We start from the raw sequence: 72089 nt of genomic DNA on the forward strand, positions 1-72089 counted from the left end.
AACCCTGTTAGCTTGTGGTTGACTGTGCAGTTGCCTGGTAAAAGAAGCTGCATTTCCATTTTTATTTTATTTTTTACAATTGTTTTTCACTCTTTGCAAGATGAAAGGGATATTGTGTACACAAGAAGATTTATTTTGATTTATATTTTGTTGTTGTACACCTAATGTTCACAGTCTTTTGTTAGAAAGGGATAGGTTTCAGACAGGCAAACTTTAGCCATAACAATGGTTCTAGTCTGCTATAAATTCACATAGACTGCAGAGAAGACACTCTACAGCTTATCTAAACAATCCTTTGTTGGTTTGTGATTGATTGTGCAGTTGCCTAGTGAGAGAAGATTTATTTTGATTTATATTTTACTTTTACCACTGTAAATAGAATTTTGGTAGCAGATATTTTGCAATATTTAACAATCATAAGGCAGGATTTTTGCCAGATCAAAAATTTAACAGTTCACAGAAAGCAACATTTGATGCATCTCTGATGGTTGTTACGGCTAGAAGCTATAAAGATAAACCTCAGGATTTAATAAAATCTGTGTAGGTTTTGTGCAGAGCCTACACAGAATTTACATGTTTACACAATGGTGCACAGTGAGTGGTAGAGCACAAAACATATTAATGACGTGTGGCATGCCTAAGTTAGGTTACATGGCTGGCAACAGTGTTGCCAGCCAGGAAACCCTGTAAGTGAATGCAGATACAATTCTGTTTAAAACAGAGGACCTGTGGTCCACGGATTTTTGCAAGATGCCACAGTGACCACTAGTACTTCACAGACAGCTGTGAATCTGTTAGTGCAACATATCTCCACAAAGGCCAACATAATGAGGGGACATTTAACCAGAAATAGGGACATATTTGTCATAGATGTCACATATATATGGTAGAATGAAACTCAAACATACCTGTCATCCTCTTTGAGCAAGATATATGGACAAAGGCATACATAATGAGAGTTCAAAGGGGCAAAATAGGAACAGATTTTTAATATTGCACTTCCAAACTTAGAAAGTTGATAGAATAAATAGGCTGTACATTAACATGAAGTTTCTGAAGAACGTGAAGTTTGAAACTCAAATGTCAGTTATCAGTTTCTGACTTCAGTCCACAATGACAGGCCAATGATTTGCCAGAAAACAAAAATGTTATGAGAAAAAGATCAGAAATATGTGACAAAAAAATGAAGATTCTGCACAAATCCGGACAGTTGAATGGTATGCACTCAAATGTATGTAATAGTGAGTCGCATCTGTCCAGAGATCATCCCAGTGATATGGCAGAAAGGGGTCTATGTTCATGTATTAAAAAAATTACAGTGAGCAGCTACTAATCGAATGTTAAACAGTGAATGTTTAATTTCTGAAAAAGCTTAACAACAAAAATTAATTAATCAATTGGCCATGGCTGGTCAACATCGCAAACTTAACCAATCAAGGAGTGGGGGCTCTGCCCCCACTCCCCCCAACTTCATATACCAACTCCAAGATTGCACTACAGTGGGGACAGGGCAAATTTAAAAAAGGTCCATTTGCTTACCTTATACATCCTGGTACTTCCTGGTTGTTGGCCAGCTATGGCCATTCAATGACTTATTTTTCACTGTTAAGTATGTTCGGAACATTAAATTTCATTGTTTAACATTTGATTAGTAGCTGCTCACTGTAATGTTTTTGTGATACACAAACATAGACCTGGCAGAAAGCCACAGATTTGATGAGGAAAACATCTGGACATCCTGACAATATCTGGACAGTTGAGAAGTATGAATGTGAAGTATATGGTCCAAACACAGTACAGGACAGTGTGCCTACACTGCAGAGTATTGTGATATCCCATTCCTGCCATTCTGTACTGAAGCTGTGTTAATGATCTGTAACAAGGCATGGACTGCCATGTAAAATGATCACTCAGGGGAATTCTGTGTATTGAATACAGACACACAGATGAATGGTGGGAATGAACACAGGGAAAGAGGACAGGTGAAACTCCTTCATGTACACCATAGGAGGGCATGTCAATGGAAGATGGTTGTACCAACAACACCAAGCACATATCTAAATGGTGCAGTACAGACTTTACAATAAAAATGTGTTGTCTGTGATTTTCACACAAGGTGACATAACAATAGGGAGGATGTCTGTGTGAGATAAGCATCCTTACATGAATAATGCAGAGGACATCTATCAGGGATCTGACATGCAGTTGGGGTAGGGTGCATATTATGATGCTGTGCAAAGTGATATGTCTGAATATGAGTGCACTCTCAGCAGAGGTCTCCAGCAAGGTGGCCACAGGTAAAGCATCATGGAAAACATTACAAGAACCAACCACAATCATGGACAATATCAGAATAATACCACTAATAATCCCATGCCCCCAACATAACATATGTGATGTGGAGTGATAAGAGATGAGTCTGCACAAACACACATACTTGAACAACTATTATAATACATACACACTGTATGAGGGTAACCATGCACACTGTCCTGGCACTGTAATATCTGCAGGATGTGTTAGGAGGGACACTGATATACCTGTATGTGACAGTATGGGCAATACAGGCTAGTTGCCTTGTGCACATAACATATAAATATGGCACAATGCACACTGTCATGAATGATATGCATGCCATTAATGTTGTCAGACACCTATGTCTGTAGTGTGTGCATAAGCAGAACAGGTAGCACACATGCATCTGGTGGAACAACTTGATTGGTGTTCCACCCCATCAGACAGTCACATATATTCCACAGAACAAATACCTAGGTATGGGCAATAAGCTGTGGCAGTGCACTGTGACAAAGGTAGTACACTTTAGTTACATATCACTGGAAGATGTGTAAGGAGGTACAAGAAGAAGGGTGCATTGTGCACAGTTATTGGTGTGATGAAGGCTGGGAACCATGAAGGTATTATGGCCTCTGATGTGCATGTCCTTCACATACTCAGTACTTATGTTACATTCAAGGGAGTAGTCAGCACTGTGACCACATGCTAGTGGATATACCACTTACCATCTACCCCAGGACATGGGTCACATACCTACTGGTCTGATTATAGGGTGTGATGTCCACATTATACTTGTGTGGTGTGTTTGTTTCCTGATTCAGCACATTCCTCCATGTTTCTTATCAAGGCACGTGTTGTGACGGCTATGGCAGCAGTTTTTATGTGTTGATACTGTCTGTATTATACTAATATCACAGTGGGAGTCAATGATTGCCCACAATCTGTAGTCCTTCAGGCAGCTGTTTGGATACAGCATGTGTATGTCACCTGTGATGTCCATTACTTAACTAATGGACAGGAAAGAGCCTAGCAGACACCCTTGATGTACTGACCTGTTCACCGGACCTGACATATAGGTCACGTCACACATTTCAACATAGCAAGATGCCATGTATGTGATACAATGGTCTACCCATTTGGTGATATAGCTGTTTATGGCCACATATGACAGTACTGATTGAATACCTCAATGTGGATTCATGTCAAATGCCTTGACCTGGTCAAGTTCCACAAGATGATACTGTTGTCTTCATGCATGCACTTGATGACCTCTTTGAGGACATCTATCAGATGTAACTGACTTGATGTAGCATTAACAACTTACACAGATCTGTTGCACACACCTGGAATATTACTAGTGTACATGTAGAAGAGGTCCATGATGAAATGTTGGTCTACCTCACAGTCAGGGAGAGTCAGGATATCTCTATGCATGCATTCATCAGGTGTTGTTGCCCTAACTCAGGTGGATAAATGTTGATGTACACCCTTTTATGGGAACATAGACTGTGTGGAGTGTGTGTTGAACTGTGTATTCAACCATATCAGGAAGGTGTATGTGCTGAGTCGTATCATAGGTGAGCTGTGATGTTGTCACAACCCATTGATTCTGTGTGATAGGTCTGCATAAAGGTAAGACAGTGCATACTGCCTATTGTGATGTGGCCTAGAGTTTTGACACATTTCCCCCATCCAGGTATCATTGAGAAAACCTCTGAGCTGTGGATTAACCCTTAAATCAGTTGATGGGTAGCCAATTTGCTCACTGACAGAATACAGCATATGAACTTTGGTGAATCAACCTGTAACAGCAGAGCTGTCACCATGGCAAACCCCAGGGATCTTTGCTTGGCCCTTCACGGTTTGAACTCTATTTCTTGACAGTTCAGAATAAAGTATATGGCCTTTGGCTTACCACATTTGCTGATTCTTGCGTATTGTGTGCAATTGTTGTGTACACCAATGGTGATAACATACTACAGGAGAAGTTAACACACACACCTGAATGGTGACAGAGGCATACAATCTACAAATAAATGCAGAAATGTGTAATTGTAGTGTCCATTTGAAAAGTGGAATTCCATGTTAATCACAGCAATGACAACAGTCCTGCTATGCAGAAACCCAGTGATGCAAGCACTGGAAATGCATGTAGATAGCACTCTGATCTTTGACCACCAAGTGTCCACACTAGTATTGAAAGCCTATGCTGTGCACATCATAAGTCATGCCATCATATTGAGATCTTAGGATTGTATGACAGCAGTGCAGTCAAACCTCATCACAACACTAATAGAGTATAATTCTCTCTTTTTCATGTACCTGACCGGACACATGTAGCAGCTGGAGAGACCACATGGCTTTCTCAGCAAGATAACACAGGTCTACAAACCATACCTTAAGAATGTGGATAGATTAAAAGTCATGTCACTGTAATCTTTATTGTACAGAATGAGGTGACTTCTACTGGCCACCAGGCTAGTCTTTTACCCTGCCCTGGTGGAAGTACTGCATATCCAAATATCTGATATAGCTGATGACATCAGCAGAGTCTGTTGAGAATATAACAATGTCCCACATTCTGATATAAATGCTCCCTGTAATGTCAAGCAACAGCTCTCACATGCACACACACAGTCAACTGCAGTGACAATAGAACTCCTACCTAAGTATACAGGCTACAGAACTCAGTACTCTACACAAGTGCCACAGCTCAATTCTGACTTGGAGTGTCTCGGACAACACTTTATAGCTGATGACATCAACAGTGTCTGTTGAGGAGAATATAACAGTGTATCACATGCTGGTATAAAATGCTGTCTATAATGACAAGCAACAGCTCTCTCTCTCTCTCTCTCTCTCTCACACACACAGACACACACACACACACACACACACACACACACACACACACACACTTAACTGCAGTGAGAATAGAACCCCTATCTAAATCCACAGACTACAGAACTCAGTACTTTATGCAACACCACTGAGCAAGTCTGACTTTTAAAAGGCTGCAAGCCAACTGATAGTGGATGACATCAGCAGTGCATGTTGGTTAGAAGATGTTGGGAGGCCTGCATGAAATGGATGTGTAGGCATGTGCAAGCATAAAAATACTGTCAATCCATGGGATTGGAGCAGTAACTGTAGGATACACACTTCTGCTCTTCTAGCTGGACACAAACACACATCCAGTTAACTACAATGAGAACTACCTAAATATACAGACTACAGAACACAGGACTTTACACATGCACCACTGCATAAGTCTAACTTTTACAAGACTGCAGGTGAACTTATAGTAGATGACATCAGCATGCCATGTTAGAAGCAAATTGCTGGGAGACCTGAATAGGCTCATAGTTTCATATGTACATAGGAGGTTACTAGCCTAATGACCATATGTTGTTTAGAAGCCTAGCTGTGTAACAATACAAATACCCTTACTGAGCATAGTTGGATGGTATTTGTTAGCAGACTGATTTTGTGAGCAGCACCAACTGATCCTGTCCATGAGAGACAGAAGTGCCACCCCAGAGGTGACTTCACAATCACTGAACCAGTAGTCAAGGTTGTGCTTGAACAGGGTCATTGAGGAGCACTGATTCACACACAGTGGGAGCCTATTACAGAGTAGAGTGAGTCATTGGGGATGTCTCTCTCTCTCTCCCCACCATGTTTTATGTCACAGATTAGGTTGACAACCCTGGGCCATTTGATTTGCAGATGTGCAGCATTTCCAGTAGGCCACAGTCTGAAACTGCTCTGTAGGGAAGACATAGGTCACCTCTTAGCAGCCTGCATGATACTGAAAACACGAACAGGTCTTTCAGTCTATCCGTGTATGCCATGTGTGGATGCCATGGAGTCTCCAGGCACAACCTTTGCTGCAGGTGTCTGTGAGTTACAGACAGAAGGGAGCATTGTACTCAATTAGTTGTCTGATAAGGGTAGAGTACACAGAGGTATGACCACCCAGGTTTTGGATGGGGTGTCCATATGCATGATGTGTGCAATGCAGAATGTATGTGTCATCACTATGGACACATAGTGATGAAAGTGTAAATTGCTATCAACATGCATTTCCATGTCTCACACCACTGTTTGATCTTAGAGTGGTGCTATGCCAGAACAGTCAGAGTTAAATCATATTGCTCACCCTGTCTCTCCAAGACAACTCAACTTCATATTCAAACTAGAGATTCTGTATGGAAACTCTGGGAAAAAAAAAACAAATGCGCTATTCATTACCAAAAATATAGGGAACTCCGTAACCTAGCCAAAAAGCATAGTAATACTGACAAAAGAAAATTATTTCAAGTTCCTCTAACCACTCATACTAAAAACCCTAAAACATGTTGGTATTCTGTTAACCATCTTCTCCACCATGGCAAGCCCTCAACACCCAATCCTTGCCCTAATAACACACCCCAAGAAACCGCTTCTATCCTTAATACTTACTTTATTGATACCATAAGTAAACTCATACATTCTCCCAACACTACCAATCCCCCACTTCCCAGCATACACCCACATCATAACTCTCTATTTTCACTAAGTCCCATTCCTAATACCTACATTAAAAAGTTTCTTAACATACTTAAATCATGCTCTGTATCAGCTGACAAACTACCTTCACATTTTCTAATGTCAGCAGCTAACTCCATTGCCTACCCTGTATCTATCCTTATCAACCGTTCTATTAGTGAATCCTTTGTCCCAACTCTCTGGAAAAAAAATTATACTATTCCAATCAACAAGGGAGGCAACTCAGTAGAACTCTCTAATTACTGCCCAATTGCTATTCTGTCACCTCTCTCTAAAATTCTTGAGCACTGTGTTTATAAACAAATATTGTCTTACCTTGTGCTTAATAACCTCATTACCCCTACTCAGCATGGTTTTTGCCCTCACCATAGTACCACTACTGCTCTTATCTCTTTTACTAACTTTATCCCCCTTGCTCGAGATAATAATAAACTGGCTTCCTGCCTCTTCTTAGACCTCTCCAAAGCCTTTGACACTGTCTCCCATTCTGTCCTCCTCTCTAAACTAACTCAAATAAACCTTTCCTCTTCCATTTTTCCTGGTGTACTAGCTACCTTACTAACAGACAGCAATCAGTAAAATAGCTTACAGCCCTATCCCCCTTTCTCCCAGAAAAAAATGGGTGTCCCTCAGGATTCCATCTTGGATCCTCTTCTTTTTAACACATTTACTATCCAACTTAATAAATCCTGTCCTCGGTCTTCCCTTATACAGTATGCAGATGACTCTACCATCATTACCACAGCTGACAATCTCTCTGTTCTGTTTTCCCTTACTCAAACCTCCTTTAACCTTACTGAGACTTGGCTTTCTAACAACCAGCTCATTCTTAACCCCCAAAAGATTAAACTCCTTCTATTTCTACCCAAAACACTGCATGATTTAAAATCATCTTTCACAGTCACTTCTCTTAACAATACCATTATTTCAATTGAACCCCACACTAAGCTGCTTGGTGTAATCATTGATGACCTACTTAAATTTACATACCATGTACAGTACTGTATAAAGAAAACCCACCAAAAGCTTGGCCTACTTTATAGAAATAAGAAGTTCCTTACCCCTAACTCTAGACTATCTCTTGCCCAGGCCTTTTTGCTACCCAACCCCCTATATTGCTCACAAGTCTTAACTAATTTACAGTCCTCTCTTCTAACTAAGTTAGAAACTATATATAACAAAGTTCCCAGATTTGCTGATAACATGCCACCAAAACTCATCACTGCCTTGCTCTTTAGAATCTTAACTGGTTAGAATTTCCTAACCAACACAGCTACTCTCAACTTCTTATAATCCACACCATCCTTAATAATCCCTCTTTTTGCCCCTGTCTATCTTCTCTTGTCTCTCTTTATAATCCACCTCACCCCCTTACAAGTGCTGATCAATATCTTTTACAGATTGACAAGACAAAATATCATATGGACAAAACCTTTACAGCTACCTTCCAGCTCTTTTATGGAATAAGCTTCCTTTGGCTGTTAGAAATATCACTTATGGCCAAGCTTTTTAAACAACTCCCTGACAATACCTACTTAGCTCTAGGAAATGTCAGTGTAACCACCCCCGTAAACATTCCCTTCTTCCTCATTCTCACCTTTCCCTCTGTTTCCAACTGTTTTCCTCCCCTCCCTCACTTTTCTTTTCACTTCCTTTTTTCCCTAACATCCAACCTCCTCCTAACTTTCTGTGTACTCTTTCCTCCTACTCTCTATCTCTCTCCTCCTACTCCTGCCCACTCATCTTTTTCTTAACCTTCCTTTTCCTCCTTTACCTATCCATCTCTCCATCATAAGTCTTACTCTCTATTAACTAATTCTTAATTTTCCTGTTTGTTCCCTTGCTCTAACCAAATTCTCCTTATTCCTTTATTTTATTCTCTTCCTTACTAAAATATTTTTTCTCTATCCATAATTGTCTTCCATACTTCCTCTGAAATAATGTCTACATCTCTGATACTAAGTACTAACATATTAGTCTGTATTTTGAATGTTTTCTCTTTCTGTCAGTACTAGTTAGCCCCTTTTGTTTCATGATTTATTTATTATTTCTCAACTGGAGCACTATTTGTCATTGGTTTTGCCAATGTTAAACTTGCATTTTTTGTTACTCAGATACCTACTTATTGTATTACTTATTGTTTAAATTGCTGTTTCATGTTAACTCTGGAGATTTTCTCTCTGGGCCTCAGCTGAAAAAGGGTTCTTGGCCAGTTGGACATACCCAGTCAACATATGTCAAATAAATAAAGTAAATAAATGTATATCATGATTAGCAGGGGTACTTCATTGCCAAAGGGACAATGAGCCATTGTATGTTTTAATGTTGAGTCCATGTGTTTGGCACTAATTATTTGTGTGTGGCAGCCCCTTCTGTAATATGTTACCATCATTGGGGGACTCTATATTAGTGTGTCCAGTTACCAGTCGTCTACAAACTTAGTAAACCACAGACCATCTACTATTGTCTACACTTCAGGGAAGTAGTTTGCAAACAGTTGAGGGCCCAGCACAGATCCTTGTGGTATTCTAATGGTAACTGGTGACTGGCGGAGGTGCAGTCCCAAACATTGAAATTGTGTTTTATGTTAGTCAGCCAGTTGTGTATCCCTGTATTACTGTACGGCTTAATTCCCACACTGAAGATCTTCACTATGACACATGAACGGGGGATAGTGTCAAAGGCCTTGGATAAGTCAACATAGGTGGTATATCCTATTATCACTCATCCAGGTCTGCGGGGTCAGTATCCAAGATGTCCACAAGATTCAGTAAGAAAGATCTACCCTTGACAAAAACAAAATGGGTAGGGTCAAGAATGTTGAGGGTCACCTATGTCCCTAACAATATATTCCATTCTGATTCCTTCTCTAGCCTTGCTGATAAGGGTTTTTTAGGCATATGGGTCAATAGTTGTAGTTCTGCATGTTACCAGATTGATGTGCATTGTATAGCACACAACATTTATATTACATTTTGTACTGTGGTTGACATATGTATGGAAAAAGTACTACGACACCAGGGTTGCAATGCTTGGGGAGTGGCAACAGATGGATGTATTGTAAATATGTGACATAATGTTAGATAGGGCCCTTAGTTTGTAATGTTGACACATAATTTCATGTCATACATAGGGAATGGACAGTAAACAGCAGTAATACAGCATAATATGTGCATTTCCATTGCACAGCAAGCAGCGGGTTTCCACAATGGTTAGCAAAGATGCAAGATACATATGCTTGCATGTAGGTAAGCAGTGTGCAAACACAAGCCGCATTGCTAAATTCTGACAATTAGTATTGCATCTATGAAATACACCTACTACTTAACTGACTCTGTGGCAGCATGTGTTAATGCACTGATACATTTCTTGTTGGGGCCAGATAGTACTGGGTTCAAATAATGGTGCATCTAATACTTTTAAATAAATGTAAATACATTGCTGCCGTTCCGTATTGTTGTGGGTTGGTGCATGATGCTCACCTTTGTGCAAAAATGGCTTAAAGAGGTGAAATAGGTAAATAGGACAGCGGTGAAATGGGAGCAAGCTGAGAAAAGAAAAAGGGAAAGCAGGGCAGGAATGAGATAGGAAAAACATAGCTATCCATTTCTTTATGTATTTTATTTATTTATTTTACATTTGTTGACTGGGATAGTCCGACTGGATACATGTCCATTTTCAATGGAGGCACGGGGAGAAAAGCTCCAACATAGATACATCAGAAAAATGTTACATATAGTAAAATATTTATGAGAAAAAAATTACAGACTTGTTCAAACATGCTAGATATAGCTATAACAAATACAGAAATTCTATTACAGACTTGTTCAAACATGCTAGCTTAAGATACGACAAATACAGATTATGAGTTTAGTTTCTATCCATAGATCCTGTTGGGATTACAGGCCCCATACCTCAGATAAATATTTACAAAATGATATAAAAGCATCTATTATAAATAGACTCAGTCAAACAAGTATAGAGTTAGATAATTTCCATAATTAAAAGGTTTAGTTTCTCTACTAAAGTGAGCCAGAGGATGTTTGTACCCTGGTTTAAAGGAATGAGCTAATCAGGGCTGGAGCATGGACAAAGCCAATGTGATTTGAAATGAAGTTTTAGACTCTTTTTGAATTTGGCTAAGGAGACAGTAAGTGTAAGGTTGGGAGGGAGGGAGTTCCATATTTTACCTATGGCATTAGCGAACAGAGAATCACCACCTGAATTATAGGATTTGATTGTTTGGACAAGCAGTCTATTTGATGAGTAGAGATAGCCTAGATTGATGTATGGGATGATTATATTTTTCAGTGCAGGGGTGTTGTCTGGTTGTTTGACAATTTTAAATGCTTCTCTAAGTTGGTTAAGCTGGAGGAGTCTTGGCAGTTCTATCCAGCCAAGGTTTTTTAAGTTAAGGCAGTGGTGTGTCCTATACGGCATGCCAGTTTCAAATCTGGCAATATGATTATAGCAACTGTAGAGTTTGTTAAGGTCAGATTTGCTAAGGTTAGTAAGCACGGGAGAGGCATAAAGAAGGGTAGAGAGAAGATGCGAGAGGGCAATGGTTGCTCTAGTCATTGGAGTTAGGAAGGATTTTATCCTATACTGTGACCCAAGTTTCTTGTTTATGGAGTTAATGGTTTGGTTAACATGCATGTCAAATCTAAGATTGTTGTCTATAGTTACTCCTAAAAGTTTTGTATAGGGGTCTGGGGAGATGATAGTGCCATTGTTAGATTTTATGGTAAAGAATGTTGTAGAGGATTTACGGATTGAAGAGAAAAGTAGTAGTTTGGTTTTGTTTGGGTTTAAGATCAGGTTACAATCAGAGAGCCAGTTTTCAACTATGGTGAATATATGCTGGGTTGTTGATAGTAGGTTTATTGGAGAGGTGTCAGGACATACTAGTGTAGAGTCATCTGCATATTGAATAAGGTAGCATCTGGGATGGCTGTATGGAGATCAATAATAAAGACTGAAAAGAGAAGAGGTCCTAATATGGAGCCTTAAGGATCTCCTATGGTATTAGGTAACAGGCAAGATAGCTTGTTCTGCCATAGTACTGCTTGTTATCTACCAGTGAGGTAGGCATGGAACCATTGGAGAGCTTGGTTATCTAAGGATAAGGTTTTCAGAGTGTGGATGAGTAGCTGATGGTTAACCATATCGAAAGCTTTGGACAGGTCAAGAAAGAAGGCTGAAGATATTTTGTTGTTATTCTGGTTTTGGTTAATTACATTGGTAAAAGAGAGGAGGGCAGTAGATGTACTGTGGTGGGGTCTAAAACCATGTTGTGAGTTGGTCAGAAGTTTATTCTGAATGAGATAGTATAGGAGTTGTTTGTGCACACACTTCTCCATGATTTTGGCAAGTGGTGACAATATGGCTATCGGTCTATAGTTAGATAGTTCTGTAGATGTGCTGCCTTTATGGAGTAGTATAATGTAGGATATTTTCCAAATTGAGGGGATGGTGGCTTCTGTTATGGTTCTATTGATTAAGATAGAGATGGGGTATGCTATAGCATCTGCAGCTTTTTGCAGGTATTCAGCTGAGAGAACGTCGGCTGAGAGGGTAGTTGACTTTAACAGTGTAAAGTGAACATATCTGGAAAATATTAACTGAATTTGGACTGTCACCTCCAGAGGGAGGGTTAACCACAACACAATCATGTTGTATAGCCAATTGGATTGAATCAAGCGTGTCAAGAAGAAATGTGTGTGAAATGGAGAGCTATGTATGGGACAGTTTTTTTGGGGGACAGGTGCCTGTGTTTTTTTTTTTTTTTTTTTTTTTTTGGCGAGTGAGAGGAATGTTGGGGAAGGAAGGTAGGAATGTCTGGGTCAGGTAAGTTTGGTAGGTGAGGAAGCAATTGCAGACAGACAAGACAAACAAGACAAGAGACAAGGATGGTGATGGACACAAAAGATTGGGGGACACCATGATTGGCATGAAGGTGGGGGTACCCCGAACCCATGGTTGCCAAGCTGGGTGAAAGTGAGAATCGAGTCCTCACCCACTGGACTGTCATCACAGTTACCTCACTCCACCACTGGCTGGAGTGCTTGATGTCCCCTTCTCCTCCTCCTGATATTACATAAAATGAGGGAGAGCAGCCTGTCCAGCTGGTGTAGGCATGCACCAACAGTGCAGCACACAACCCTATGCATCATCCCAGGCAAATTGGTGCAGGGGATAAAATCTCCACCTCTGCCACTGCTCCCGGAGGGAACCACTGGACCTGCCTCTATGGCAGGGCTACCTGAGAGGGCAGGAAGTGCAGGGGCAGCAGAGGCTTTGCTGCTAGGTTGGCTCCTAGATATGCTGGGTAAAGGTGCTTCAGTTTACCTAGCTACATGGTTGCCTTTTTATATGGTGTAGATTCAGGGACTATTAGCATGATGAATATGCAAATGAGGTGCAAACTGATTAGAATTGCTGAATCCCAAATACTTGGCTCCATGTAGGAGATGTAAACATGGTGCAGGCACTCCCTCAGTATTTGTTTTTAATGAATTACAACAGTGAATTATTACTGGTTAGGTGACAGAAAACACAACAGCACTGCAGGCTGCCTTACTTCCACTGGGTGCATCAGGTTAGACCTAGAAAATGTTATATGTAAGGTTAGAAATGTAAGTAAGCAGCCCACAATTCACAGGTTAATGTAAGTAAGCAGTCCACAATTCACAGATTGTGTTCATGAACATCCAACTTTCGCTTCATTTGTTGGCAAATGAATATGGTAGTATTTCCAGTTAATATCGTACACATTTTAAGGCCAATGATATAGAACATCTTGCAGCCTGCATGTCTCAGATTACTGGTCAGAGAAGAATGACCAAAGAACACAGAGAGTAAGATAGAGCTGTATATTTGCAAGTGATAAGCATAGCTGGTTATGTGTTCACTTAGTGTACTACATCCAAGAATAATACATGTACAAATAATAGTTGAGTTGTATAGTTACATAGCACTGTAGATGATGTTGCAGTTGGTTGTGTGCAGAATGATTTCAGTTCCTTGCTGCAAAGCTGTTTGTGTGGCAAAGAGGCATAAGGCACCCATCCTGTGTTCTGAATGCTCACTGGAGTGAGAGTTCAAAGCCAGATCTATGTAGACATTTCTCATACAAACCATCATTTTCTAATGTGTATATCATTGACTGAATTTCCTCATTTCAACTACTAGTCAGTTATTTCTTTTCTCTGTTTTTTTTTATTTTTTAATTTTTTGGTGGGGGGGTGCGATGCAGCTCTTAGCACAATCATGGGAATAGAGGAAATGAATGGCAGATTTGGTTAGGTTTACCTCATTTGTGTAAAGCATGGCAGTGTACAAACTGGACAATTGCACCACCCAGGAAACAGACAGGATCCAGATAGCCAAAAATAGAAACTGGATACATTCAATTCATTTTATTGGGTACTGCTCAAACCCGCTAAGCAGTGTTGCATGGTGGTTAACACAAAGACCTTAAGAATGATTAGTAAATTAGGGAATGTCATGTAACTAGTCCTGTGGAAACAGATGTAAGTGTAGGGCTGGAGTATAGATGGTTCTAGGTTCTAGTAGGATGTGCAACCTATTTTTTTTTTTTTTTACTGTTGTGACAGGGCAGTTTATAGCAATGAACTGAAATATAGACAAGTGTTATTTAAACTTTCTTGTGGCAACAGGTGTAAGTATAGGACTGCCATACACATGGTCCTGGGTACTAATACAGGATTGTCCATACACATTTACTGTTATTCCACCTCCCATTATATTCACTGTCACTTAAAACACTTTAGATATTGATATGATATGAATTATATGTCTGAGGGATGAGACACCATTATTGTCTTTTCAGATGTATGATGAGGGTATACCGTGCACTATATTTCTGTAAGTAGAATTCTGCTATCTGGACTTGCATGGTCTTCATAGTTGCCTAAGATGCATACACAACTGGACCTATGTCCAATAACCTTGTTGGGTCACACACATACACGTGTAATGACTCAAACTGTCACCTGTATTTATATAGGATTCCTGACTATAAGCAGCACTTTTTCTGTGGCAAAGATGAAAAATCAATACTGTGGAAGACGATGTTTTGCCCCTTATGCCTATGTTTGAATTCCACAGTATAAAAATTAATTTTCTCAGTGTATAAAGGTAAAAACAAATGTGTCAGGTCATTACATTTATGCCCCTAGTGCACGTTTGCAAACATAACTCACCTAACAGTTACCTTCCAATTTCCAATACATATTTCCAGGCTACATCAGTCAACACCCCCTCAAACTAAGGCCAAGTGTCAGATTAACCATCCAATTGTAATTATTTAATTCCTCACTGCTTGAAAGTGCTGCTGTCCGTTTGCTGTCGCACAAATGTGTTGCTCAGGTGTGTGCACTCCCAGTAAATGTGATAACTGGAATTGGCAGGAAAGCATCAGTCTCTATTGCTCGAGTTCTGCTGGTAGACATGGCTGGCATTAGTGGTAAAGGTGCCAGGTTTAAGGCACAGAGGTGGGATATCCAGGAGTCCAGAATATTTACTGGACTCCTGGTAAAGCATCACAGTCAAAGGCTTCTGCAGATGGACTACTCCAACTCCCTGTACAAGTCTGAGGTGTGGAATAATTTAGCCCAGGTTGTATCCAGTGCACTGGTATCCTGCACACTGGAGAGCAATGTAGGCATCACTTTAATTACCTACAAAGGAGAAAAAAGGATACTCTCAGAGATTGGTTGGAGAAATTTAGGACTGTGGTCATCCCACAGCTGTGTAAGTATCAACTAAAGGGAGTACTTGTAAGAATTAGAAAGCTTAATATAGGTAAGACTGGTATGCATAATGCACTCCTGTTCTTTTCTGTTCTTTCCCCAGCTGCCAGGGGTTGTGAGTTCAATGTCCGGGCCCATAAAGCTAGACTAGATACACGGAGGGAAGTAAGTGGCATGTATGCAGCAGAAGAGAAGAAAAGTGTTACTGTAGCATTAAAAGTTAAAGATAGCTTTTTTAGGACTTTATAGAGTTGTATCAAATTGAGCACGCATATCTCAACTGTAAAAGCAAGTATGCATACATTAGTCTGTAGCACAGACCAGTTGTAGCAGTCCAATAGTAGACTTTAGTCATTCAGAGGTTGTGGGTTCAAATACTACAATTTACAACTACACAGTACTGTTATTTCTTCAATAATATTTACATTAAATTAACAACTCTATACCAGTGGCACAAATGCCCTGCTGTAAACTGTAATCTGCATAACTGGAACACTCATATGTGCAGTATATGCACATTTCAAGGATTTCTTGCAGCAATTTTTAATATAGTGTGTATCTCTTAGGAGTTATATTTTAAATGCAAAATTAAGGTAAAAGAGTTGTATAATTGTATTAATGCATTGTATGTCGCATATGATGGTACTAATTTTATCTCTTTTTTTCTCCCAACCCAACCCTTATCTCTCTCTTTTTTATTTTATTTTATTTATTTTTATTTTATTTTAACAAAATATTTTTTATTTTATTTTATTTTACTTTTTTATTTTCAATATGTATCATCAAAATGTGTCCATGTCATCCATGTGTACCACATCACTAAATGACCCACTGCACACCAATGTAGGCCAGCCCCAGTGGATCACCCTGCCCCCACTCCACCAGCTCTAGCACCAATCCCCAGCACTTCTCAGCACCAACCTAGCAGCACTGCCTCTGCTCTTACTAAATGTGGTATTTCGTCATAAATGTGTTTTAAAAAATGATCCACCGCTGTTCCAAGGGGAAAAGTCTTAAATCTGCTCCCTGATATTATAGGTCTAAACGGGGAATTGGTTATATTTTTGTGGATTTTGGGAATACCAACAATTCGTGCTAATATGGGATGTTCGACCTTAAGAAATCCATATGTATCGCTTGAAATTCTATGATCAATATAAAATTCTTCGATGTTGAAATCTATTTGACGATATGCTATCTGTATTTCGTTTAGCGATACTATTTCGTAGTTGCCTGAGTTGTATAATAAATCATGGATTATGGTGACATATTGGGTATTGTCAAATAAAACAATACCCCCCCTTTGTCTGGTTTCATTACTCGAATATTTTTATTGTTTCTAAATTCCTGTAAAATCATATGTTCACTTTTAGATAAATTGCAATTTAATTTATTTCCCTTAATTTGATTGTGTAACAAGTACATTTGTCATGAAACTGTTTTGTCATAAACTGACACTGTGGGACGCATAGGGGGCATAAAATAGCTCTTCTTTTTTAAAGTTTTTTGTGGAGAAAAGCTGCCTTCCACGTTGTTATCAAATAATATAGCCAAATTTAATTTACGTATGTATTTTTTAAACTCTTTAAGAGTATCTACAAGTTTAGACTTAGTAGTGGGTATGTATTTCATCCCCTTCGAAAACAATTTAAAATGCGACAAATTAATCTCCATGTCAGTATAATTATATATCTTAAAATTTTGATAAGAACAAACAACACCTTCTCTAATAATATGTTGACTTGCAATTAATTCCCTTGAGGGACAGTGTGAAAAACTATCCAAAGCCCTCTGATCTACCAAATTCTCACAAGTCATTTCTATATTGTAATGAACTCCTACATCGTTAGTACACTGAATTAAAGGGGTATCTATGTTAAAACCTTCTACTTGTGAATTTAATAATAAGGTCTGCGGTGATATGTGTTGTAATCCATGTATTTCTCTCCCCATTCTTTGTTCCTCAGAGGTCTCCTGTCGCCTCCATTGTCCAAAAAATGGCTTGCTTTATTGTCATGTGATGGTACATCATATTCATTTTTATCATATCTATTCCTGCTGTTATATTTATTTACATTAGAGTCATTTGTGTCAACGTAATTGCTCCATTTGTAAGCAGTATTGTTTTGATATTGTTTGACATCCCTCTGAAATTTATTACTCTTCCTGTGGTATGCCCTCTTGGTATTATGTTCAGCATTGTTAAACTGTTTCTGATATAATCGCTCCCACTGGGGGAATACTAAGCCATCTTGTATTGTTTTGTTAATATTTTCAACTTCAGCATACAATTTACTAAGCTGGCCATCATTGCATTTAATTAATAACTTCATGTATTCAGTGCCAAATGAGTCAAACACAGTATTAAACTCTGATTTAATATTTTCTGTTAACGCAATGCCCATGGGAACTTTAAAAAACCTAAGTCCCATAGGCACAACATGAGAATTCATGCATTTCATGAAATATGCATTGTCTAATTTTAAAGAGTTGATATTGTTAAGTTTCTTACCCAACGTATAAATTAAATCTCGACGGGTACCATGAAAGGGCACAGAATAATTATGTTTGCACTCAGTATTATGGTGAAAATCACAAGAATAGTCCAAGAATCTTTGTAAATAGTCACAATGGTGCAAAGTCGATTTTTCCTGTCTCTCAGATGGAACATGAATATTCCCTGCTGTATTTCCTGAACAATTGTCTTTGGTCATATGAGCGTATGTCCTCTGAGGTAACTGTCGTTTAGATTTTGCTCCTGTCCGTTTGGCCTCATCCTCAGGATTTCTGAAGGTGAAATCAAAAGTGAAATCAGAAAAGCCTAATCTACTGCTGCTTCGTTGCGTGTTAGGAGCCGGTAAATCAATAGGGCTCATCAAACGTTGTGCAGTCCTTTGTCCATTAGGCAGTTCCGAAAGAGTAGGACTCAAATGGGGTGAATGGTCATTGGAATAGCCTCTTTCTGCAAGTATGGGAACCGCTGAAGTGGATTTGTGGGAAACTGAAGTATTAACTTCTCCGCTGCCGAACTTGGCAGACGGTAATGTCTTATTGCGACCCAAATCAGTTAGTAACAATGAAAGTTTTTGAATTTCGCTCCTTAAATGAGCCAGCTCAGATTGTACCTTATTCCATTCACCTCTGGATAGAGCTGATAATGAAGTAGGTGAAGCGTCTCTATCAGACTCCATGGGGGAACCAACTACTGAACAGCAAAATAGAAATCCTTTTCAGCGTGGAAACACAACCTGATAAATGACAAAAAACGCTGAACCCCTGTGTCTTGAGATGCTCAAGGAACTAGGCAAGGATGCAAAAAAATAATGAATAAAACTTTAATAATCCCAAATTGGTTAAGCGCTTTCACTCGCACAATGCAAGCTTCATCAGAACTGAAACATATCAGTACGCCAACACAAATTAAAATAAACTTTTTTGGCGCCAAAATTGTCAGCCAGCATAATTTAAAGTGGCAGTGCTGATTACATACAACATGTACAATAAACATGAATAATGATAAAAACATTATGATGTAAAAATTGTGTAAAAACTGTATGATAAATACATAAAACTTTATACACAAAATATATGTATTAAAGCATATATTTGATACTTAAATAATCATTAATTCCTGGTTCATTAGCGGCATCCGTAAATAACTGACACCAGGTTTCTTTGTAAAACAACAAACTTTTAGGGTCGCCCCCTCTAGGATCAATGTTAACACTATCAATAATACCAAATTTAAACTTATGGCCATCACCATATTTTTGATCTGCTTATAAAGCGCATTCTTCTCATTTTTGGTCCTGATACTGTATAAGTGTGCATAAATTAGTTTGTTGAATTTCTGTTCTGTTTTACTAATATAAAATCCAGAACACGCTACGCATTTGGCCAGGTATATTACCCATCTAGTATTACAGTTCCCTTGTTTAAATCTAATAATAGTCTTGCTTAAATTGTCTAGAATTGGGGCAGAATATCAAAAAGTTATTGGAAAGACAAATTGACTATAAGCCATCAAGCAATAGACATACCACTAAATGTGGCAGGTGTAATCAATGTAACACAATTTTGGAGGAAGAAAATATTGTTTTGGACAATTTAAGCAAGACTATTATTAGATTTAAACAAGGGAACTGTAATACTAGATGGGTAATATACCTGGCCAAATGCGTAGCGTGTTCTGGATTTTATATTGGTAAAACAGAACAGAAATTCAACAAATGAATTTATGCAAACTTATACAGTATCAGGACCAAAAATGAGAAGAATGCGCTTTATAAGCACATCAAAAAATATGGTGATGGCCATAAGTTTAAATTTGGTATTATTGATAGTGTTAATGTTGATCCTAGAGGGGGCTACCCTAAAAGTTTGTTGTTTTACAAAGAAACCTGGTGTCAGTTATTTACGGATGCCGCTAATGAACCAGGAATTAATGATTATATAAGTATCAAATATATGCTTTAATACATATATTTGTGTATAAAGTTTTATATATTTATCATACAGTTTTTACACAATTTTTACATCATAATGTTTTTATCATTATTCATGTTTATTGTACATGTTGTATGTAATCAGCACTGTCACTTTAAATTATGCTGGCTGACAATTTTGGCGCCAAAAAAGTTTATTTTAATTTGTGTTGGCGTACTGATATGTTTCAGTTCTGATGAAGCCCGCATTGTGCGAGTGAAAGCGCTTAACCAATTTGGGATTATTAAAGTTTTATTCATTATTTTTTCGCATCATTGCCTAGTTCCTTGAGCGTGTCAAGACACAGGGGTTCAGCGTTTTTTGTCATTTATCAGGTTGTGTTTCCACGCTGAAAAGGATTTCTCTTTTGCTGTTCAGTAGTTGGTTCCCCCATGGAGTCTGATCGAGACGCTTCACCTACTTCATTATCACCTGTATCCAGAGGTGAATGGAATAAGGTACAATCTGAGCTGGCTCATTTAAGGAGCAAAATTCAAAATCTTTCATTGTTACTAACTGATTTGGGTCGCAATAAGACATTACCGTCTGCCAAGTTCGGCAGCGGAGAAGTTAATACTTCAGTTTCCCACAAATCCACTTCAACGGTTCCCATACTTGCAGAAAGAGGCTAGTCCAATGACCATTCACCCCATTTGAGTCCTACTCTTTCGGAACTGCCTAATGGACAAAGGACTGCACAACGTTTGATGAGCCCTATTGATTTACCGGCTCCTAACACGCAACAAAGCAGCAGTAGATTAGGCTTTTCTGATTTCACTTTTGATTTCACCTTCGGAGATCCTGAGGATGAGGCCAAACGGACAGGAGCAAAATCTAAACGACAGTTACCTCAGAGGACATACGCTGATATGACCAAAGACAATTGTTCAGGACATACAGCAGGGAATATTCATGTTCCATCTGAGAGACAGGAAAAATCGACTTTGCACCATTGTGACTATTTACAAAGATTCTTGGACTATTCTTGTGATTTTCACCATAATACTGAGTGCAAACATAATTATTCTGTGCCTTTTCATGGTACCCTTCGAGATTTAATTTATACATTGGGTAAGAAACTTAACAATATCAACTCTTTAAAATTAGACAATGCATATTTCATGAAATGCATGGATTCTCATGTTGTGCCTTAGGGACTTAGGTTTTTTAAAGTTTCCATGGGCATTGCGTTAACAGAAAATATTAAATCAGAGTTTAATACTTTGTTTGACTCATTTGGCACTGAATACATGAAGTTATTAATTAAATGCAATGATGGTCAGCTTAGTAAATTGTATGCTGAAGTTGAAAATATTAACAAAACGATACAAGATGACTTAGTATTCCCCCAGTGGGAGCGATTATATCAGAAACAGTTTAACAATGCTGAACATAATACCAAGGGGGCATACCACAGGAAGAGTAATAAATTTCAGAGGGATGTCAAACAATATCAAAACAATACTGCTTACAAATGGAGCAATTACGTTGACACAAATGACTCTAATGTAAATAAATAAAACAGCAGGAATAGATATGATAAAAATGAATATGATGTACCATCACATGACAATAAAGCAAGCCATTTTTTGGACAATGGAGGCGACAGGAGACCTCCGAGGAACAAATAATGGGGAGAGAAATACATGGATTACAACACATATCACCGCAGACCTTATTATTAAATTCACAAGTACGCCTCTAAGTCAGAATCCCGCCTAAACGTAACGATACCGCAGCGCCACGGATCTCCGGTTGGCCAGGGATAGCCGGCCGCAAGGCCGGCGAGGAGCGCCGCTCGTCACTGGGTCGGAGCGCGGACGGAAGGGGGCCGCCTCTCTCCAGCAGTGCACCGCACGTTCGTGGGGAACCGGGTGCTAAATCATTCGTAGACGACCTGGTTCAACATAGACACCCCTTTAATTCAGTGTACTAACGACGTAGGAGTTCATTACAATATAGAAATGACTTGTGAGAACTTGGTAGATCAGAGGGCTTTGGATAGTTTTTCACACTGTCCCTCAAGGGAATTAATTGCAAGTCAACATATTATTAGAGAAGGTGTTGTTTGTTCTTATCAAAATTTTAAAATATATAATTATACTGACATGGAGATTAATTTGTCGCATTTTAAATTGTTTTCGAAGGGGATGAAATACATACCCACTACTAAGCCTAAACTTGTAGATACTCTTAAAGAGTTTAAAAAATACACACGTAAACTAAATTTGGCTATATTATTTGATAACAACATGGAAGGCAGCTTTTCTCCACAAAAACTTAAAAAAAGAAGAGCTATTTTATGCCCCCTATGCATCCCACAGTGTCAGTTTATGACAAAACAGTTTCAAGACAAATGTACTCGTTACACAATCAAATTAAGGGAAATAAATTAAATTGCAATTTATCTAAAAGTGAACATATGATTTTACAGGAATTTAGAAACAATAAAAATATTCGAGTAATGAAACCAGACAAAGGGGGGGGGGGTATGGTTTTATTTGACAATACCCAATATGCCACCATAATCCATGATTTATTATACAACTCAGGCAACTACGAAATAGCATCACTAAACGAAATACAGATAGCATATCGTCAAATAGATTTCAACATCGAAGAATTTTATATTGATCATAGAATTTCAAGCAATACATATGGATTTCTTAAGGTCGAACATCCCATATTAGCACAAATTGTTCGTATTCCCAAAATCCACAAAAATATAACCAATCCCCCGTTTAGACCTATAATATCAGGGAGCAGATCTAAGACTTTTCCCCTTGGAACAGCGGTGGATCATTTTTTAAAACACATTTATGACGAAATACCACATTTAGTAAAAGATTTGTGGGAATTTTTGAGGAAATATCCTGTCAATTTATGGAATGTTGATTTACTATTTGTTACAGTGGATGTTATTGATCTTTTTTCTTGTATCCCTAAGGGGAGTGGATTAGAAGCTTTTTTAAACAGTATTCGCAAATACAGTGGACTGTGTTGGGACAACATATGTTTGATTATGGAACTTATGTCTTTAGTTCTGGAACATAATTACATTGAATATGAGGGGAAATACTTTAAGCAATCTAGAGGCATAGCTATGGGTGCAGCATGCGCTCCCATATACGCCAATATGGTATTGTTAGACTGGGAAGAATCCAAACTTTTCACCAGTGGATATTTTAAACACATCAAATATTATTCAAGGTACCTGGACGATATTTATATATTATGGGATGGTAACAGGCAGTTACTCGATGAATTTTTAGTGTTTTTAAATACAAGTAGTGATTACCTCAAATTCACTTATACTTGTGATAAAGAGGGTCTTCCATATCTTGACACTTTTATTTCTAAAGGGGAAGGATGCTTTAAATCCAGGTTATATAGAAAAAATACTTTCTCAAACAGTTATCTAGAATTCACAACAATCACCCCAGGAAGTTATTTCACAACATTTTCAGAGGTCAGATTATTCGCGCAATCAGAATGACCTCTACATTTACCGAGATGTTGGATGAGGTTTCATACATCATTACCCTATTCAGTGAAAGGGGTTATGATGTTAGGAGCATGAACAAAACAACTACGAGCATTGTTCAAGAATGGGGCAAGAAATACACATTCTTATTAGGCGAATATTATCATCATACTAATAGGACAGATGTGGTACAGCACACATATAAACAAAATACTTCTAATTTTGGAAGAGCATGCATTTTAGAGTATGGTCCATACGTAGGCAAGTTTAAAAAGATTATGATTAATTGTTGGAACATCATTTTGGCGGACCAGCATCTTGTCCACATTCTGGGCACCCAGCCGATATTCGTTTATAAGATGGGGCAGAATATCAAAAAGTTATTGGAAAGACAAATTGACTATAAGCCATCAAGCAATACACATACCACTAGATGTGGCAGGTGTAATCAATGTTACACAATTTTGGAGGAAGAAAATATTGTTTTGGACAATTTAAGCAAGACTATTATTAGATTTAAACAAGGGAACTGTAATACTAGATGGGTAATATACCTGGCCAAATGCGTAGCATGTTCTGGATTTTATATTAGTAAAACAGAACAGAAATTCAACAAACGAATTTATGCACACTTATACAGTATCAGGACCAAAAATGAGAAGAATGCGCTTTATAAGCACATCAAAAAATATAGTGATGGCCATAAGTTTAAATTTGGTATTATTGATAGTGTTAATATTGATCCTAGAGGGGGCAACCCTAAAAGTTTGTTGTTTTACAAAGAAACCTGGTGGCAGTTATTTACGGATGACGCTAATGAACCAGGAATTAATGATTATATAAGTATCAAATATATGCTTTAATACATATATTTGTGTATAAAGTTTTATATATTTATCATACAGTTTTTACACAATTGTTACATCATAATGTTTTTATCATTATTCATGTTTATTGTACATGTTGTATGTAATCAGCACTGTCACTTTAAATTATGCTGGCTGACAATTTTGGCGCCAAAAAAGTTTATTTTAATTTGTGTTGGCGTACTGATATGTTTCAGTTTTGATGAAGCTCGCATTGTGCGAGTGAAAGCGCTTAACCAGTTTGGGATTATTAAAGTTTTATTCATTATTTTTTCGCATCCTTGCCTAGTTCCTTGAGCGTCTCAAGACACAGGGGTTCAGCGTTTTTTGTCATTTATCAGGTTGTGTTTCCACGCTGAAAAGGATTTCACCTATGCCAGATGGACAGACTGCTTTCCCTCATGTTCCATAGGAGGAGGAAGAGACGCCAAGCACTCCAGCCACCAGCAGACTTAGGTGACAGTGATGACAGTCCAGTGGGTGAGAACTTGATTCTCACTGTCTGCAAGCTTGACAGTCATGGACCTGGGTTGTTCCTTCGCTCACACTAACCATGGTGTCCCCCAAGCTTTTGTGCCCATCACCATCCCTGTCTCTTGTCTTCTTTGTCTTGTCCATTTGCAATTGCTTCCTCACTTACCCAACTTATCTGACCCAGACATGCCTATGTCCCTTACCCAACATTCCTCTCCCTCTAAAATAAAAAATAAATGGGCAGCTCTCCCACAAAAAAAAAAATTGGCCCATAAATAGGCTCTCCATTTCACACACATGTCTTCTTGACACACTTGATTCAGTCTAGTTGGTTATACAACATGATTGTGTTGTGGTCACCACTTTTTGTGGAGGGGATGGTCCAAATTCAGTTAATATTCTGCTGTTTCTTTCCTCCCTCCCTCCTGCACATTCCTGTACTGCTTTCCCTTTGTTCTACCCCCTGCTTGTGCCCCATTTCACCACTTTATTTTCTACCCCATTTTCACCTATTTAATCTGGTCATAAAATAGAAACACACATGACACACATAAGTAGCAGGAAAAAACAATAGACCTCCTTACTTTTTGGGATCCCTGTTTGTTTGGAGGTGTGCATTATGCACCAATGAGCAGCAATGGTGAGTGGTGGCAAACTGTTGCAGTTACCTATGCCCAATGCAGCTTAACCCCACTGCACTATGCCAACACACAGCAGCACATGAACTATAAATAATGCATGTCATTACATTATCAGTGTTTAATGAAAAGTATTTGAAAATATTAGATACCTATGAACCTCAGCACTGAAATAAATAGGACATGCTGGAGGGACAGATTCATAACCCAGAGGCTCCCTTCACTCTGGAATAAAATCCCAGTCCAGGTAAGGCAGAGTCCCTCATTGACTCTCTTCAAGAGGAATCTTGATGTGTGGATGGGAGATCGTAGGTTTACCCCAGGTATCACCTCTGTGTCACTGTTAGACAGAGGCACAGTATACTAACCTCGAAAAAGGGCATAGCAAAATTTATTTAAAATGGGTGGCGAAAGCCAAACACACTCTGGCTAGGCTTATAAATGCCCTAGGGCAGATAGCCTAGTATGAACCTATGAACCTATATATCTAGATTCGAACCCAGTATCATCTGGGCTCAAAAACAAATGTGTAAATGAATTTACATCTATTGCCATAGAGTCACTTAAGCAGCAGGTGTGTTTCATAGACTCAGTACTAACTTTCAGACTTTAGCAATGCAGCTCACATTTGCACACTACTTAGCTACGTGCAAACATGTATAGTATTAGAAATGTCTATCTCACATGTGTGAACAGTCTGTCAACCACTGCGCAAACCTGCTGCTCGCCTCATTTTGGAAAAGTAAATTGTATTATGTATTACTGCTGTTTATTGTCCATTTCCTGTCTATGACATGAAATTACATGTGAAAACATTACAAACTGAAGGCCCTATCTAACAATATGTCACATATTTACAATACATCTATGTGTTGCCTCCCCCCAAACACTGCAACCCTGGTATCTCAGTACTCTTTCCACATATATATCACCTACATTACAGAAATTAATATCCAAAATTGTGTGATATGCAATGCACATCAAGCTTGAAACACACAGAACTAGAACAATTAACATAAGCCTAAAAAGACTTATCTGCAAGGCTAGTAAATGAATCAGCATGGACCTTATCTACAGGGACATAGTTGACCTTCAACATGCTTGACTTGACCCATGTTGGTTTTGTCAAGGGTAGATATTGCTTATTAAAACTAATGGACTTCTTTGATACTGAGCCCAAAGGCCTGGATAAAGGATAACAGGACATACTGCCTATGATGAGTTACCCAAGGCCTTTGACACTATCCCCCATTCATGCATCATAGAGAAAATCGCCCATCTGGGAATTAATACATACATTACTAGAGGGATAGCCAACTGGCTCACAGACAGAACACACACTGTCAAAGATGGGGACTGCACCTCCACCACTAGACCACTTACCAGTGGAATACCAGTAGGATCTGTGCTGGGCCCTCAACTGTTTGGAAACTATTTCTCTGAAGTCTAGGCAAAAGTATATGGCTTGTGGTTTACCATGTTTGCACATAACTGTTATCTGGATGCAGTCATATACAGTCCCCCAATGATGGTAACATATTACAGAAGGGCTGACACAGACAAATGATTGGTGCCAAACACATGGACAGAACCTTAAAGTAAACAATGTCTCATTGTACCCCTTCTAATTTTGATATACATAGCACCCCTCTAAGCTCAAACACAGTGTTAAGAGATTTGGAAACACATGTTGATAGCAATCTACCACTGTACGTCCATAGTAGTAGGACACACATTCTACATTGTGGGCCTCATAAATAAGGCCATCACATCCAAGACCAGTTAGGTCATAGCTCTGCTCTACTCTACCCTTATCAGACCACTAATAGAGTATAATGCTCCCTTCTGTCTGCACCTTACCAGACACCTGCAACAACTAGAGAAAACACAGAGGTTTGTGAGTGGGAGAATCCAGGGCCTCTAAAACATGACATACATGGAAAGACTGAAAGAGCTGTCTCTGTACTCAGTATCATGCAGGCTGTGAGAGGTGACCTATGACTAGCCTACAAAGCAATCTCAGACCCTGCCCTATTGTAAATGCTGGAATATGCAAATCAAATGGGACAAGAATAACTTGCTCTAGGGATCTTAACCTAGCCTGTGACATAAACAGAACATGCTGGGGAGACAGATATATCTCCCAGTGATTGACACTCCTCTGTAATAGGCTTCCACTGCATGTGAAGCAGTGCTCCTCAATGAACCTATTCAACTGCAACCTTGACAACTGGATGGGTGATTGTAAAGTCACCTCTGGGGTGGCAGCTATGTCCCTCATGGACAGTGCTGCCCACAAAATCATTTCAAACCCACAGCTGATGGACATGCTACACTTAAAGAAATCCCAATCCCTCAGAGCCACACACTCCAGGGATCTAAACCTTGTCATCACAATAAAAAAAACATGCTGGAGGGATAGGTTTCTGATCCAGAGACTCCCCAGACTCTGGAATAGATTGCCCATACATGTCAAGCAGAGTGCCTCTTTGGCCCTCTTCAAAAGGAACCTTGATGACTGGATGGGAGAAAGGAAATTCACCCTGGGGGTCACGTCAGTCACCCTGCTAGACAGGGGTCCAGGGAAGTAAATAGTGTGGGAAGAAATAGCCAGTGAATTGTTATGGCTAGGCTTGTATAGGCCCTAGGGCTGATAGCCTAGTACCAACCTATGAACCTATAAACCTATGAACTAACAATGACCTTCTAACTAGGCTTAATAAGGGTAGTTGTGTTTTTACGCAGCTGGGCTTGTAAACACCCTAGGGCCATTAGGCTAATACCATCCTATGACCCTATGAAGCTTTGAACCTATTCAGACTTCCCAACATCTTCTCAGAAACATGGCTTGCTGATGTCATCCACTATAAGTATTCCTGCACTCTTATAAAAGTCAAACTTGTGCTGTGGCACTAGCTTAAAGTACTAAGTTCTGTAGCTTGTGTACTTAGGTAGGGGTTCTGTTCTCACTGCAAACAACTGTGTGTGTGTGTGTGTGTGTGTGTGTGTGTGTGTGTGTGTGTGTGTGTGTGTGTGTGTGTGTGTGTGTGTGTGTGCTCTTGCTTGATATTACATAGAGCCTTTTACATCAGCATGTGGGACAGTGTTATTACTATATTCTCCTCAACAGACATTGCAGATGTCATCAGCTATAAAGTGTTGTCTGAGGCACTGCAAACGGGACTTCAGCTGTGGTGCTTGCCTTAAATACAGAGGTCTGTGGTCTGTGTACCTAGATAGGTAACGGTTCTATTCTCACTGCAGACAACTGTGTGTGTTCATGTTTGTACATTTGCTTGACATTACATATAGCTTTTTTAAATCAGCATGTGGGACACTGTTATTGCCATATTTTCCTCAACAGACACAGCTGATGTCATCAGCAATATCATATTTGTGGATATGCACAATTCCTACTAGGGCAGAGTCAGAAACTGGCCTGGAGGCCAGGCAGAAGGCACATCATCCTATACAATACAGATTACAGTGACATGGCTTTCAATCTATCCACATACATTATGGCATGGTTTGTAGGGCCCGTGTTTTCTTGATGAAAAACCCTGTGGTCTCTCCAGCTGCTGCATATGTCTGGTACGGTACATGCAAAAGAGAGCATTATACTCTATTAGTGTTCTGATGAGGTTTGAGTACAATGTTGTCATACAATCCAAACATCTGAATATGATGGCACGATATATGATGGGCATAACATAGGCTTTCAATGCCAGTGTGGACATTTGCTGGTTGAAGTTCAGATTGTTATCTACATGTGTTTCCAGTGCCTGTATTACTGAATTTCAATATAACAAGACTGTTGTCAATGCTGTAATTAACACGGATTTCCACCTTTCAGAAGGAACACATAAAGACACATTTCTGCATTTATTTGTAGATCGTGTGGATTTCACACCAATCATTTGTCTGTGTTAGCTCCTCCTGTAGTATGTTATCATCATTGGTGGACTCAGTAATTGCACCCAATATGCAAGAATCAGCAAATATTGTAAGCCAAAGGCCATATACTTTAACCTGAACTGTCAAGAAATACAGTTCAAACAGTAAAGGGTCAAGCAGAGATCCCTTGGGTTTGCAATGGTGACAGCTTTACTGGTACAGGTTGATTCACCAGCTTTCACATGATGTGTTCTGTTGGTGAGCCAACTGGTTACCCATCTAGTGATGTAAGGGTTACTCCCTAGCTGGGAGAGTTTCTCAATACCTACATGGAGGATTGTGTCAGAACCCTAGGCCAAATCACAATAGGCAGCATGCACTGTCATACCATCACCCAGGTGTATCACATGGAATCAATGGGATGTGGCAACATCACAGATCTCCTATGGTATGATTCAGCACATACACATTCCTGATACAGTTTAATACACACTTCAACACACCCTTCACATGGACTATGTTCCTATAGAAGGGTGTACATCAACAAGCATCCATCTGAGTTGGGGTGACAGCAGCTGATGCATGCATGAATAGACACATCCTCACTCTCCACAGCTGTGAGGGAGCCCAACATATCATCATGGACCTCTTCTAAATGGATATTAGTAATATCCTGGTTGTGTGCAACAGATCTGTGTGAGTTGTTAATGCTATATCATGTCTGTTACATCTGATAGATATCCTCAAAGAGGTCATCAAGGGCATGCATGATGATGGTATTATCATCTTCTGGAACTTGACCAGGTCAAGGCATTTGATACAAATCCACACTGTGGTATATCATATGTGGCCATAAACAGCTATAATACCAAATTGATAGACCAGTGTATCACATACGTGGCATCTGACTGTGTTGAAATATGTGAAGTGCTCTATATCTCAGGTCCAGTGATTAGGTCCATACATCAGGTTTATCTGCTAGGCCCTTTCCTGCCCATTATTTAACTAATGGACATCACAGATGACATACACATCCTGTGTTTATACAGCTGCCTGTAGGACTAAAGATTGTGAGAAATCATTGACTCCAACTGTGATATTAGCAAAATACAGACTGTATCAAGTTATCAACACATACCAAAGACTGCTTCCACAGCCATGAAAACACCTGCAATGGTAAAAAACATGGGGGGATTTGTTATGTCAGGAAAACAAACACACAATCCACATATAATGTGGACCTCACACACTATAATCAGATGAATAGGTATGTGACCCATGTCCTGGGGTAGATGTAAGTGGAACATCCACTAGCATGTGGTCACAGTGCTGACTACTCCCTTGTACATACCATAAGTACTGAGTATGTGAAGGACATCCATATCAGAGGCCATAATATCTCCATAGTTCCCAGACTTCATCTCACCAATAAAAGAGTGCAATGCACCCTTCTTCGTGTACCTCCCCTACACATCTTCCAGAGATGTGTAACTGAAGTGTACCACCTTTGTCACAGTGCACTGTCACACAACTTATTGGCCACTCCCAGGTATTCTTTTTGTGGCATATACATGACTGTCTGGAGGTGGAGACCACCAATCAAGTTGTTACACCAGATGCTTGTGTGCTACCTGTTCTGGTAATGCACACACTACATATATAGGTGTTTGATAATATTAATTGCATGGATATAATTTGTGACAGTGTGGATTGTGCCATATATATATATATATATATATATATATATATATATATATATATATATATATAACTACATATATAGGTGTTTGATAATATTAATTGCATGGATATAATTTGTGACAGTGTGGATTGTGCCATATATATATGCAATGTACACCAGTCAACTAGCCTGTATTGCTCATAATGTCGCATACAGGTATAGCAGTGTCTCTCCTAACACCTCCAGCAGATATTACAGTATACAGTACCAGGACAGTGTGTGTGGCTACCCTCATAGTGTGTGGGTGTATCATAATAGTTGGTCAAGTGTGTTTCTGCAAAATCATTCTCTTACCACTCTAAATCACATGTTATGTCTGAGGCTTGGGATTACTGATGGTATTATTCTGATATTGTCCATGACTTTGGTTGGTTCTTTTAATGCTTGCTATGAGCCTTTACTTGTGCCCCATTTGCTGGAGACCTCTTCTGAGATTACACTCATATTCAGGCAAATCAGTTTGCACAGCGTCACAATATGCACCCAACCCCAGTTGTATATCACCTCCCTGATAGATGTCCTCTGCATTGTTTATCTCACACTGACATCCTCCTCATTGTTATGTCACCTTGTGTGACAGTCACATAATACACATTTTCACTGTTCAGTCCCTACTGCACCTTATGAGATTGGTGTTGCTACTACAACCATCTTCCGTTGACATGCCCTCATCTGCTGTACATTAGGTTATTTCACCTGTCCTCTTTCCCTGTGTTCATTCCTATAATTCATCTGTGTTCCTCTATCCAATACACACACTTCCCCCAAGTGTTTATTTTACATGGCAGTCCATGTACCATTATAGATCATTTACACAGCTTTGATACAGAATGTCAGGAATGGGATATCACTATACTCTGCACTGTAGATATACAGTCCTATACTGTGTTTGGACCATATACTTTGCATTCATGCCTCTCAACTGTCTAGATATCCACAGGATGTCCAGATGTGTTCCTTATCAAATTTGTGGCTTTCTGCCATATCACTGAGATGATCTCAGCAATGATGTGACTCAATATTACATACATTTGAGTTCATACCTCTCAACTGTCCAGATTTTTGCAAAATGTCAAGACTTTCACCTCATATTTCTGATCTTTTCTTCATAACATTTTGGTTTTCTGGCAAATCACTGGCATGTCATTGCAAATTGAAGTCAGAAAATAATGATAGACATTTTGAGTTTCACACGTCATGCTCTTCAGAAAATTCATGCTAATGTAAAGTCTATTATTTTATCAACTTTCTATGTTCTAAGAGCAATATTTAAATATGTTCCTATTTTTGGGCCTTTTCCCTCCATTATTTATGGCTTTGTTCGGATTTCTTGCTCTAAGAGGTTGAGAAGTATGTTTGCATTTCATACTTCAAAGCTTTCATAAAGTGCACTTCTACCACATTTCTATAAGGCATGTATGTTAACTATGTCCCTATTTCTGAGTCACTGTTCCTGCATTAGGTTGGCCTTTGTGCAGATGTATTGAACTAAGAGACTGACAGCTATCTGTGAAGTCCTGATGATCATTGTGGCATTCCTTGCAAAACCAGAGACCATAAGTGCTCTACTTTAAATGGAATTGCTATCTGTGTTCGCTTACATGGTTTCCTGGCCGACAACACTGTTGCCAGCCATGAAACCTTGCATAGATGCGGTGTGCGGTTTGAATATGTATTGCGAGGTGGTGCACTCTGCTGCTCACCATGCACCACTGCGCACACATGTAAATTCCGTGTAGGCATCACGCGCAAACTACACAAAGTTTATTAAATCCCGCGGATTGTTTAAATTCCTAAAGAAGTTATTGTTTCATGTCAAGTTTTACCACCATTGATATGCAGTGATCATGGTTTATAAAGGTTAATTTGTTGCTAGATACTCCTTCCAAACCTAAATTTAATCCAATGTACAGAAGATTAATAAAGATTATATGGAAGTAAAACAGTCATTACATAAAACTATTTGATGCATTCAGTGGAAAACTGTTGTAGGGATGTGGAAAGATTTGAAAGAGAAATTGATTGAATGCAAAAAATCAAAAAATGTTTAACATCAGGGTCTAGGCACACAACATCAAATGGATATATTTCCATAAGAAAATGATACTTGATTAAGATGAGAGACAAAAAAATATATAAGAAATGGAAAAGAGGTCAAACTACAACTTTGAAATAAACATGCTTGACAGACAAATTAAACATAGTGTGAGACAAGATCAAGAAAAAAAATTGAATAAAATGTAAATAAAGATATTATGCATAGTAGGAAAAGATTTCATAGCTGCATAAGATGTGGTAGGAGTAAAGGCATACAAATTGATAAACTATAGATTCTAAAATGTATTCTCAGACACAGCAGATTATAGATATATTTACAAAATGTTATGCAAAGTGGTTTGGCTCCACAAATGAAGTGAGAAATTGTCTTAGTGACAGTCAGGAAACCTCAGATATTGAAATCAAATTAGATTATATTGAAAAAAGATCTACACAAACTGGATCCAATTAAAGCATACAGAGGAGATGGAATTAGAAATAATGACCTGAGAATACCGGCATGAACTTACATTACCATTACATTTGTTATTTACTAGGACATATAAATATGGGGCAATACCTCATGATTAATGATCTGCCCTTGTTAAACTTGTCTTTAAGGGAAAGGGAAGTTTGACAAACTCAAAGGCATACAGACCCATAAGTTTACTTTCAGTTGTGGAAAAATAAGGGAGAAGGTTATGTTGGATAAATTATTGTCAGAATTGGAAATGTTGAGTCTCAAAAGTGTATATCAGCTTTCATATTTTGACAATAATTCTATTACCACCTGTAACATGATGTTCTCTAACAATAAGATAACTTATGAATTAAAAATCTGCTGTGCTGTAATTTATTTAGATTTAACTTCAGCATTTGATAGTATCATACACAAAACACTGATCAGTAAATTAGAATAGCTGGGTTTTGATGTACTCTTGATAAAATGGATAGCTGCATGGCTTACAAACAGGACATGGCAAGTATCATACAGCAATTGGACAGGTGAAATTCATGGTTTTGAATGATTTTCTTGGGACTTAGGATCCTGTAGCACATAATGATTTGATAGTTGATCCTATTTAGTGTGATTTGAATCTCTATAAGCACTTACGGGTTTCTAGATTTCTGTCCTGAGGTAATGGGGTCTCTTAGAAATATTGATAAGCCCATCACCATTTCCACCAGGTCTAAACAAGTGGTCAGCATGAAATCCATGTACCAAGAGAGTGACCACTGGGCTCTTAAACCAGATTTCTATAAATATGTATACATGGATACACCCCAAATGCAACCCCTGAGTCTGTATGAAACTTATTAATTTTTAGAGATACATCTTGTAATACTATACAGGTCACTTGTTCTAAGTACTATACAGATCATTTACTCCTAGTACTATACAGATCACTTACTCCTAGTACTGTACAGATCATTTGTTCCTAGTACTATACAGATCACTTGTTCCTAGTACTATACAGGTCACTTACTCCTAGTACTATACAGATCACTTGTTCCTAGTACTATACAGGTCATTTACTCCTAGTACTATACAGATCACTTACTCCTAGTACTATACAGATCACTTACTCCTAGTACTATACAGATCATTTGCTCCTAGTACTATACAGATCACTTGTTCCTAGTACTATACAGATCACTTACTCCTAGTACTATACAGATCATTTGCTCCTAGTACTATACAGATCACTGACTCCTAGTACTATACAGATCACTTACTCCTAGTACTATATAGATCACTTGTTCCTAGTACTATACAGATCATTTACTCCTAGTACTATACAGATCATTTTTTTCTAGTACTATACAGATCACTTACTCCTAGTACTATACAGATCAATTGTTCCTAGTACTATACAGATCACTTACTCCTAGTACTATACAGATCATTTGTTCCTAGTACTATACAGATCACTGACTCCTAGTACTATACAGGTCACTTACTCCTAGTACTATACAGATCATTTGTTCCTAGTACTATACAGATGACTTACTCCTAATACTATACATGTCACTTACTCCTATTACTATACAGATCATTTGTTCCTAGTACTATACAGATCACTTACTCCTAGTACTATACAGGTCACTTACTCCTAGTACTATGCAGATCACTTACTCCTAGTACTATACAGATCATTTGTTCCTAGTACTATACAGATCACTTACTCCTAGTACTATACAGATCATTTGTTTCTAGTGCTATACAGATCATTTACTCCTAGTATTATACAGGTCACTTACTCCTAGTACTATACAGATCACTTACTCCTAGTACTATACAGATCACTTACTCCTAGTACTAGACAGATCATTTACTCCTGTACTATACAGGTCACTTACTCCTAGTACTATACAGATCATTTGTTCCTAGTACTAGACAGATCATTTACTCCTGTACTATACAGGTCACTTACTCCTAGTACTATACAGATCATTTGTTCCTAGTACTATACTGATCATTTACTCCTGTACTATACAGATCACTTACTCCTAGTACTATACAGGTCACTTACTCCTAGTACTATACAGATCATTTGTTCCTAGTACTATACACATCATCTGTTCCTAGTACTATACAGATCATTTACTAAAACTCCGGTGGTGGTGCTGCAGTAGCATTGTCACCTCACAGTAAGACGCTGTCCAGTTCGATTCTCAGCTAGAGCATCTTCTGCATGGAGACATGTGTGAATGGGCGTACCTTCATTGAAGTGCATCAGGGCTGGTAACTCGGCATGTAAAAATCAACTACCAATCATTAGCGGACCAGAGTTCCGCTGTGGCGACCCCTAACCAGGAAAAGCCGAAAGACACAACAACTATACAGATCATTTACTCCTAGTACTATACAGATCACTTACTCCTAGTACTATACAGATCATTTGTTCCTAGTACTATACAGATCACTTACTCATAGTACTATACAGATCATTTGTTCCTAGTACTATACAGATCACTTACTCCTAGTACTATACAGATCACTTACTCCTAGTACTATACAGATCATTTGTTCCTAGTACTATACAGATCACTTACTCCTAGTAAAATACAGGTCACTTACTCCTAGTACTATACAGATCACTTACTCCTAGTACTATACAGATCATTTGTTCCTAGTACTGTACAGATCACTTACTCCTAGTACTATACAGATCACTTACTCCTAGTACTATACAGGTCATTTGTTCCTAGCACTATACAGATCACTTACTCCTAGTACTATACAGATCACTTACTCCTAGTACTATACAGATCATTTACTCCTAGTACTATACAGATCATTTGTTCCTAGTACTATACAGATCACTTACTCCTAGTACTATACAGATCATTTGTTCCTAGTACTATACAGGTCATTTGTTCCTAGTACTATACAGGTCACTTACTCCTAGTATTATGCAGGTCACATGTTCCTATTACTATACAGGTCACACGTTCCTAGTACTATCCAGGTCACTTGTTCCTAGTACTATACAGGTCACATGTTCCTATTAATATACAGGTCACATGTTCCTAGTACTATCCAGGTCACTTGTTCCTAATACTATACAGGTCACATGTTCCTAGTACTATACAGGTCACATGTTCCTAGTACTGTACAGGTTGGTTCCACTTCATAATCTCGACATACTGAAATCTCGAATTTCAGTATTTCAAAACTATAAAGCCGAACCATTTACAATCCCGAAAGCCACAATCACAATTCACACAATCACAAACATACATGCACCATACATCACATAACACACACACCATTCTTCCCACAACACACAAACCACACAACCCTACACTACATGTAAGCAAGGGGGCAACCCCCATGTGGGGGGCGGTGCTGCCACCCCACACACACACATACACCCTACTTATATATATACTAACTCCGAGATCGCACATAATGAAAAAAAAAAAACAATCACACGACGGCATTCTACACTTGCGCACACGCACACACACACACACAAATACACATCATACATACACAAACACCAACAAATCCAACACTCATACTTACACCTCTCTACCCTTACCCACACCGTACAAAAACACATGCATACACTCACTCACCTTCAATTCCAGACATTATACCAGCCAAAAACTTCACATAACGTACATTTGAGATATTCAAATTTGCTCTTATGCACTTTCAGCATTCTGCAGTTTCAGCTTCATGGTCTCGAAATGCTGAAATTCGAGATTTCAACAATTTGAGATTATGAAGTGAAACCACAGGTCACACATTCCTAGTATTATACAGGTCACTAACTCCTAGTACTATCCAGGTCACATGTTCCTAGTTCTATCCAGGTCATTTGCACATACTACAGAACAGTTGCCACATGCTAAGCGCAGTAAATTCAAGTTTATACCACAGAACAAACACTCAGCACTAACAGTGAACTGCTAACATCACTAAGATAAATTTTAGCGTCAGAGATCCCAGGTGTTGAACGCAACAGCTAAGGTTATTTACCACAAGATCACCAATCCTTAAGACCGATCTGTTAATTTTACATGGATAATTTGTAGAGTCACAGCTGTCTGCACAACTTGGGTTACTTGAACATAACACAGTCACTGGGCACTGGCCACAGTTGTAAAAGCACAGTGGTCACTCAGCAATTGCACTAAACAGGACAGTAGTGCAGCCATCAGAGCAGTTTCTAGGCCCTAGTCTTAATAATACAGACAATAGACTGTAGACAGGAGAATTACATCAAAAGTTCAGTTTAACCCAGTACTTTGCTGTTCTCACAGTAACAGTCAGTAGGACAAATGCAGTGCACTACATAGTGCGATATGCATGAGAGAAATATTAAGAATGATGAATAGTAGTGATTCGCCTCTTGTTACTATTAGTGCTGGCCTTACCCAGCTACACATAACTAGGAATTATTTATTTATTATTAGTTTTCATTTCTTCTCCAGGATAGAACATTGATCTCCGTAGACGTTATTCAGACTCAGTCCGAGAGCAGTCTGGTTAAGTGACTTGTTCAGAGTCACACAGTTAAGCAGTGGAGGCTGAGAGAGTCAAACCTTGGACCACTAGACCACAGGAAACAGCTTCTTAATCCTGTAAGCCAGTTGCTCCTTCTCTCACCAGAAGCTAAACAGTAGCACTAATCCCAGGCTGGTTCTTAAGAAGCAGGTGACAGGCAATTTGGTGGTCGGCAGTCCTGATCCTGATGTTGAATGGGTCTGTAGGCCTTTTGTAGATTCTCCTGGTAACTGTACTGGGTAGCAGACTCTGCAGGTCAGCATAAAGGAAATCCAGCTACATAACAGTCCAAAATATTGACTGAAGAGATTCCCACAGAAATGGTAATCATCAAAAGAAATAAGGAGGGCAGGAAAAAGTGGGAGTTAGAAAAGACAGACCAGGCTAGGAAGGAATACTGGCTGGCCAACAAAGAAGCTAAGAAAGGAGTTGAAATAGCAAAGAACAAGGCAACAGAGGCACTCCACCAGCTTCTGGAAAGTAAGCCAGTAGATGGCACAAAAACTATATCAGATTGCTAGGCAAAGACAGAAAGATAAAGAAGATAGTCAGACTCTCTTCATAATGGATGCCAACAACCTGCTTACCAGTCCACAGGACATCAAAGGCAGAGTTAAGGAGTACTTCCAACAGCTTCTGAATGAAGAAAACCCCATAGAAGCTGTACCACCCCAGACACAGGCTACAATGAGAGAAGAGAAGAGCCCACCAAAGAAGAAGTAAGAACAGCACTAAGGAAAATGAAGTCAGGGAAACCAGCAGGCTCAGATGAGGTCACAGCAGGTATGATAAAGATGCTGGGTGAGATGGGGAGAAATGGTTCTTGATACTACTCATAGCAGTGTGGAGAGGAAGGTGTATCCCACATGACTGGAGAATGAGCATACTAGTGCGAGTGTTCAAAACAAAGGGGACATTCACAACTGTGGGCGGTCCAGAGGTATCAAACTCCTGTCACATTGCAAGAAAAGTCTGGAGAGGGTGATTAATAAATGAGTATGCAAAGCAGTAGAAAGTAAGATGGATGATAAACAATTCAGATTTAGATCAGGATGCAGCAAAAATGACCCATTGTTTGCAGTGAGACAGATAGTTGAGAACAAGCTACAGATGAGGGAAGAGTCCAATTGGGCATTCCTAGACTTAAAGAAAGCATATGATTAGCACCCAAGAAAGATGATTTGGGCAGTCTTATAGTGGTTCAAAGTCCCAGAAACATTGGTAGAATTAATGCATGCTATGCACAAGGACCCAATGACTCAAGTATGAACAGTGTCTGGTCTCACATAGGGGTTTCCAGTGGGAGTGGGTGTGCACCAGGGTTCAGATCTCACCCCACTGCTGTACATTCTGGTGATGGACTACATTAGCAAACAGGTCAGACAGAATAGATCAACAAAGTTGTTGTATGCAAATAATGTGGCATTACAGGCAGGGTCTGAGCAAGAACATCAGCAAAGGATAAGGGAATGGAATGCAAAACTGAAGACACATGGAATGAAACTGCGTACAGATAAGACAGTTGTAATGGCAGTAAATGGGGAAATCAGAAGAAGCTGAGAACTGAGATATAAGGGAACAAGTATATGGAAGGGGTTGTTGAGGAGAACAGAAGTCTGAATGAGGAGGCCAAAGGTAGATTTAGAGGGGCTGCAGCCAACTAGCACAGAGTGTCAGGTGTACTGTATGACAGAAGAATGCCATAGAAGCTGAAAAGTAAGGAGTACAAAACAGTTGTGTGACCAGTATGACTGTATGGTATGTAAACCTGGATAGTAAATGCAGAGAGACTGAGGAAGCTAGAGGTGATGGGATGAAGTGCCTGAGATGGGCAGTAGGATGAATACTGAGGGACAGAAGAAGAAATGAGGACATCAGAGCAGAAGCCAATGTAGCTCCACTTGCAGAAAAGATCAAAGAGAACAGATTACAGTGGCTCGGACACATGCAGAAAAGCAGAAGACAATCTGGTGAAGATTTGGGACAGACAGGAAGAAGGCATGAGAAAACAAGGGTGTCCAGCAAAGAGGTGGATGGATTGTGTGACAGAAAATTTGCTACAGTCAGGCATGAGTGTCGCAGAAGGCAGGAGTGTGGCACTAAATAGTGAGATGGTGACAGCTGACTCAACACTCTGACCCCATGTAGAAAATGGAGAAAAATTGGGTTGTTGATGATGATGATGCCTGGAACTAGACTACGATGAAGATTTCAATAGTTCATTGAAGATAAATAGAAGTCCTTACAAGGCCTGCAGCTGGGATATGGATGTAAACAGCATGTTTTGCTGGTGGGGCTGTATGAAACTTAATTGTATATTGATGGCAAGCAAGGTACTGTTTTTCTTTTTGTTTGTTTGTTTGAAAGAGTCAAAACTAAGTGAGCTGTAATGCCAGTTGCTTTAATGGGGATTTACACAATACCACTGATTTTTTATATAAAAGTTCAGCATCCAGGGTCTTTCAGACTTGCAGTATATATCTATGGTTCCCCTTCACAAGATCAAATGGATGGAAGCTCGAAATTCATAATCTCAAGACCAGAATCTCGAAATTCCATTCACTCAAAATTGTGAATGGGAGCCTTAGGTTTAAAAAAATAAAAAGTTAACTTACCTTATTGCAGGGGGCCAGGTCCCCCTGTACCCTAGCAGTTTAAATGTGAATGTTCCGTGACCGCACTATAGCGGAGGAATGGAAAATCTTCCGTTTTCCGCTTATGCGTATAGCGCGGAATGGGAGATTTCCCTTTCCTTCACTATAGTGCAATCTCAGGGTAGGTATATTTAAGTAGGGGGTGGGGGGCATGCAGAGCCCCTGCAAAAACATTTGAAAGGTGTTAAATTTTTTTTTTGTCCCTTTCATATGTTCGAGTTTCTCTAAATTCGAGATTCTGGTTTCGAGTTTATGACTTTCCAGTTTAGAGAAATTTGATCATATGAAGGGGAACCATATATATGTATATATGTGTATATATATATATATATATATATATATATATATATATATATATATATATATATATATATATATATATGTGTGTGTGTGTGTGTGTGTGTGTGGATATATATATAAATATATATATATATATATATATATATATATATATATATATATACAGAGAGAGAGAGGTATATTATATGAGTGTATATCAAAGCTTTGAATGCTTGTCAAATACTCAAAACTGTTCAAATCACATAGATTTAAAAACACAATACATTGAATCACATACATTTGAACAAAAACAAACCCCAGGATTTACTAATCTTCCGTGTAAGACTAGATTAGTCTTACACAGAAACGCCAGTCTAAGAGTATGACGGCAGCGCGCCATGCATATTAATGAGGGCGTGCTGCCTCAACTCTAAAGCTTACACGGAGTGTGGACGAGTGTAGGGGGCGTGTCAGACTGACGAGCAGTCCAAAAATCCACGCCCCTGCACTGACAAAACCCAAGAAATGTCGAGTTACATGAGCGAGTCCGCTCACATGTGTACAATGTAACACTACACTCCCCCATATGTTAAACCTCGTACAAATTTAAAAATTAAAAGAAAATTTAGATGCCCGTATTTGCGTGTGTTTTTGCGGGATTGCCCATTGCTTAGCTACAGTTAGCAGCTTCAACACCAAAAGAGGATAATAAGAAAAAATATGCAAATTAAGCAAAATAGTGATAGCGTAGTGATTAGAGCCTTCGCACTATGAGGAGGCATTCCCGGTTTGAGTCCCACTACTGCACGTTCCATTTTGTGTTGGAAATCTGTATACAAAAATATGTCCTGGCATTTATCATGTATAAGTTTTGTAAAAAGCATTCAAATATTATATGTAGTAGTGAACGATTTATATATATATATATATATATATATATTAAGATGAAATGGTTATGCATTCTGAGGCATGAGTAACTTATTTTAAGCAATATAAAGCACTGCGAAGCACATTTTAGCAGTATTTAGCATATTTAAAACCAATTGCTCATAGCTGAGCAGCATGTTAACAAGCGCAATGCATTTGCGCATAGCTGTGCACAGCTCTAACCAGTGCAACGTCGAGCAACGTTGGGCAACATCGAGCAAAGTTGGCTACACATGGCCACACCTCCTTTACTGTACCTTAACCATTCAGGTCTGGCCAGTAGGAAAATAAAAAGCAGTGACAGGGCTTGAACTCAGGATACTGTGCACTATAGTCACAGTACATAACCACTAAGCCATGACAGCATTTATAACCATGCACTTTCAACAGACACATATCTATCAAAGGAACTTTAAACATTGCTAACATCGGACCGTGTGATGCCTAATGCCCCAGTACTGAGTAAGTAGCCATTGTATTAAGTAGTTAAGAATTGCTATGCTTGTCTATACTATGGATAAGTATGTCTTAATATCACTGCATTTACTTCACAGCTGCAGGTGTCCGGGCTATGAATCAGCAAGGCCATGAAGATAGGTTGCAAAGGCTGTGTCCTCAGGCAGGTTAGTAATTATTCTGCATGTACTGTTATATAAAATAAATGAGAGAGCCTTCAAAAAGTGTTTTAACCCAATAAATAAGGTGTAGTAGTTCTTTAATAAAAGTATAATTCCTGGAGTGCGTCTGTGTCATTTTCTTTGATATGCTGTTGTATTGTTGCATTTTACAAATAGTACTGTTGTATTAAGCAGTGTAAACCCACACTTGGGTAGGCCCATATACCGTGGATGAAGTGAGTGCCAGTAGCTTTTATGCATATTTACAGCCCTCAACTGTTGGTTCATGCCCAGCATGTACAGGTTAATCTGGCACATGAGTAGGTTGGTATTTTGTTCCCCAGAAATGTCATTGTACTGCCAGAAATGTAGGGAGCTGTTAACATATAACTGATACTTTCGCCTGAACATATCTAGACAATTATATGAAAGTAGAGCTGTCAGTGTGCCATCTTAGCAGTAGTGTGTGTGAGCAACTCTCAAAATATGTAGCAGTAACATCTGCATCTTGGAGAGTTTGTATGTAAGATACAGCATATATATATATATATATATATATATATATATATATATATATATATATATATAAAATGATCTAGCAAAATCCAATTGCACACTATAAGGACATTGGGTAGTGTAATAATACATGTAAGGGACATACAACTGCAGTTAATAGGAATGTAGTGAAAACTGGAAGGATATATAAGTTTTTAATTGAGCTATCCTTTTCCACCCTACTGTATGTGCATAAAAATGCAATTCCACACCTCAATCAGTATGTCTAATCTCAAAACATTTGTTGGGACATATGTCCTATTGATTTATAAATAATTGCATTTATTTCTATGCAAGTGCTTTGTTAAAAATACCACAATATTGGTGGCCTGTTGCCATCAATTCAACCTGCATGCTGTTGTAATGTCCACTATTGTTCTATATATGCATGTGTTATGCTTGCTTTTCAACTGTTGAAAATCTGGTGTGTTGGGTTAATGGGAATACTTCTCCATGCGTTATAACTAATTGGGAATGCTGTTGACTGTTACTAACCCATACCTTTATTAAACCCTCCAAAACATAGTTTGTATGGGAAGGCCAGTCCCAGCGGACCCACCTGTCCCACCTCAGCTGGCCATGGCATCTGGCACCAGCAGGAGCGGTTCCCAGCCTGGGACCTCCTCCTCCATTGGCCCTGTGCCACCTTTGGGTGGAAGCACTGCAGGGGATGGGGCTCTGCCCCCCTGTGCAAGTGTGAGCGGAGGAGGGCCACCTATCACCCTTCAAATGGTCCAGGCTGTGATGCATAGAGATATTGAACATTCTGTTGCAGAACCTCTAAGCCAGCTTGAGGCACGAGTGGTGCAACTCTCGGGTCAGCCTGCCCCTCCTACACAGCCCCCAGCACAGCCATCCTTTGGGCTGTGAAGGTGCAGTGGTGACTGCTCATGGATGGGGACCTCAGTCCCACTGTTTCCATCTGTGGGCTCATAGGCTTGTGATTTCCAAACATCCCTCCCCGTCAAAGGTGTTCACCCACCACATGTCATATACCGCCCCTGTATGTGTCTTGTTTGTCTTGTCTGTTTACCTCCCCAACCTACCTCCCTAAATATACCTACTTCCCCTACCCCACATTCCAATCTCACCTGAAAAAAAAAGGGCAATCTGCTCCCAAAAAAACATTATGCCCCATACATAGCTGCCCATTTTGCACACATGTCCACTGGACACATGAAATGTATTTTAACTGGCATTACAACATACTTTGTTGTCCTCACCCCTCTCTCAGGGGTTGAAGGTTTCACATCTCATCCAAATTAATTCCATATGCACAGCTGTTGCTGTTAAAGAAATGGGCAGCTATGGACCTTCCCTACACCCGTCCTGCACATCCTGAGCTACTTTCCATACGGTCTTTCCCTCTTTGTGCCCCTTTTTCACCACTTTCCTATCTCCCCATTTTCTTTTCTTTCAAAGAAATGAGCGTGGGGATTAGCGGGAGTAAGCACCATTAAGCAGTAGTTAACTGGTTTGCGCAAGTGTGCGCTTGTTTGTGCTCAGCTAAGCATTGGTAAGCATCGTGCAAACCCATGCAAACCTGCTTACAACTGCTTAAAAGTGTCTTAGTCACTTTGTATGTGAAGGCCCTTGTTCTGCTCAGGAGCAAAATAAAGTACCTCTGTCAGTCTCGAACCCCGGACCTTGTACACACTACACAACATGAAGTACCACTAAGCCATGGTAGAATAGTGACCTCAGCACAAGAAGCTGTAGTAATTGGTCATTTTGGACCATTTCTAGCTCTTTTGAAGTTCCCTGGTTAAAATCTGCCTCTGGCATTTTTTTGAAGCCATATTGCTCAGACACAGCTCCACGTGGTCCTGTTGAGTCTTCCTGGTTACAGAGAACTGAAAAAAGCGACTGCTTTCCTGATTAAGTATCCTGCTGTTTTTTATATTTGTTTTACCTTCTACTGCTTACCTAGAGCAAGCTTTAACTGTTTTCATAGTTATTTACTGCATTTTTTATTATCTGCACTTAAAAGTACATTTTAGTCGAAATTAGTCTAATTCACGTCGAAAAGTGTTTGTTTGCTGTTTAATTTAATTGTTTGGCTGCCCACTAAAGTGTGCTAGCCTGTACTACTGACTTATTGCCTTTTCTGCATTTAGCGCGGAGTTGCCACTAGAGCACCATCGGGCAGCGCCAGTTAAACAAGGTTAAACAATTTCTGGCTCCGTAAAGTCTGCTCTTCATTTTTTCCCTTAGAACTGCTCTACTTGTAATATAAACAGTCTATTCTCTATCTGTAAAGCTCAGCACTTGTTCCTAAAGCATTTTTTAGTCAGGTAAAGCACTTCTATATTATACAAAGTACTTCACTAGCTTAAAACCCCCTTGAGTACCCACTTCCCTATAAGTCCTTCTCAGTTACACAGCAAACTTTTTCATTTCTTCTAGCATGTCAAAGGGTCAGTTGCTAGCGTCCTCTCCTGCTCAGCTGGTGAATCTGGGAATATTGAGGTAATGTTACAATTGCCTCATGTACACAGACAACCCTCTCCTCCTCCCACAAAACACAAATACATGCGAGAGATGCAACTATATAGCCAAACTGGAGGCTGAGCTCTCTCAACTCAGGACTGGCAAAACCAGACAGGAGGAGAAGGTAACCATACACACCATAAACCCAGTCTCACATAGAACTATCACAACTACAAATCAAACACATAAACACACAAAGACATACTCGGAGGCACTGATCAAAAATCTACCAAAACAGCAGAGTCCTCCAAAGCAGACACCCAAACAACTGCCACCTCATGACATAACACAAGCAACACATAGATCACAAAGTCAGTGTGCAAATCAGTCACAGCCCTTAAGGCCAAACACAATGCCAGACACACTTGTCATAGGTGACTCCATAGTCAGACACACTGACGTCCCACTCACCAGACTGAACAAGGAGAGGGTCTCAGTAAGCTGCCTGTCGGGCGCTAGAATCTGCCACATAACACAAGCACTCAGGTCACTTCATAGCAAGTACAAGTATGACTCAGTCATTGTCCATGCCGGTGTGAATGACCTGAGGCGCATCTCCTGGACTACATGAAAAGAGACATAGAGGAGCTCTCAGATTATGTAGCCCAGGCTGGTATGATCCTGACCCTGAGCAGTATCCTACCTTCACCAAGAATGATGCCACAATACAGAGACAAAATGATCAGTTTTAATAATTGGCTTAATTTCTGGTGTCATTCTAAGGGGATCCAATGTCTGTCTGCCTGGAATGACATGCTTGACAAGCCACTCTGCTTCGCAAGGGACGGATTGCACCTGTCACCCCTGGGTTTCCGGATATTGGCAAAGGCTCTTGCCACCCCCATAGTGCCTTTTTTAGACAAGGCTCAAATTCTAAACCCACCGCCCTAGAAAACAATAATGGAAAAAAACTAAGGGTAATGCTGCTCAATGCCAGAAGTCTAAATCTCAAGATGCACGCCCTCGAAACCCTCCTCAGTATGGAGAACATCGATGTCTGTGCTGTGACTGAAACCTGGTTCAAGGCTCCTGAGAGCACCCCGGCACTATCAGGTTTTATCTCATATCATGCTCGCCCCAAAACCCAGACCGTACCACAAAGGAGGGGTGTATCCATATTCATCAAGGATACCCACACCTCCAGGCTGGTGGCAACTCACGAAGCATCAGAGACCATTCAGGTGCAATTAACCATAGGCAAAACTGCTCTATAGTTTGTAGCATGTTACAGGCCACCCTCTCAAACTCAGGAACCCCACACAGCCTTCCTGAAGACACTGGAGAGTATAAATGTCTCTCCAAACACCATCATATTGGGTGACTTCAACTACCCAAACATAGACTGGGAACATTACTCAAGCCCCAATATCCTAGCCCAAAGGTTCCTGGAGTTCATAAACTCAAATGCTATGGAACAACTTGTCACCATTCCCACAAGAGGTGAAAATATACTAGACCTGATCATCACAAACATGGGGACAAAATGCTCCACACTGGAAGTATATCCCTCATTGGTGAGATCAGACCATAAACTAATCTCACTGGAGATCCACATCCCACCCCCACCCCCAACAAAAAAGACCACAGTGAAGAACTTCTCAAAAGCCAACTTTACACTTCTTAAGACTGGTGTGGTATCCTTCAAGGCCCCTGAGCCATTGGAAACCACAACCCACGCTACTGAATCCCTTACAAATGCTTTCTACGAGCACCTCCAGGATTGCATGGATCAAGCAATCACAAATAAAATCAAGACCCTTTCCACCAAAGGCAAGCGCCCGATCTGGTGGACCCCAGCCATAAACAAATTTTACAACAAGAGGAGAAAGCTACTACAAGATAGAGCAAAATCCCTAAAAGGGAAGACATCTCTGATCAATACTAGTAAAAAACTACGATCACTCATAAAATCATCCAAGGCCAACTTTGATAGAAAAATCGACAAGGACTCAAAAGACAATCATAAGGCCTTCTTTAGCTATGTTAGAAACCTGGGTGGAAACTCCCAGATATGCTCAGAATTAGTCCAAAATGATACAAAAATCACTGAACCCACAGACATTGCAAACATACTGGCAGACAGGTTCAGTGCAAATTTCTCCCTCCCTCCCCCCCCAAAGGAGAAATATCTATCCCAGCAGAGTGTAGCCTCCCAATCATCTCAAATGCCCAGGTGAGAGCTGCTCTCTAAAGCTAAAAACACAGCATCAATGGGACCGGATGGTGTCCCCGGCTGTGTGCTACACAAACTCAATGAGGAGCTAAACCCACACATAAGGCTGCTGTTTAATCTTAGCCTTACCACAGGATACGTACCCAAAGAGTGGCGTACGGCAACTGTGGTCCCACTCCACAAAGGCGGTGCTTCTACGGACCCTGGTAATTACCGCCCCATAAGCTTAACAAGCCTGGTCTGCAAAGCTATGGAGAGGATCATAATGGAACTCATAACTAAAGACATAGGGGACCTACAGACATTGGATCCTACCAAATTCGGCTTTGTCAAGGGCAGATCATGCCTCTTGAACTTGGTCGACTTTTTTGAAACAGTCACCAAGGCCATTGATGAGGGTAAGGCAGTTCACACAGCCTACCTTGACCTTGCAAAGCTTTGACACAATACCCCACTCGGGTATCATAGAAAAGCTCACCAGCTTAAATGTAAACCCATATGTCACAAGATGGGTTGCAAACTGGCTCAAGGACAGAACCCACAGGGTTAGAGTTGCTGGTGCCATGTCAGACTCCAAGCGGTCACAAGCGGTGTCCCACAGGGCCCAGTCCTGGGCCCCTCTTGTTCGGCATCTACTTTTCAGAAGTGCAGGCAAACATAGGAGGATTGTGGCTGACAAAGTTTGCAGATGACTGCAAACTGGCCATAGTTGAAAATCCATCAGACACAGATATCCTTCAGAGAGGTCATAGAAATGGATAACTGGTGCCAGAGCCATGGCCTTAAGCTAACGCCAAAAAATGTATAGTCATACCCTTTGGTAAAAACAAAGTAACCCCAAGTTACCACATAGGTGGTAATCCATTAAGCACAGAAGAGGTTATCAGGGACCTGGGGACCCAAGTTGACAGTAACCTTTCTTTTGACACTCACATTGCCAAAGTGGTTAGGAGGACCTTCTACATTGCCCACCTGATTATGAAGGGATTCACATCCAGATCAAGGGAGGTCATTGTTCCCCTGTACTCTTCACTTATCAGACCAATGATTGAGTACAATGCCCCATAATGAATGTATCTTACCCGACACCTGCAGCAATTGGAAAGACCCCAAAAGTTCCTCACCAAAAGGATAAAGGGGCTCAAAAATATGCCATATACTGCCCGACTGAAGAAACTCCAGCTCTATCCAGTCGCATACCGTCTGCTCAGAGGTGACCTGTGCCTGACATACAAGGCCATGTCCAACCCGGAATTAATGGACATGCTCCACCTCAAAAAATCCAAAAACACCAGAGCCACAAGAGCAAGAGACTTAAACCTCAACACAGATATAAATAGGACGTGCTGGAGGGACAGATGACTCCTTATGCTGTGGAACAGAATCCCGGTCCATGTGAGACAGAGCACCTTGCTGGCTCTGTTCAAGAGGAATCTTGACCAGTGGATGGGAGATCGTAGGTTTACCCCAGGGATCATCTCTGTATCACTGCTGGACAGAGGCACGACAAACTAATGGGTATAGTATTCTTCAACCTAAGGGGTGGTGAAAGCCACACAACTCTGGCTAGGCTTATAAATGCCCTAGGGCAGATAGCCTAGTATGAACCTATGAACCTATGAACAGGTTGGTGCTGAAATAAATATATCATGCATCAGAATGAGTGAATGTAAAGGAAAAATAGGAATGCCATAAAACACAACTTGTTCTGTGGATCTTTACCAACAGTTGTTGTGGGATCCCAAAGCAGCCATTCTAGCAGGAAATAATGTTACACCATCACTTTACAACCCCACACAGTATCACAGCAGGACAAACACTGACATATCTGTGTAGGGCAGAGGCCATACCTCCCAACTGTCCCTAATTTTCAGGGATGCTCCTGATTTTGACACAAAATTTAGCTCTGTCCCTCTGAATCCCTCCTAAAATTACAGACTTTGGCCAGAAAGGTGGTGAATTACACTTAATGAATAATGACAATAATTAAGAGTTAGACATTTCTTTTACTTCAGAAAAGGTATATTAATTCATATGCTCTGATTCTCTCAATATTTCAACTTAATGGCACTAACATTTTAAAGGTGTCCCTGACTTTTTCCTTACTTTTCCATGAGTCTGTTCAAATATGTACCTGAGTGTTTGAGAGGTCTGGCAGAGGCAGAAACACAGGGACATATCAGCCTTTCTGCTGTTACACACTGTGCAAATAGCTTTGGAAGGAGTTTCGGAAGCATACCCTTATGTAGGAATACAACACTGAAGTACAAATGGATATAGCCATGTACTGGTAGCAACCAACTGTAACAATGCCATTGCTCTGTTGCTGAAAAGACCTGTGTGGTGCACAGACAAAAAATAACAGGCTATTCTCTGGCTACCATGTGGATAGGTCCACAGTTGGGAGTTACACAGACAGATTATTGCCTTGATAAACTAACATGTACACAGCAACCCTGTAAGTCCAGCAAGATAAAATCCACACAATAATACTTATGCTCTCTGTACTTCTGCACCCCTACACAAATGTAGAATATACCTGCGTGTGCAGGGTCTACCAAGGATGTAGGTAAACATACTCAGAGTACTGACGTGTCCAGTTTTTCTGAGCAGTTTGTGCTAATGTCAACACTAAAAAAGCACAAACTGTTTAGAACTGAGTAAATGAATATTGACAGTATAGCAGTTCATAAACAATTCTTGTGCCAAATGAATGCATCTCAATAACTAGCTTTGTATGGCAGTTAAATGTAAAAGTTGAAAAGAAAGTACATCTTTCCATGTATCTTGAGGTAGCATTTTGAGTGGTGAGTACATTTCTACACTGACAAGTGGGTACTGGAAGCAGCAACATTAGGTCTGAGTACAAAATGTAAATCTCTGGCTACACCCCTGGCTTCTGATATAAGAACTATACCAACCTTTTGTCTTAAACAATGATGTCCACAGCAAACAAGGATGATCTCCATCTTTGAAAGCTGAAAGGGCCACGTCTACCTGAGTTAGCAATTTATAGTACTGGGTTGCTATGACAGTGATTACTGCAATTACTACACAGCAGGCTGCATGCAATTAGCAAGTGGTGGCAACTAATTGGTGCAGCGGCCATCACATGCTCATGTGCAAATACCTACAAAAGCAGGATGCAATCTCTGCTAACAAACTCAATCACTTTATTGCAGAGACTGACAGAGAGAGACAGAGAAAAGGAAAAAGAAAAAGAAATATTACCAAATCATACAAAGGAAAGGTATGTGACACATATGTATTTACTGGCATGTAGTAGATGTTATTGAAGAATAGTCTACATAATGTGAACCATTCATATGTGGCAGCAGTACTTATTTATGCATAGACGCTCTGCTTAACTACTGCTATGGACAATACAGTGTGGGCAGTGGGACATACCTGTGAAATGTGTAGCTCAGCATTAAATGTCAAAGATCTGAACCATGTTATCTGTGTTCTGTACAGTAATGTGGCCAATGGCTGTTGGGGGGATTAGCGCTGACATTATATAAACATGGGTGTGACAGAACAACACATGCATGATAGTCATATTAAAGTGTAGCTTAGCTGTAGCAGTCTAGTATGCTTATCTAGCATTTGTAGCCATATATACCCCCCAATGTTAGTGTGCGTTCATATGTGACACCTGTTTGTGTTGCAGCAAGGCCCAACAGTTCAGCTGTGAGGTCCAGGGACTTACAACAGTGTGGACCTTGTGTGTGTATGCCACACACATACGGAAAAATATATATGTGTCATATATATTCACATCTGTATATGTGCATAGAGCAGGGGACATATTGCAACTGTTTGTGAAGAGTGGAGATATATATGTTGGTGAAGGTTAGTATGCACATATTTGTATGTAGGTTTTAGTGTGTGACAAACAAGACAGCATACAGTGCTGGTATATGACATGTGGTGGTTAAACACTGTGGGTGGTTTGTTCAGTTTGCAATGTTGAAGCCAGCGAGGCCTGCTAAAACTACCTGGGCTGTGAACACCTTCAATGCATTTATCCCAAGACTGTGCAATTTTATTACATTACTGTACATCTCATACCCTTTGTATAATTGATATTCTCACTATGAAAGGTGAAATGTATATGTGCCTACATGTATATGTACACCGATGGATGTGTGTGTGTGTATGTATGTATATATATATATATATATATAGTTATATATACTCATACAAACCTACATCTACTTGTTGCAATACAGTCTCTGTATTGTTAACTGACTGTGATGGTCAATGTGTTGGTGAATACGTCAAAGATATGTATCTGTGGGATAGCTTAGTGGGAAACTGTTTATGTCATGGTATTATGGGTCCTTGCTTTGATCCTAGGCAAAAAAATGTGCTATTGCATACAGTGTGATTAAGTCCCTTGGTTTTAACTAGGGTGTGTCGGAGGCTAAAACACTACATCTATGATTATTGATTGGTACTGATGTTGAATCCAAATCCTGTGTGTACTGTAGTACTACTTGAAGCTCTGGGCCTGTACAGCAAACTATGGTGTATGTCCACATTGCTTGCATCCACTGTTTTGCGTGGTCCCTGTATTCATCACAGATTACATTTCTCAAGATTAAGGTTGTGTAAGTACTGACACACAGTACTGTATAGTACACACTGAAAGCTTATCTGGGTTGTCATACCTTTGTGTCCTGTAATTATGTCTGATGTGTGTGTGGGTATGTCTGTAACATGTCCTTTGACATATGTGTGGTAAAACATATAACTGCGTGTCTAGCAACATTCATAGTGTACTACAGCAGTATGCGACCTATATTCCCAATTGTGCACATATTTTGGACACGGGTTTGCCATTAACAAGTTGTGTGGTATAATAGTAATACATTTACTGGACCTTACATTCATTGTGATGGATGATATATTTTTTTACACATCAGCTTGATGTATATCTGCTGTGGCTAGGTGGTGTATCGTGTTGCATACAGTGTGCCAGGTACTCTTGTATAGTGTTATATAGTGATTTTATTTTGTTGCTGTGCAAAACATGGTTCATTAGATTGAGAGTGAGCCAGGCACTTCCAAGCAGTTGTGGGGTGAGCAGTAATAAGTGGCAGTTAAAGTGTTTCACTCTTGGTTAGCTAATAGGTTGCTATATATGGCAGTTCAGTGATATCTGTACTGTATAATGTTAAATGTGCCATATGACTTGCTCAGACATATTTTCGTATTTATGTCTTACAGGGATCATGGCACATCACAGGAACCCCACTTACAGTAGTGCTGAAGATGACATAATTACTACCAGTATGATTCAGCACTACAGTCTCATGTTCTCACGAACCAGCCAGGACCAGCAGGAGTGTACTGCAATGTGGCAAGATGTTGTCCGCAGGGTAAATGATTTAGGCCTGCATAACCAGACATATGAGCAGGTACGCCACCACTGCAGTGATCTTCTCAGACATGTCCATCAGCATGCTGCTGATGTGCGGAGACAACAGCTTGCAACAGGAGGTGGTGTTAATATCCACCCCCCCTCACCAGAGCAGAGGAGCTGCTCCTGAGCCCGGTGGCACCTGCCCAACAACAAAAGTAGCAGACATACACCATGATGGAGGTTGGAGCCACCCAGCAAGCACACATGGAGCATGCAGGTAACATGGCATATCTGTAGACTACTGTTATCTGTATTGGTAGATCATGCATATGTGAGATGTGGAGTGTGTCGTTAAAAGATGTGGAGCCTGTTGTTGTGCAATACTGATCATTTGGAACATAATCTGTAGCCCTGTGAATATAAACTGTTTTTGTACTGTAATATTGTAAATACACAGTAGCAATGCACAGTTGTGGCCACTGACAAACTGTCTCATCTCTGTGTAGGTCCCTCTGGGGTGACATCAAGGCAGCGGACAGATGCTGGTGAGTGCGTTCTACATTTATTATTGTAAATAAAAAGTGCATGTCATAGTTAAGGTGTAGGCCATGTACACATGTAACACACCTACCCATAATGCATGCTGTGCATGTTTGGTGTAAGACCACGCACATCCCACTAATGTGATTAGCTGCCTCAAACACATGCAGTACCCAGACCATCTCAAACAAATGTGGCTAAACTGTAGTGACCATTGGATAGGCACAGTTGATACTCAACATGCACATAACATACACATCTATGTCATACACAGAGCATTTTAACATGCTACACATAAAGGATTCCCAAACCCTCTGTAAAGACACACTCCAGTATCCAAAATCTCATCCACACATTACACATAATATGCCTGAGGGGTAGAGGCCTATCATGGGGCATTTAAACATTCTGCAACACACTACACATTCATGTCAGGGAATGCTTCTTATTGGCCTCCTTACAGTACAGTTCTGGTACAGCATGAGTAGTGCTGGTTTGGGAAACATTTGTAGCCTTGAGTGACCACATGATGCTTCATGATGATGGCCTATAGTACTATACCCCATCCAGTTATTATAACCACAGTACTACACATAGCGTTCATTGCTATACACCTTGCTATACACCTTAATGTTGTGTGTGCACACATGTGCACTTCTAAACAATATGCATACCAGTCACCATTTACACAACTGACACATATATGTCTAGTGATGCTATTGAGTTTTGAATACCTGCACAGTAATGTTATGTCCATGTATGCATTGTGTTCCAGGGGGAGGCCCATCACCTAATAACAAAACACATGCATCAAAGCCATGCATACTGTTAGTAACAAGGACAGTCTACACTTGCACTGCATGCTGTTGAGCAACAGATGTCCTGCATGCTGACATGTGTGATATGACTGTTTTGCTTGTGATTCTGTACCCCACCATCACCTGCTATTGTGTATGTTCTGAGATTGCTGGTGCTGTGTGTGTCTGCTTTAGGGAGGAGTGTATTTTTGTGTGTGAGCATGTGTGTATGTGCAAATGTGCACATGTGTGCATGTGGTCTGATATCATGTTCAGGTCTTAAAGTGTGATTCCTGTTTTCCTCTCACAGGTGCCGAGGTGGGGCTGGTTCAGTACAGCAGGGAATCTGATGTCACTGAGACAGACAGGGATCATGAGGATAGGTATGTTGAGGCACAGGCAGGTTTGTCAGGGTCTGTTGTTGGGCCACCGATTGACAGTACACAAGTCTCCACCCCATCCATGCACACAATCATACTGCCTGTACATCCATCATCACCATTGCCTTTAGCTGAGGGACAGTGTACAGTTGGCACTGGCCAGGACAGTGTGGAATCTATGGCACATGTATCAGGACACAGCAGCCATAGCCAGATGTCTGGAATAGTACCACATAGGCAGATGCCCAGGGGTCCTCATCAGAGCACTGCTGGTCATCATGCCTCTGGCAGACGTGCCACACATCTTTCTACCACACGCATGTTCCAGGCTGTCATGGAGGCACAGACACAAATGGAGTGGTACACCAGACAGGCACTAAGGGCACAGAGAGCTCATAACACCTCTGTAAATGACAGTATCCATGACCTAGCATGTGCCATATGTAATTACACTGAGGCCATTGATAGACGTTGGGGTGAGACATTGGATGTCCTCCACAATGTCATGTTCATGTGTCAGGACAGTGCAGGACGGTTGAGACGTGGAAGTATGCCAGCAACATCAGCAGCTGGAGGTGACCATGGACGTCCAGCAAGTCACAGCTGCTCCCGTAGTGCCAGTAACAGCCAGAGCAATGTTGGGGGGGGGCTGTCCATAGACCATCCTAGAAGACCACGTGCACATGGTTCTGGCCAGTCCCAACAGGGATCTGGATCCAGTGGACATATGTCAACCTCTTTGGATAGTACCCAGTCTGGATTAGTACCTGATACTGTCTGTAACACCCCTGCCAGGTGCATGTTCTGTATCCATGGCCAGAGACGGTGATCTGTAAAGCCTGCCAGGTACAGTCTGTAGCTGTCTCACAAATCCCCATATATGGCAGCCATATGGTGGAACTGTGTGCATGCAAACACACACACATAAACCAGAAACCTAGGGCAAACACATACCCGCACATATTACATCAACATTGGCCCATAACAGTACTCATGGCCCTCACACACACGTCAATTGTATGGCTCAGTGTAGGCTTCTGGCAAACCAACAACACACCCTGTGCATATGATGAAACCTGTGCTACCTCCTGTCATCTGTAACACTAATGCAGGAGCAGGCTAACATGGTGCTGATGCACAGGGTGACTTTAATAAAGTATAGCAATGGTTGAATGTGTAGCATGTTGTCAGCAGTAAAGTGTAATGATATCCTTGAAGGTGTAGCTGAGCAGGCATGATGCATTAAAGCTGTAATTAGCAATGTTGTATTGTTTTGACCAGTGTTTATTTCAATTGTGTTTTGTTTGCCCATGTGCCACTTGGCTGATGTGTGTAGTTGTGTCAGCATGTGTTATGCAGTGGAGATTAAGTGTGGGTTTGTGCAGCACAGGTCTGCAGGTGTACATTTGTGAATATGGTGGAGGTGCACTGTCTGCATGTACATGCATATTGGACACATGAGCAGGGTGACATGCCCTGTACTGGCCAGTGTTAACACTCCATACTTTCTATTGGTGGCCAGTATGCATTGTACTACACACATTTTGGAACTTGAGTACACATGTGTGTGTATGACATGGGTTGACACTATGCTGTAGGTGATGTTGTTGCTGCTATCTGTCATTGGTTTGCATTACTAAGGTTAACACTGTCCCAGCTGCATAATCCTTTATTAATGCGCACTGTCCACCTACAGGGTTGCATGGACCGTGCTATCACAAACACAAGAAATTCTCACTTATACAGTAAAAGTGCATTAGTCTCATGGACCCCTGCCATAAACTAAATATATAACAGAAGGTGTGAAGTTGTACCAAAAGAGTTACATACCAAGAAGGGATAACCTCTCTGGTCAGTATTATTGGGAAAATACAATCCCTCAATAAACATACAAGGCAAGCTTCAAAATAGAAAATGGCAAGAATTCCAAAGACAACACTAAAGCTTTCTTCAGTGTTGTTCATAATCTACAGGGGAAATCTCAGATCGGGTCACAGTTAATGTAAATGGTCACAAAGTACACTTATCTGACTGACATTACCAATTCCTTGTCAGACAGTTTGAATGCGGATTTCACCACCCTGTCATTACACAAGGGCCACATTTCCAGACCTGAAGAATGTAAAACCTGATGATTCACAGACACTCTAGTTAAAACATCTCTTTAACAAAGTACACACCACAGTGGCAATGGTATTGGACAGTGTCCCTGACTGTGTCATACACAAGCTGACATATGAAGTCACCACTCACCTAAATGCTCTGTCCAGATGCAGCCTCTATACATGTTACATACTTGTGGAATGACACATGGTAATGGTGTTCACAGCCCACAAGGGTTGAGCTACATCTTTTTCTTCTCCTTTTGGATGCTCCCATTAGGGGTCGCCACATCATTTCTTCCTGGCCTCTGCATCTTGCACTATCACACCATCCACCTGCATGTCCTCTCTCACCACAGCCATAAACCTCATCTTAGGCATTCTCTTTTCCTGTTACCTGGCAGCTTCATCCTTAGCATCTATTTCACAATATACTCTGCATCCCTCCTCAGCACATGTACAAACCAACTTAATCCTGCCTATCTGGCATGGTCTACTAACCTTCAAACCTGGCCTGACCCTCTAATATACTTATTCTTAAACCTGTTCACCCTCATCACACCCAGTGCAAATGTTAACATAAATTGATTAAGGGTAGAACTACAGCAGGTCCTGGAAACTCTCACCCTATACTCCAGACCAATGTTATCTGGAAAACTATGGAGCACAGCATTATGGAACTCATTAACAGAGACATTATGAACCTGCAAACACTGCACCATACCCACTTAGGTTCTCTAAAGGCCAGATAATGGCTCCTACACCTAGTAGACTTCAAGCCAGTCAACAAGGCTATAGGTGAGGGAGGGGAGGTCAACACAGCCAAGCTATAGCTCACCAGCAATTCATACCCATCCCACATACTGGTATTATACATAACCTCAACAGACTGACCATAAACAATTGTTAGATGATAGCTTGGCAACTGATGCACAGATGTAGGACACACAGTAACATTTGCAGCCTCCATGTACTATTCTATGCCAGTAACAAGTGGTATTCACCTGCACTCAGTCCTGGGACCACTTCTGTTTGGCATATAGCTTTCTTAGGTACAAGCAAACACAGTAGGGATATGTCTGCCCACATTTGATGACAATGCATACTGTGGGCTATACTTTATTCTCCAGATGACACACACATCCTCCAAAAGGGTATCATACAGACAGATACCTGGTGTCAAACTCATGCTGTAAAGCTATAAGCCTAAGAAAGCATAGTTATCCACTTTTAGAAAACACAGTATCCCCAGGGTACCACATAGGTAGTAGCCCCCAAAATGTGGAACAGGTACTAATGTATACATAGAGCCGTGTGTTAAGTCATCTCTCCTTTTATGATCACATTACCAAAGGGTTTTGGAAATCTTTCTGGAGTACATAAGCAATAAAGGGTTTGCATGCAGATCCACATACGTTGTTGCACGCCTATAATGATTATTCATCTTTGCCAGACTTTGCTTGTTTTGGAACAGGTTTCAAATATACCTCAAGCATAAACCCTCACTCACACTCTTCAATAGAAACCATAATGCGTGGATGTGAAATGGAAGACGTAGCCCAGGGATCACTGCAGTGGCTAAGCTTGTCACAAGCATACAGAAGTGACCTAAGGTCTGGAAAGTGCCAGCACGCTCTGGCAAAGATAACACATGCATTTATGGAGAAAGCAGAGTACCCATCTATGAAATACTTGAGGTCACATGTATGTATATGGATTTGCCCCATAGCTACCTTACATGTGTAATGCACATGCAGTTGTCATTGTGATATGTCATACACTAGAAAAATCAAAACCCACTCCACATTGGCCAACAGATGCCATATGCTGACCGTCTAAAAAAACTCCAGCTATACTCTGTGGCATATTGTCTACTCAGAGGCGATCTCTGCTTAACATACAAGGCCATGTCAAACCCTGAGCTGTTGGACATGCTCCACTTAAACAAATCCCAATCCCTCAGAGCCACACGCTCCAAGGATCTAAAGCTTATCATCACAATGAACAAAACATGCTGGAGGGATAGGTTCCTGACCCAGAGACTCCCCATACTCTGGAATAGACTGCCCATACATGTCAAGCAGAGTGCCTCATTGGCCCTCTTCAAAAGGAACCTTGATGATTGGATGGGAGATAGGAAATTCACCCCGGGGATCATGTCAGTCGCACTGCTAGACAGGGGCCCAGAGAAGTAAATATTGTGGGAAGAAATTTCCAGGGAATTGTTATGGCTAGGCTTGCATAGGCCTTAGGGCCGATAGCCTAGTACCAACCTATGAACCTATGAACTGTGTCACACACCTGGAGCACTGACACACAGTCAGCAAGTGCGAGATTCAAATTCTTTCCTAACTACATTATGATACTAAAGCAGTATGCATTTACACAACACATTATACACATTACTGGGATTTCACTTTTCCACATGTATATTTGTAGGTTGGTGACATCATCAGACTTGACAAAAGATGAGTATACCACTTTCAAGGGGTGTGAGTAGTCTTCAAAAAGGTTGCTCTTTCCCAGGGAGAGACACACACACACACACACACACACACACACACACACACACACACACACAGTAGGCAAGTGCAGGATTTAAACCCCTACTTAACTACAGCAGTATGCATTTACACAACATGCTATACACATTACTGGGATTTCACCTTTCCACAGGTATATTTGTAGGATGGTGACATCATCAGACTTGACAAAGATGAGTATACCACTTTTAAGGTGTGTGAGTTGTCTCCAAAAAGGCTGCTCCTCCCCAGGGAGAGACACACACTCACACACATAGTTGGCAAGTGCAGGATTCAAACCCCTACCTAACTACATTTTGATACTACAGCAGTATGCATTTACACAATGTGCTATACACATTAATGGGATTTCCCCTTTCCACAGGTATATTTCTAGGTTGATGACATCATCAGACTTGACAAAGATGAGTATACCACTTTTAAGGGGTGTGAGTAGTCTCCAGAAAGGTTGCTCCTCCCCAGAGAAACACACACACTCACAGCTGGAAAGTGCAGGATTTAAACCCCTACCTAACTACATTATGATACTACAGCAGTACGCATTTACACGACGCACTATACACATTGCTGAGATTTCACCTTTCCACAGGTATATTTGTAGGATGGTGACATCATCAGACTTACAAAAATCAAGTATGTTGTTGCACCAAGCCAACGGAGCTCTGACCCCGCACAATAAAAAATAATAATAAGTACTGAGCACACAAATGTATGCAGGGTTGCTGGCAGTAAAACTCAACACGTAAATAATCCAGGCTGTTCAGCCAACGAACACAACTTTCCGTCTGTATTAAAAGTCACTTCTCATAAAAACTTCTCATAAAATCATCAATCAGCTCCAACTGCACTCCAAATATTGAAACAAAACTACTATATGTACACCGGTTTATTAAACACGTTAGCGCTTTCACCCACAGGCTTCATCAGAGTGAAGCCTGTGGGTGAAAGCGCTAACGTGTTTAATAAACCGGTGTACATATAGTAGTTTTGTTTTAATATTTGGAGTGCAGTTGGAGCTGATTGATGATTTTATGAGAAGTGACATTTAATACAGACGGAAAGTTGTGTTCGTTGGCTGAACAGCCTGGATTATTTACGTTGGTGTTGGAGTTTTACTGCCAGCGACCCTGCATACATTTGTGTGCTCAGTACATCATTAGACTTGACAAAGACTGCACCACTTTTAAGGGGTGTGAGTAGTCTCCAAAAAGGTTGCTCCTCCCCAGGGGAACACCGACAGACAGATAGACACACACACACACACACACACACACACACACACACACACACACACACACACACACTTGGCAAGTGCGGTGTTCTTAATCCAAACTAAGTACTTCTTTACACTTCAGCAAGCAAGTGCGGTGTTCTTAATCCAAACTAAGTACTTCTTTACACTTCAGCAAGCAATATAGAGTTAAAGGGTGCAATACAGACATTACTTGCTGACAGTCTGCACAAAGGTTTTTTTACACATTTGCTAACCTCAGCAGGCTTATCATAGTAGGTGTATCTTGAGTGTATTGTATGCATAGGCCATGACCATATCATATATGGGTTGATGCACCACATGCTGGCACACACAGGGTCAAACCTTGAGTATCATCTTACCTTCACCTACATGATACTGCAATATAACAGAAAGATGATAAACTTCAACAATTGGTTGAGCTTCTGGTGTCATTCAAAGGGGATCCAGTCTCTGCCTGTGATGACATGATAGACAAGCCTTGTTGCTTCATTATAGATGGTTTGCATCTGTCTCCCCTATGCTTCTGAATACTGGCCAAGGCTTTTGCTGTTCCCATATTACCTTTTTTTAAGCAAAGCTCAAAGGTTCATAGGTTCATAGGTAGGTACTAGGCTATTGGCCCTGGGGCCTATACAAGCCCAGCCAAAAAGGTACCCTGGCTTCTGCCACCCAAGAAATTTATTTTCCTGTGCCACTGTTGAGCAGAGACACAGAAGTGATCCCCAGGGTGAATTTCCTATTTCCCATCCAGTCATCAAGATTTTTCTTGAAGAGTGCTAATGAGGAGCTTTGTTTGATATAGATAGGTAGTTTATTCTGAAGTATGTGAAGTCTCTTGGACCAGAATCTGTCTCTCCGGCATGTTCTTTTTATTGTGGTGATGAGGTTTAGGTCCCTAGAGCGTGTAGGTTCATAGGTTCATAGGTAGGTAGTAGGCTATCGGACCAAGGACATTTATAAGCCTAGCCAGAATGTTTTGGCTTTTGCTGCCCTTTTAAATTAGTTTCCTGGGCCTCTGTCTAGCAGGGCCACTGAAGTGATCCCAGGGGTAAATTTACAATTTCCCATCCACTCGTCAAGATTCCTCTTGAAGAGAGTCTGCGAGGGGCTCTGCCTAACATCAACTGGGATTCTGTTCCAGAGCGAGGGAAGTCCCTGGGACAGGAATCTATCCCTTCAGCACGTCCTGTTTATTGCTCTGCTGAGGTTTCATTCACTGGAGTGTGTGGCTCTAAGAGATTTGTTTTTCTTGAGGTGGAGCATGTCCATGAATTACGGGTTGGACATGGCCTTATACATCAGGCATAGCTCACCTCTGAGCAAGCAGTAAGCAACCAAGTAGAGCTGGAATTTATTTAGTCGAGCTGCATAGGGCATCTCTTTGAGGCCCATGATCCTCTTGGTGAGGTACTTCTGTGGTCTTACCAGCTGTTGCATGTGCCAATTAAGATACATACCAAATGGGGCATTGTACTCTATTATGGGCCTAATGAGTGATGAGTAGAGGGGCACAATGACCTCTCTTGATCTAGAGGTGAACCCTTTTGTGATTAGGTGGGCTACATGGAAGGAATATGTAACCACTTTGGCAATGTGATTATCAAAGTAGAGGTTACTATCTACCTGGGTCCCCAGGTCCCTAATTACATTTTCCATACCTACAGGATTACCACCTATGTGGTAATTCGTGGGCACTTTGTTTTTCCCAAAGTGGATGACTATGCATTTTTTGGCATTCAGCTTGAGGCCATGGTTTTGACACCAGGTATCTGTCTCTGTAAGACCCTTCTGGAGGATGTCTGTGTCAGCCAGAGAGTCGATTATGGCCCTCAGATTGCAGTCATCTGTGAACTTGGTCAGCTATAGTCCTCCCGTGCTTGCCTGTACCTCAGAGAAGTGTATACTCGAACAGGAGGGGTCCCACGACCGAGACCTGTGTGATGCCACTTGTGACTGGTTTAGAGTCGGACATGGCACCTGCAACTCTGACCATGTGTGTTCTATCCATGAGCCTGTTGGCCACCCATCTCATGACATAGGGGTTAATGTTCAAGCTGGTAAGCTTGTCTATGATGCCAGAGTGGGAAATGGTGTTGAAGGCCTTAGTGAGGTCCAGGTAGGCAGTGTGGGCTACCTTCCCTTCATCTATGGCCTTGGTAACTGTTTCAAAGAAGTCAACTAGGTTTAGGAGGCAGGATCTCCCTTTAACAAAGTCGAATTGGGTAGGGTCCAGTGTCTGGAGCTTCCCAATGTCTCTGTTTATGAGTTCCATGATAATTCGCTCCATAGATTTGCAGACCAGGTTGGTCAGGCTTATAGGGAAATAATTCCCAGGTTCTGTTGTGGCACCACCTTTGTGGAGCGGGATGAATGTTGCTGTATGCCATTCTTTGGGTACATAGCCGGTGGTAAGGCTGAGTCTGAACAGTGAATTTAGGTGAGGGTTTAGTTCCTTTTGGAGCTCGTGTAAGACTCAGCCTGGGACACCATCCAGTCCTACTGATGCTGTGTTCTTAGCTTTGGAGAGGGCTGTTTTTACCTGCATGTCCATGATGTCTGGGGCTCTGCATTCTTCTGCGATGGACACAAGCCCTTTTGGGGGTGGGGCGAGTGAAGTTTGCACTAAACTTGGCCGCCAGGATGTTGGCAATGTCAGTTGGTTCAGTGTAATTTTTGCCATTTTGTAGTAGCTCAAAGCATATCTGAGAGTTGCCACCTAAATGTTTGATATTGCTAAAGAAGGCTTTGTGGTTATCTTTAGATTCCTTGGCAATTTTTCTTTAGAAGCTGGCCTTGGATGATTTTATGAGCAATCGTAGTTTCTTGCTAATAATGATCAGTGATGCCTTTTTGGAATTTTGCTCTATCATGTAGTAGTTTCCTCCTTCTGTTGTATAGCTTATTTATGACCAAGGACCACCAGACTAGTTTCCTCTTTTTGGAGGAGTGAGTCTTGGTTTTACTTGGGATGGCTTGATCCATGCATCCCAGTAGATGCTCATATAATGCACTTGTAAAGGATTCTGCAGATTGGATAGCATTATCCTGTAGCAAGGGGGCTTTGAAACTTTCCACTTCGGTCTTGAGAAGTGTGAAGTTTGCTTTTGAAAAGTTTTTCACAGTGGTTTCCTTGACTGGGGATGGGGTCGGGATGTGGATGTCCAGTGTAATTACTTTATGATCTGATCTTACCAGCAAGGGGTTTACCTCTGGTGTGGAACACTGATCCCCCATGTTGGTGATGATCAGGTCCAGTATGTTATCACCTCTAGTGGGAGTGGTGACCAGCTTTTCCAGGGCATTTGAGTTTATAAACTCTAGGAAGCATTGGGCAAAGGAGTTTGTACTTGAGTAATTCTCCCAGTCAATGTTTGGGTAGTTGAAATCTCCTAATATCATGGTGTTTGGTAGGACCTTTATATTTTCTAGTGTTCTCAGGAATGCTGAGTGAGGGTCCTGAGACAAGGTAGGTGATCTGTAGCAGGCTATGATCTGATAAGCAGCTTTGTCCACTGTTAGTTGCACTTGGATGGTCTCCGAGGCCTCATGCTGTGCCACTAACCTGGAGGTGTGGGTATCCTTTATGAAAATGGATACACCCCTTCCTTTTGTATTTCGGTCTGGGTTTTGGGGCTGAAGCTCGGAGAGATTGGGATTTCTTTAAGTGGAGCATGTCCAACAGCTCTGTGTTTGACATAGCTTTGTATGTTAGGCAGAGATCACCTCTGAGTAAGCGATATGTGACAGAGTAAAGCTGGAGTGTTTTGAGAAGGTCTGTGTAGGGCATGTATTTGAGGCTGCTAATCCTCTTTGTGAGGTATTTCTGCGGGCTTTCCAGTTGTTGTAGATGTCTTGTGAGGTACATACCAAAAGGGGCGTTGTACTGTATAATGGATCTAATAAGTGATGAGTAGAGGGGAACAATGACCTCTTTTTTTATGCATGAGTAACCTTTTGTGATGAGGTGGGCCACGTCGAAGGATTTCCTGACTACTGTGGTGATGTGATTATCAAAGGAGAGTCTACTGACCACGTGTCCCAAGGTCTCTTATCACACTATCAGTGTTAAGTATACTACCGCCTATGTTGTAGTTCATGGGTACAGAGTTTTTACCAAAGGGGACGACAATGCACGTTTTGGCATTGAGCTTGAGGCCATGGCTTTGACACCAGGCATCTGTCTCAGTGAGGCCCTTTTGTAGGATGTCCACATCGTTAGTAGTTTCGATTATGGCTCCTAGTTTGCAGTCATCTGGGAACTTCATTAGCCAAAGACCTTCTGTGTTAGCCTGTACTTCAGGGAAGTAGATAACAAACAGGACAGGACACAGGACTGAACCCTGTGGTATTCCACTTGTCACTGGTCTGAAGTCGTACTTGGAGTCTGCTACTTTCACAGTGTGGGTTCTGTCAGTGAGCCAGCTGGCAACCCATCTTGTGACATAGGGATTTATACCTAGATTAGTGAGTTTATCTATAATTCCAGCATGGGGGATGGTGTTGAAAGCCTTGGCAAGATCTAGATAGGCTGTGTGAACCACCTTACCCTTGTCTACGGCTTTGGTGACTGCTTCAAAGAAGTCTATCAGGTTTAGGAGACATGATCTGCCTTTTACAAACCCAAAATGGTTGTGGTCCAGAGTTTGGAGATTGCCAATGTCTTTGTTTATGCATTCCATGATAATACGTTCCATGGCCTTGTAGACCAGGCTCATCAGGCTAATGGGGTGCTAGTTTCTGGGGTCCGTGGTGGCTCCCCCCTTGTGTAGTGGGATAACCGTCACTGTGCACCATTCAGCAGGCACAAAGCCTGTGGTGAGGCTATGATTGAACATGGTACTTAGGTGTGGTGCCAGTTTGTTCTGTAGTTCATGTAGAACGCAGCCTGGGATGTTATCTGGTCCCATGGATGCTGTGTTCCTGGCTTTGGAGAGTGGTTTTCACCTGTGCAGCCGCGATGACAGCAACTTTGCATTCTTCCGATATAGAGATGGGCTCTTTCATGGGTGAGAGGGGGGTAAAGTTAGCACTAATCCTATCTGCCAGGATGTTGGCAATATCAGTTGGGTCTGTATATTTAGTGCCATTGTGCTGTAACTCAGAGCAGATCTGAGTGTTGCCATTGTGATTCTTGACATAGCTATAGAATGCTTTGTGGTTGTCTTTAGAATCAGTGGTAATTTTGTTGTCGTAACTAGCTTTGGAGGATTTTATCAGGGATCGCAGCTTCGTACTGAGGCTGACCAGGGAGCTCCTCCACTCATGGGTTTTACCCTCTTTTGCAACAGTTTTGTCCTTCTGTTGTGCAGTTTGTTTATGGCAGGCAACCACCAGATTGGCTTCCTTTTCTTGGAGGATAGTGTCTTGGTTCTGTTTGGGATAGCACAATCCATGCACTCATGTAAGTGCTTATAAAGTGCAATTGTGTAGGACTCCGTAGTCATAACTATATTGTCCATCTGCATGGGTGTCCTGAAGTTCACCACTTCTGTCTTAAGAATCATGTCTTTGGAGATATTTTTTAACATGGTTTCCTTAATGAGGGGCGGGGGCAGAATGTGGATATGTAGGGTAATTAGCTTATGGTCAGATCAGAACAATGAGGCATTGACTTCAGGTGTGGAACACCGGTCACTCAGGACAAACCAAACCCCATAACCAACACAAATAACCACAAAGTGAGCTAAATGCTACTCATTGCCAGAAGTCTCAGCCTCCAGATGCACACACATGAGGCACTTTTCAGTATGAAGAATACTGATATCTGTGCAGTAACAGAAATCTAATTCAAGGCTCCAGAAAGCACACCAGCACTACCAGGATACTACTCATTTCATACCTTCCAGCATCAGAACCTGGATCATAGCACATAGGGTGGGGATCTATCCATATTCATCAAGGATACTTACACCTCTCTCCACATGCTCTCTACAGGATATGTACTCATAGAATGTTGCACAGCAAAGTTCTTCCCACTCCACAGGGGTGGAGCCACAAAAGACCCTTGGCATTCATGCTCTATGAACCTGATGAGTCTGATCTGCAAGGCAATGGAGCCAATCATAATGGAAGTCAACAATAAAGACATTGGGAACCTTCACATAGTTGAGCACACCCAGTTTGGCTTCATCAAATGCAGATCACACCTCCTGAACTGGGTGGATTTCTTTGAGACAGTTACCCAGGCTACAGATGATTGAAATGAGCTCCACACAGCCTACCTATACCTTGCTAAGGCCTTTGACACAATTCCCCAGTCAGGTATCATAAATGAACTCACCATCCTGGGCATGAATCCATACATCACAAGATGGATTGCAAACTGGCTCACAGATAGATCCCACAAATTAAGAGTTGCTGGCTACATGTCAGCCTCTACACTGGTAACAACTGGTGTCCCCCAGGGTTCAGTCCTGGGGTCCCTCCTGTTTGGTATAGACTTCTCAAAAGTACATGCCAACACAGGAGGGTTTTGGTTGACTAAGTTTGCTGGGAACTGTAAAGTGTTTGCCATAATAGATTCCCCGGGTGACACAAATATTCTCCAGAAGGGACTCTATGAGACAGATGTGTGGTGTCAGAATCATGGCCTCAAGCTCAATGTGGAAGAATGCATAGTAATCCCCTTTGGTGAAAACAAAGTACCCACAAACTACCACATAGATGTTACCCCCTTAAAACTGACAAGGTAATAAGGGATCTGGGGACATAAGTGGATAGTCATCTTTCCTATGACAACCATGTTGCCAAAGTGATTTGGAAATCCTATGTGGCCCACCTAATCAACAAAGGGTTTGCATCAGGATCAAAAGAAGTAGTGGTGGCCCTCTACTCTTAAGTCATCAGACCCATCATTGAGTACAATGCACCATTTTGGATGTACTCAACTAAGCATATCCAGCAGCTGTAGAGACCACAGACGTACCTCACCAAGAGGATTACTGGCCTCAAACAGTTGTGTTATGCAACACAACTGGTAAAACTAAATCTGCTCTCCGTTGCATACCACCTACTCAGAGACACACTCTGCCTAACATACAGAGCCATGTCCAACACATAACTGTTGAACATGCTCCATCTACGGATAACAAAATTGAGTCACACTACACACTCCAGGGATATGAACCTCATCACAACAATGAATACAACATGCTGGTGGGATAGAGTACCATCCCGGACACTTGCCTTACTGTGGAACAGAGTCCCAATGTGCACCTCATGTCTTTTGTGCCATTGGGATGTGTGCTGGGTGGGACAGTCCTGGATGGCTCCCTGTCATGGTCACTCTCTTACACACATCTCTGTCCATCCATCTTTGGCTTATTACACTGTGTTCCCCCTACATATATATATATATATATATGAAGTGATCCATGGTGTGACAGTTCAGTTTCACATACACTCATCAAGGCTCCTCTGGAAGAGTGTCAGTTAGGGATTCAGCTTAATGTAGGTTGGGTGTCTGTTCCAAAGCAAGGGAAGTCTGTGAGTTAGTAATATATCCCTCCAACATGTTCTATTTATTGTTGTGATGATGATATCCCTAGAGCATGTGGCACAGTGAGCTTGGGTTTACTTCAGATAGCGCATGTACATCAGTTCTGCACTGCACATGGACCTGTCTGTTGGGCAGAGATCGCCTGAGTAGACAGTATGCAACAGAGTACAGATTGAGTTAAATTCAGTCTTGTTGCATGGGGCAACTGTTTGAGGCCAGTAATCCTCTTGTTGAAGTCATTCAGTGGTCTTTCCAACTGCTGAATTTGCCTAGTCAGATTCATCACGTGTGCCATGATACTCTCTGATGTGTCTGATGACTGATGGGTAGAGGCAGCCTCCTTTGACCTACATGTAAAGACCTTGGCAATTTGTGGGAACACATAGCATGATTTTCTAACCATTTTGTGAATGTGTTTCTGGAAGTAGAGATGGCTATCCACATGTGTCCATAGATCCCTTATTATTACCTCCATATTTAGGGTGTTGGCACCTATGTGGTATTTGTATGACTGTAGCTGGAGGCCATAATTTTGACACCACATCTGTCTGACTGAGACCCTTTTTAAGGACGTCTCTGTTGTCCCAAACATCGATTATGACAACCTTTCTGCAGTCATCCACAAACTTTGCTAAACATAGCCCTCATGTGTTTGACTATATTTCTAAAAAGTATACACCAGACAGGAGGGGTCCCAGGACTGAGCCATGGGGGACAGCAGTTGTTACCAGCTTGAACAGGAGACCACAATTCTTACCTTGTGGGATCTATCTGTTCCCCAGATGGCAATCCATCAGATGACATACGTGTTTATGCACAGGTTGTTGATTTTGTGGCTACGACATGTGCATGGGATGTTGGAACAGGGCTTTTCAAGGTCTATGTAGGCCATGTGGAGCTCATTTCATTGATGTATGTCCTGGGTGACCGCCTTGAAAACTGTCTAGCAGGTTTAGGAACCATGATCTGCCCCTGACCAAACCACAATGGGTAGGGTGGGGTGTTTGTAGGCTCCCAATAGCTCTGTTTATGAGTTCCATAATGATGGACTCCATGGCCTTACCGATCAGGCTTATTAGGCTTATAAGACTATAGTTCCCATGGTCTGTTGTGCACCGACACTTGTGGAGTATACCAAACGTTGCTGTAACCCATTCAACAGTTTCATATCCTGTACAGAGGGTGAGTCTCGACAGACTGTTCAGGTGCAGGGTCTGTTTGTTTTGGAATTCACATATGCACAGCCAGGGTAACCATGTCATCCCATAGACACCGTGTTTTTAGGTGTGGATAGAGCTGTTTAACCATTGTATATGTGATTTCTGGGTTTTCACAATCTCCAGGTATGGTAATGGGCCCTTTTGTCAGTGAGAGGGGGGTAAATATGTATGAACCTGTCTGACAAGATGTTGGCAATGTCAGTCATGTACATGTATTCATTTACACTTTGCACTGACTCAGAACATATATGAGTTTACAATGATATTTATGACATAGCAAAAGAAAGCTTCACGGTTCTCTATGGATTCTTTGGCAATATTTTTGCCAGAATATGGCTTGGATAATGTTAGGAGTGCTCATTGTTTCTTGATGATACTGATCAGAGATTTATTGATCTTCTTTGCATTTTCACTTTCACTGAACAACTTGAGTACTTGTAGTACATAGTTTGATTATGACAGGGGTCCATATATTAAGTGGGTCTGTTTTCATATTACTGTGTGCGGAAGGCAGGATTGGTGAATAGTGACAAGTGTCTGGAGTAAGAACTGCAACTGCCAGATATGTGTGGCCCACTGCTGTACTCAGACATGGCCTTTGTGAGCATGCCCAGTATGACCTTTCAGTATGTTGCTAACTGAAATTTTCTAAATTTGTTTAAGTGTGTGAGCATGCCCACTATGGGCATATATACACTATATGTGTGTGAAAAATCAAGTTGGTTTTTATTTCAGGGCTCACCTTTGTGTTGTACATCGACAGGAAGCATGCTGTGCCTGCAGGGCATCCATGAGTCAATTTGTATAGACTTATCAACATTTCTACATACAGGGGGGACAGCTATTATTTGTACATTTCTACCCGGGGGGGGCACACCTGATTGTTACTGTGGGTGTACATAAGATGAGGGGTACACCTGACACTTACACATTTGCTAGGCCTGCACTGCTATGTCAGGTACTCCATTTCAGTCTGTACTGTTGCCTATCATACTGGCTTGAAGCATACGACTGTACTATAGACCTTAGCTTCTAATTACACGCATATTAGTTTGTGACTTCATAGCCTACCCAACCCACATCTCACTGCCTGGCCTGCTGTTATCTGTCTGCATAGGCCTGGGGGGAGGTTACTAATATGCCTCTTCAGAGGGCAGGATACAGCATTTGTTTGTGTTTGCGTTTGTCTACAATTGTCCTGCCAGCTGTGACTGTTAAGTATGTGACCCCCCCTCCAACTGGTATGTGTGAGTGACTTAAGTTGTGTCTGTGCTAGTAAAATGCTGTCAAGGCTTAGTGGTTCAGTACTGTGAATATAGTGCACATTATCCTGAGTTTGAGCCGTTTCACTGCTTTTTATTTTCCTGCTGGACAGACCTGACTGGTTAAGGAACAGCAAAGCAGGTGTGAGCGTGTTTACCTGACTTTGCTCGACTTTGTCCAACATTGTCCGATGTTGCGCTTGTTAGCACAGTGCGCAGCTATGCGCAATTGTATTTAAATATGCTCAATACTGGTAAATCTTGCTTAGCAGTGCTTTATATTGCTTAAAATAGGGACTCATGCCTCAGGTGGTGCTGCAGGGCTGCCTATGTCGGATGCACATATTACAATCCCTATACATGTTTGAAAACAGGTAGTGTCAAGTTAGGCATCCCTTTTACTGTATGTGCAAGTCAGAGAGAGAGGTGTCATTTCCAGGGTTCTTATTGAGTCAGTGTATGTGCTATGTGTTACCTCTTTGCCAAGGCCAGGGCATACTGGGCACGCCTCCTTCTGCCTACTGGGGCAGGCTCAGGTTGTTCCTCCTCCGAGTCACGCCATGCCTGTGCAGGCCTTGGCAATGGTGGGAGGCTGTTTGGTCCTGCCCCATGTTGTTCCTGTTGCAGTTGTTTCCACAGGATCATATTGTGTAGCATGGCACATGCCATGACAATTTGGGTACATGTAGTTGGTGAGTACTGCAAGGCTCCACCAGATGTGTTCAGGCACCGGAACCATGACTTGAGCATCCCAAACACACGTTCAATTATGTTTCTTGTTTGTGCGTGTGCCTCATTATGGAGTTCTTGTTCAGGTGTGTGTGCATTTCTGATGGGTGTCATCAGCCACGGCTCCAGTGCGTATCCAGCATCCCCCACTAGGTGACCATCAGGGATGTCCCCATTGGCAAATCTCTGGTACAGCTGTGTCAGATGCCAGATGTGGGAATCGTGATAACTTCCAGGGCAGCCAGCACACACATTCATTATTATGCCCTGGGCATCGCACACAACCTGGCAGTTGATGGAGGGGAAGCCCTTGCAGTTGATGTAGACCCTACCCCGCTCACCGGGTGGTGCTTTGATGTGTATGTGCGTGCAGTCTATTGCACCCACTACCTCAGGGTATTCTGCTATTTGGTGGAAAAGACGCATATTGCTGGAAAATGC

The 72089-nt window shown here is 41.0% G+C and overlaps 1 long non-coding RNA gene across 2 annotated transcripts; it reads left to right on the plus strand.

Annotated features, from left to right (window-relative positions):
• Positions 1 to 10702: 10702 nt before the first annotated feature.
• Positions 10703 to 22002, plus strand: LOC122803308. Of its 2 annotated transcripts, XR_006365103.1 has the most exons (3): positions 10703 to 10714; positions 12972 to 12974; positions 21800 to 22002. It is a non-coding gene; the product is annotated as an uncharacterized LOC122803308 (long non-coding RNA). The 2 variants fall into 2 exon arrangements; XR_006365102.1 differs by lacking the exons at positions 10703 to 10714; positions 12972 to 12974 and adding an exon at positions 15670 to 15681.
• The last annotated feature ends 50087 nt before the right edge of the window (positions 22003 to 72089 follow it).

Source organism: Protopterus annectens, chromosome 5.part1 (assembly GCF_019279795.1).
Source record: "Protopterus annectens isolate FY-2018-M chromosome 5.part1, PAN1.0, whole genome shotgun sequence".
Lineage (NCBI taxonomy): Eukaryota > Metazoa > Chordata > Ceratodontiformes > Protopteridae > Protopterus > Protopterus annectens.